Source organism: Glycine soja, chromosome 8 (assembly GCF_004193775.1).
Source record: "Glycine soja cultivar W05 chromosome 8, ASM419377v2, whole genome shotgun sequence".
NCBI lineage: Eukaryota > Viridiplantae > Streptophyta > Magnoliopsida > Fabales > Fabaceae > Glycine > Glycine soja.
The window spans coordinates 20481967-20554055 of NC_041009.1; the positions used below are offsets into that span (position 1 = coordinate 20481967).

At 32.9% G+C, this 72089-nt stretch overlaps 5 protein-coding genes, 1 long non-coding RNA gene and 1 pseudogene across 13 annotated transcripts in view; 3 read left to right on the forward strand and 4 right to left on the reverse strand.

The window, feature by feature from the left end:
• The first annotated feature begins 4442 nt into the window (after nt 1–4442).
• LOC114422664 lies at nt 4443–6782 on the forward strand. Of its 2 annotated transcripts, XR_003668710.1 has the most exons (5): nt 4443–4894; nt 5197–5249; nt 5498–5668; nt 5741–6030; nt 6681–6782. XR_003668710.1 is itself a non-coding variant. In XM_028389141.1 (4 exons), the coding sequence occupies exons 1-4, from the start codon at nt 4523–4525 to the stop codon at nt 5964–5966; spliced, it is 822 nt and encodes a 273-aa protein (XP_028244942.1). In that variant the 5' UTR covers nt 4444–4522; the 3' UTR covers nt 5967–6136. The 2 variants fall into 2 exon arrangements, 1 of the variants encoding a protein (XP_028244942.1); XM_028389141.1 differs by lacking the exon at nt 6681–6782 and having other exon boundaries at nt 4444–4894; nt 5741–6136.
• On the reverse strand, nt 6754–8989 carry LOC114422667 (annotated as a pseudogene).
• A 6788-nt stretch (nt 8990–15777) lies between these two features.
• LOC114422659 (SNF1-related protein kinase catalytic subunit alpha KIN10-like) lies at nt 15778–23725 on the reverse strand. Of its 2 annotated transcripts, none has more exons than XM_028389137.1 (11): nt 23542–23725; nt 19700–19897; nt 19201–19385; nt 18935–19117; nt 18704–18835; nt 18106–18291; nt 17783–17872; nt 17630–17713; nt 16989–17117; nt 16470–16709; nt 15778–16326 (listed from the first exon to the last, which is right to left on the reverse strand). In XM_028389137.1, the coding sequence occupies exons 2-11, from the start codon at nt 19887–19889 to the stop codon at nt 16213–16215; spliced, it is 1533 nt and encodes a 510-aa protein (XP_028244938.1). In that variant the 5' UTR covers nt 19890–19897; nt 23542–23725; the 3' UTR covers nt 15778–16212. The 2 variants fall into 2 exon arrangements, with proteins under 2 accessions (XP_028244938.1, XP_028244937.1); XM_028389136.1 differs by lacking the exon at nt 23542–23725 and adding an exon at nt 21013–21046.
• Nucleotides 23726–25032: 1307 nt separating this feature from the next.
• Nucleotides 25033–34255, reverse strand: LOC114422663 (SNF1-related protein kinase catalytic subunit alpha KIN10-like). Its single transcript, XM_028389140.1, has 6 exons — nt 34056–34255; nt 33504–33717; nt 31607–31791; nt 31322–31504; nt 30839–30970; nt 25033–25323 (listed from the first exon to the last, which is right to left on the reverse strand). The coding sequence occupies exons 2-6, from the start codon at nt 33700–33702 to the stop codon at nt 25192–25194; spliced, it is 831 nt and encodes a 276-aa protein (XP_028244941.1). The 5' UTR covers nt 33703–33717; nt 34056–34255; the 3' UTR covers nt 25033–25191.
• Nucleotides 34256–48465: 14210 nt separating this feature from the next.
• Nucleotides 48466–54683, forward strand: LOC114422657. 3 transcript variants are annotated; one of them, XM_028389134.1, is made up of 10 exons: nt 48466–48737; nt 50196–50563; nt 50646–50729; nt 51157–51603; nt 51854–51989; nt 52101–52263; nt 52414–52542; nt 53087–53281; nt 53835–53957; nt 54346–54683. In XM_028389134.1, the coding sequence occupies exons 2-10, from the start codon at nt 50272–50274 to the stop codon at nt 54460–54462; spliced, it is 1686 nt and encodes a 561-aa protein (XP_028244935.1). In that variant the 5' UTR covers nt 48466–48737; nt 50196–50271; the 3' UTR covers nt 54463–54683. The 3 variants fall into 3 exon arrangements, with proteins under 3 accessions (XP_028244935.1, XP_028244934.1, XP_028244936.1); XM_028389133.1 differs by lacking the exon at nt 48466–48737 and adding an exon at nt 49722–49901; XM_028389135.1 differs by lacking the exon at nt 48466–48737 and adding an exon at nt 49722–49901 and having other exon boundaries at nt 50649–50729.
• Nucleotides 54684–62384: 7701 nt separating this feature from the next.
• Nucleotides 62385–72089, reverse strand: part of LOC114422655 (protein IMPAIRED IN BABA-INDUCED STERILITY 1-like) — a 10462-nt gene continuing 757 nt past the window's right edge. Inside the window, exons 1-9 of one of the 3 annotated variants that reach the window (XM_028389130.1) lie at nt 71920–72089; nt 70595–70879; nt 69812–70129; nt 69081–69308; nt 68771–68868; nt 68222–68330; nt 67630–68130; nt 66888–67020; nt 62385–63035 (exon numbers count right to left, since the gene is read on the reverse strand). The exon at nt 71920–72089 is cut by the window's right edge and continues 757 nt beyond it. In XM_028389130.1, coding sequence (XP_028244931.1) covers nt 63019–63035; nt 66888–67020; nt 67630–68130; nt 68222–68330; nt 68771–68868; nt 69081–69308; nt 69812–70129; nt 70595–70879; nt 71920–72089 — 1859 coding nt within the window. In that variant the 3' untranslated portion in view covers nt 62385–63018. Of the gene's footprint in view, nt 63036–65935; nt 66258–66887; nt 67021–67629; nt 68140–68221; nt 68331–68770; nt 68869–69080; nt 69309–69811; nt 70130–70594; nt 70880–71919 lie in introns of those variants that run through there. The other 2 variants (XM_028389128.1, XM_028389129.1) reach the window with 2 other exon arrangements.
• Nucleotides 63042–65332, forward strand: LOC114422669. 2 transcript variants are annotated; one of them, XR_003668712.1, is made up of 5 exons: nt 63042–63602; nt 63889–64294; nt 64407–64616; nt 64777–64966; nt 65078–65332. It is a non-coding gene; the product is annotated as an uncharacterized LOC114422669 (long non-coding RNA). The 2 variants fall into 2 exon arrangements; XR_003668711.1 differs by having other exon boundaries at nt 63042–64294.

Here is a 72089-nt window from a genome sequence, read left to right on the forward strand (position 1 = left end):
CATAACAGAAAACGACAATTATCTCAACATCCCTCTATCTTAAGTTTTTCTTTAATCTAATGTGATTGTTTAAATATTTTATTTATAATGTAGTATAATGTTTTTTTTTTAAATAAATTGTTAAACAAAAATTATTATCATTTTAAAAAAAATCTAATGACATAAACAAATAAATTATATTTAGTAAAATAATAATATTAAAAAATACTTCAAAGTAGTGTATATTGAGTATTCTTTTCTAAATAGGTGCATTTTAAGGAAAAAAAATTAGAGAAAGAATGTGTATTTATATTAAAAAAAAAACCCAAGTAAACATTAATCACGGAAACTAACAAACAAAAAAAGTTACAAACTCACTAATTATAAGAATCCATATATGCATCTTTCCCCATTGCCATGTACGATAGAGGCCTAATGAACAAACATAGCCTGTCCTACTAGAGGGGCCAAGACGAAATGACAGATTAGCTACTTTGGGAATTAACCCTAGGTAAACTTATTCCACATTTGATTGGTCATTCATTTCCAAATGCCAAGCAACTGCCACACTCGTAACACTCGTAACACATGCAGACTTAAACTAAACACAATTACTTCATTAAAACTTGTTTCCACAAACATTTCTTCCTTTAAATATTCCCTCTCTCCCTACCTAATAAGGTTCATATTACATCTGCAAAAAAAAAAAAAAAAAAACAATGATAAATGTTCTTGTTCTTTACATATCACTAAAATCTAGAGAATGAAGGAAACAGCACATAAGATTGCTATGCCATTCTCCAACCAACCATTATGGATGTAGTTAATGGTAACATTTAAATCATGTAAGAAAACAATTTCATTATTTAAGTATGTTAAGATATTGGATCTGTATATTACTATAATGCCAGCTTTAACAACAGATACTTCTATTTCTTGTATTTGAGAGTGAGAAGACTTGGAATAAGGAGGTTTAGTTCCAAAAAGTATGTCTAGCAGTTGCAAAACTTTTCTGTCCACATTCAAAAAAACTAGTGAATGAGAATATCAAAACTCAAACCCTCCACATTAAACAACCTCCATATAAAACAAAAACAAAATCAAGAACAATGTCGAAGAACCAAAGTGTCACCAAATAAAGAGTAAAAGCACAAACAAGAAGAAAGACAATAGCATCCTATGCAATATTTAACTGAAAGCATCCAATCTGAAATTTTATGTACTGATCTAATTTCATTTAGAAACGGAATGAATAGTAAATAGAAATATATTAAAATGAAGAATTATAAGCAATTTTTTTTAATATAGAAATCAGGCATACTTCTCATTCACTCCTTATTTATTACATATCTATGACATTGAAAATGATTATAATTGGACCAAACTCCAAGTTGGATAAGTACAAGAACAAAATTTTACATTGAAACTTCTCATAACCAGGATTTCTACATGTTGGTTTGGTTCACTCATCAATGTGATCCGTAATTCTGGTAATAAATATAATTTCCAAAACCAACTTGAATTTCAATTACATGTGCTACTCCCTTCCCCAACAATTAATGTTCATCACCAGAAAATAAAAGAACAATTTAGACCAGCTAAAATGTTTGTCTAGCAATAAAGTGTTGCATACAATAAAGTGTTGCAAACAACTCACGACCAAGACAATAGATGAAGGACGGACTGAACAAATGATGACTAGCATATTAATTTCTTACTCTTCAAGTTAGATTTCCTTCGTGTACCAAAAACCAAAACCAGAGAGACATGAGGTGATTTTGTGTCAATCAGAGTAGGGTTTGATTCTGAACCTGTAAAGAAGCCTCTTTATTTTTCAAGGTAGGATTGTCTATGGTGAGCAACAATTTTCCCAGTTTGGAAACCACTGGCTCATCGGTGGGGGACATCTTTGTGGTCTTGTGTATGATAACTACCCTCCTCCTCAGCTTTTACTTGTTCTTTCTGAACCACAACAACGGCAAGGAGCTTTGCTTTTTCTATTCAAAAACATACATTCTTTCGTTTATCTATTCTGATCTACGAAATCCTATGCCATATGCCGCACACAAGACACAAACTCCTCTAATTTTACTTAAGCTGCTTTACTCTTCCCACCCACCCTTCTTATCTTTAGCTACGATTTGGTTGTTAAATACAAATAAATTTTGTATCACTCCCTCATTTTTACTATATTATTTTAATTTAAATATTTATTTTCAATTTCACACAACCAAACCATACGTTAATTCCCTTTTAAGTTTTTTACTCTTATTCTTTCTTTAATGGATAAAGACAAGGAAAATATTCAACAAATAAACTCTTTAACCACCCTAATAAAGCCTACAACTTTCTAGAATAATCTCAAACTTTTACTCTCCCCATTCCATTATAATTATCATTCTAATTATTTTATACATATAAAAATTAATAAATTAATAAATAAATAATAATAATTTTATAAAATTAATCTTATCTTCATTTATTCACTTTTAGTTTTTTTTTCACCCACTGATATTATAAGAAATATAAATAAAAAATAATTAATGTTTTATTAAAATTAAAATGATAATTATTTAAGACTTATTTTTTCTTTTTATATGATGGAGTATTTATTCTCACAGAATTTAATTTTTTTAGGTTCATTATAAGACTAATTATTCATTAACACTTTGTCACACTTAAAATTTACCACTTTTTTTCAAACTATTTTATGTATATGTGTATATTTTTGTTTTTAATTATATATTTTTCCTTTGTATTCTCCTATGAGGTGGAAATAAGATTAGGAAAACAAAATTTAATTCAAATTTGAGAAAATTACAAGAAAAGAACAAAAATATTTTTTTAAACCTTTGAATTTCTCTTTAATTAGATATTTTTTTCTTTTTTCTTATACAAACGTGCAATATTTTACATGTGAGAATATGTGAGTTTTAAATATGTATAATAAGTATAAGTATTTTCTTTTTAAAACTGAATAACATTAAATACTAAATATTTTATTAAATTTAGTCTTAAATTAATTATTAAGTTTAAGAATATTAATTCAATAAATTAATCTAAAGGAGCAAGAGAAACAATAGCGTAGGAAATTTCAAAATAATAAATAAGAGAAACAAAAAACACATAAAATTATAAATAATTTTAATAAAAACAAAAATATAATATTTTAATATATACTATACTAATAGAGAAAATATTTTTTGATAAAATCCTTTTAATTTTACCTTTTTATTATATGTCGGTTGACATTAATGATGGAGCTAAGCTTAAGCATGTGCTTGGGATTTTTTTTTCTTCAGAAAAGCAAATGCGTTTTTCTTTATCAAAGATATTTTTGTATGGACTAAAACAATAAAAAAATTACAGTAACTAAAATGAAAAAAAACACTAAATTATAAAAATAAAAAATGTATTTAAACCTTGAAATGATTATTATGTTATTTTATTTTGTCACTCGTACGTATCCACTCTAAGATCTAAAATTATTCCCTGTGAGAAGCTCATGGATTGGAAATCGGATTAACATTCTCCAACCAACTTAATTAGCACCACCCAAGGTATTTTCTTTTTTCTTTTTTCTTTTTCACTACTTAACTTCTCCAGTTATACCGTCACAGATCCAATAACCAGCTGGGTCGGTGGAAGCAATTTTATATGAAGATAATAATTATTGTCGTCATATGAAGATAAATGTTACAATCATATAAAATTTCATATATATACCATTATATAAACTATATATTTTATAATTGTCTTGTACGTGATTGCATAATTATGGTTAAGCCACTTTTTTAATTGTTGTTGATGCTGTTATAGGCGTACGTAGGTTATCAAGTCTTTGCTTCATTGATATTATTGTTGATTACTTTCACATTTCAGTTTTTTGGCTTTTTCATTGTGTTTTGTCTTGCTTTATTCACCCTAAGCTATAACTTTTAGCTTGTGGGCCATTACGTTAGATTAGAAAATCAAAACAAATATTTATCCTTAAGTAAAAGATCTCAAGGATAGAATTAGGGACAGAGATTGAAGTTGTCGCACTCCATAGTAAGCCAATTGATCCACAAGTTATGGTTGATTAGTTACACTTATTTAGAGGCAAACCAAGACGATGCAAATGTACATGTGTATACGTTTGATTCTGAACTATAGATGCTTAGGAGTGTGGTTGTTGTTGATGTTATGTATGGAAAATGGGGGCAATATTGAATAATTGATATTTTTTGTATGAAACAGAAATAGAAGATGATGCGAGTTTAACTGAATGGTGTTGGCAGGATGTTGAATATGATTGGTGAAGATGGAGTGGCATTGGAATTAAACTTGAGATTGAGATTGAGATTCTAAATTCTAGTATGAAATGGAAAAAAAAAAATAGTTTTCTTGGCTGACATGATTGCACGTGGCATATGGATCAAAATATAAATGGCAGCCACAATAACAGAAGCCAGAAAGGCCACACAAATAAGTACCAATCGGTCCCACCCCGAATACAAAATGTGAAGTGAGGAAGCCTAGCCTTGGTTTGGTTTATGCATGAATGGCTCATTTATTGGCGAGCAACCCCAATGCTTCACAGAAACTTATATGCTCAAACTTGGAGTACTATGGTGTTAGAAGTAGAAGAGGATCCAGAACCACGAGTGCGTGTTATAGAGTGGGAAGGAAAAGACGATGTGGTTTGGTGTTGCAATGCAGCAGCACAACTGATCAGGATGTGAGCTTGCAGATTGAGAATGGTAGCAGCGGAAAGCTTAAGCAGCAGTTTGAATATTTGGTTTGTGAATATGGGTGGAAAGTAAGAAGACTATTTGAAAACGCAGATGAGATAAAGAAGGCATCTCAAGTTCAGGCCGAAGCTTTCCATGTTCCTGTCTCTCTTTTCAATGACTTGTTCTTCCAGTTCTTTCAGGTTCCTTTTCCTTTTCCTTTTTTCTGCTTCCAAGACACAACTTTGCTTAAATAAAATACATATATATAGGACATGAATTAAATTTGACAAATTTAACAGGGCAGCATCTCATCATGCATGCCTATCATTTTTTACAAAGAGTAAATAATAATGTATATCAAAGGAAAAATTGCTAGCATCATTAGACATATTATAAAAGCTTTCAATTCAACTCTTGATTTGTGAGTAGGTCAGCCTTATATTTTGTGATCAGGCACCCATCTCTTAATTAATATGTGACTTTTGCTGTCTTGATCCAATAGGCGGAAGTGCTTTCAGGGCTTCTTTACAAGCTTAAAAACTCACCTCCTAATAGGTAAATTTGTTCTTTCTTAGCAAGCTTATGAATATTATTGTTATGAAATCTGTCAACTTATAATATAAAGCTACTTTAAAAATAAATTATGATGCAGCATGAGATAACCTTTCTTGTGTTCACCTATTTGAGTTATAGGCCACAATATGAGAATAGATATCAACCGCAACAGTATCTGTCTGTCTGGCTTGCAAATTGGAATCTCAGCAATTCTTAGCCACTATTCACTAATGTATGATGCTATTCAGGTATGCTTGTTTGGTAGCTGAGACAGCAATAGACGATCCAGATTCGGCAAAACAACTTGTAGGTGTCATAGATGTCACTGTCTTACGAGACCAAAACGTGCTCCAACATCTTCCTCCCGAAGCTGAAGAATACCTTTACATATCAGGAATAGCCGTCTCCAAAACATTCAGGTGATTAAGCACAATTTGATCTTCCTTGTATTGTTATGAAGTGTATATTCATGAAACTAATTGATGGAACAGGAGGCGAAAAATAGCGACTGCCCTGTTGAAAGCCTGTGACATGCTTTCCATTTTGTGGGGTTTCGAGTTTCTTGCCCTTCGAGCTTATGAAGAAGATCTAGGTGCTCGCAAATTGTACACAAATGCTGGGTACCAAGTTGTGTCTCGTGATCCACCATGGACAAGTAATTGGATTGGAAGGAAATGTCGTGTTCTTATGATCAAAAGAACTAGTTTCTCCAAATAGCTTAATTTAATTAGAATTCTCAAGACATCCAAACAAGATAACAGAAGCAGCAAATGTATTCTAGGTATATAGCATGATTTGTTCATTATCACTCACTCATTGCTCACACGTTTTCTCTGGTGTTTCTCACATTTTCCCCCCTTGTGAAAAGACAAGATCCTTGACCTCTACTCTGCATGCCCTCTTAATCCTTCATTGCCCAGTCCCAAATACCCTTTCAACTATTTTGACACTCCCTTGCTTTCCTGTGTATCTCACTGATTTTCAAATCTACAAAACCCACATGTCCATTCATAGTCAATCAACAAATATATCTTGATTGTAACGTAATATTAGAAAGATGTTAAATCAGAAGACACGATCATTTTGCATCACTAGAATACTGAATAAATATCAATTAAAAAGAAAACCAACTAAAGATTAGACGGATGTACTCAAAAGCTCTTCCGTGCAGTGGAGATGACCAGTTTCTTCTAGTTAGATATTAAGTGCAAATTTAATTTAACTTATTTTAATGAAATAATCACTTATTCTTATCAGCTGAAGCTTTATAAATAACAAACAAATGTTAACTCAATCGGGGAGAAAAGGAAAGGTAAAAATGTTCACACCTTGTCGAAAAGCAATTTACTTTTGACTTATATCAAACCTATTGCATGTTTCAGTAATATACCCAATAAGAATGTAGAATGCTTATTGCTCATTTATACACAGGTCCAGCGTTAACAATCATCACCGAGGAGTTTGCTTATTTCACATGGATTACCGAAAGCACAACAACTGAGTAGGAGGCGAGAAAAAGTTGCATAATAAAACATCTTGTCATATACAAACCATTACGAGAATATCAAAAGACAACAAATATTAACTTTAAATCCTTACGGCATACAATATGCCCAGTTATTCATTTTCGTATGAGCTTTACACAAACCTTGTCCAGATATGTAGAAACTAGAAATACAACAATTCCAAGCAAACTGTAGCTATGGCTCCACAATGATTTTTCCAGTAGCATGGCCATCAATGCTCTTAGCCCAAGCATCTTCAGCTTTGCTCAAAGGAAACTTGGAGTCAATAACAGACTTGAGTTTCCCATCCTTCATTAATTGAAGTAGATATTCCAGGCCCTCACGCTGGACATTTACAAAAAATGGCACCAACTGCTTCTTGGAAAAAGTAATTTTCTTCACGGCAGCAGTCCACAATGAACTTGCATTAGGTGTTAAATCAACTACCACCGCTTTTTCAGTCAAATTAGGATCAAAAGTTGACCAAGATATTCCAGTTGTACAATTTATCACTGCATCATATTTCCTACCAGATGGACTCTTGAGTGCAGCCCCCTCTGGAGTCCTGTAGTCAAGAACCTCATCGCAAGCCCTTAACAAAGTCAATGTTGCGAGCCCCACAAGTGGCTGTGACATGGGTGTTCCCTAGTTTTGCTAGTTGAACAGTGTAGTGACCTACACCACCTGAAGCAGCAGTTACTAAAATGTTCTTGAGCTGGCCAGTCCCATCAAGCTTAACTCCTGCAATTTGAGTGAGGGCATCACTAGCTGTGAGCCCGGCGATAGGTAATGCTGCAGCTTCAGCGGCTGAGACCTCAGATGGTCTGGCAGCTGTTAAGCTCTCACTAGCCACAACAAACTCAGCCAGTCCACCTCCATACTGTTATTCAACAAACACAACACGAAATGGTTATTTGACAGCAGCCATTATAAATAATAATAATAATATACTAGTGTATGAATTGGACAAGGTTCTTTAACTTCGAACAAGAACTGCTGTAACATGCCATTTATTTCACACTAGAATTCATTTAGCATTATGTGTTCGAACTAAAGAAGGCTGTGGCCTGTGGGGGACTATTCTGCTGAGCCAATACTGCCAAAGGACTTGGAAGTGGAGTAACTGATGTGGCAGAGCCTGAAGATATCTTAGCCGCTCGGGAGGTTAACAAAGATGGTGAAACCATCACGCAATGACTAGTCAAATGGAAGACAAGGACTGTAGATGAAGCTACTTGGGAGTATGAGTTCATCATCCACAGCCAATTCCCTTCCTTCATCCTTGAGATAGAGGGGATTCCTCTTCTTGGTTGTAGCACAGCCACGGCTTACAGCTTGGGCAGGGGTTTTCCTCAGAGGAGTTTATACTTTATACTCAGTTGGTAGGGAATTAATTGTAATTCTGCACATTTTTCCTTTGAATAACACTACTCTATATTGGTTTCTATTATATTCTAAATTTCTACTAGCTTTTTGATAGACACACAATACACTTCCGCTCAAGGGGCTATTAAATGAAAAAGAAAGGCAGTGAAGTAGGTAGTATTATTATGAAACTAAGAGAGGACGAGTTTTGGCATGGGGTAAGGTCGCTGTCTTGTGACGTGATGATCTATCTAGTTGTGGAAATTCCCTCTCCACTCAAGGCCTAAGGCTGCATATGTCAAAAGGCACAAAACCCTGAAACTGAGTAGGAGCCTGGCCTCTTAACATTATATAATTAAGAAAGTGTTATTGTTCAAGTAAGTGGCAAATTAAGATTGGTAGTAACAAACAGTAAGTATCATGTATAAGTACAATAACAACTATTGAGAGGTTCTTTAGTGAAAGAAAGGGAGAATTAGAATACTTGATGGTTGAGTTTAGCAAGGACTTTGTCGCCAACTTTGAAATCTTTGACTTGTGGTCCGATCTCAACTATTTCTCCTGCGACATCAGTGCCTGATGCAAAAAATAATGAATGAATTTGAAATATCATAAAAGTGAATGGTAGAGAGTTAGATAAGAAAAGAATGAAGAGATATTGCATACAAGGTATGTGGGGAGAAATAAGGGACGGAGAAGACCCTTTTGGATCTTCCAATGAATGGGGTTTATGCAAATTGGTTCCAGTTTGAGTAAAACCTCATTTGCCTTTGGACTGGGAACACCAACTTCAACAACACAACAGAGACTTGAAAGAAACCTTGAGGCCAGCGGGACCTCCACCGTAGGCGTCGTAGCTAACCGCTTGCATCAGATTCAATCTTCCTTTGCTATTCGTTAATTCTTACAGATTACAACTTCTGCAACTGCTACATTACCATTATATAGGAACAATATATCGGCCCAATTATAATTTAGGCTTAACTAGCATTCAATCCTTTGTAATCAATCAAGTAATGTGAATATGAATCTTTTTAAATATATAAATTATATCGTAATTAAAATTTATAATAAATAAATATTTTGAATTTATAAATTATGTTTTATATTTATGATCAATAATTTTATATTATGATATAAGATTATTTTTAGTTATTGATAATTTTGTTTTAAAATAATAATTAAAAAATGAAAATGAAAAATTAAATAAAAAACAATATGAAGAAGAATCTCTTAAAATGCATTATAATTTAAGCTAAAATACAATTTTTTCATCCTATTTTTTTTTTAAAAAAATTATGTTTTTAGTATTCCTATTTTTTAAGTGAGATATTTCATCTTCTATTTTTAAAAAAGCTCTAATTTTAGTCTTTTATTTTTTAATTAAAATATTTTATTTCTCATTTTTAAGAAATTCACAATTTTAATTCTTGTGACGAATTTCAAAGTTGATCTATCTATTCTGTAAACATTAGTTGACAACTGTTTGTTTATTATATATATGATAAATGTTTTCTTAAAATTATTCAATTACTAAAGGGCTTAATTTATTTTTTTTTTAAAAATTAAAATAGTGCATAGTTAACAAGTCTGAAATTGACCAAGGGAATTAAAATTGTAGGTTTGTTAAAAATGGGAGACTAAATGTCTTAATTAAAAAACAAAGAAACTAAAATTACATATTTTTTAAAAGTAAACGATAAAATGTCTCAATTAAAAATATGAAAACTAAAATAAAAAATTTTAAAAAATAAGGGAATGAAAATTATGTTTTAGTCTATAATTTATATATAGAGAGAAAAATAATGATACTTTTAGTCTTATATATGGTTCTCTTTTTCATAGAGAAATGAAAATAAAAGATAAATATTTAGTCTTATATTGAGATTCATAATATAAAACAAATTTTTTCACTCAAGTCAAAAAAGGAAAAAGAAAATATAATAAAAATTGAACCCTTCATTTTTTTTAATAGAAACCTTTCATTATCATTTCTTATGTAACTTTTTCTTCTCCATTCCACTCTCATCGTTTCCTCCTCTCATTCTTCTCACTCTTATTCCTTTGTTGTTCCAGAACCTATCAAATTCCTTATACCCCTGTGACACTCAAATGTGCAAAGATGATTTTAGTTAAGGAAAAAAAAAAACATCTCTTAAACATTTCTATTTGAAGTTCCTTCTGGTAAACCCATTACTCGTGAGCTAGATGATTATTTTTTTAGACAAAGATTAGTAATGGGTTTTGTGCATGAGGTGTTGGAAATTTAAATGTTAGTATTCTTGTAATTTTCTAAAAAACCCATAGGTATTATAATTAATATGTGTAGTACTTTTTTATTTTTAATTTAAATTTAAGTCTTTTTTACATTATTTTTCTAATTTACAAAAAAAAATCCTTACCATTAGTAACAAAAATATAAAAAATATTAAATAAAACTATAAATTAAAATTAATTGTTCAAAATTAATTTAAATTTTTTTAAAAAATTAGGAGGACTTTGAAGTCGTATAATATTTTGCAACTTCAAATAAATAATTTAAAAAATGAATGATTTTGAAGTCGTTAATTATTTCACGACTTTATATATAAAAATAAAAACAAATGCCATTCACTTTTTACAATTTCAATAAAAAAAAATTAAAGTCATCCAGCTTTTTACGATTTCATTAGAAGTCATGAAAAAACCTACAACTTATCCCGTATTAATTCAAAATTTACCCCATTTAATAAATTCTAAAAGGAATTATTCCCTTTGGTGATTCGGCCATACTGTAAAATCATATTTATGAAGTGATGAAAAATATTTTCTACTAAATACTATGTAATTATTTATAAAATTATATATTTCTTTGTCTCATATTTGGTTCATTTCATTAGTCAGTCGTTATAAACATAAACTCGGTAGATAGCTCATCATCATTATACCTTCTACAATGGCCAAGAAAAGATCAACACCCCACGATATCTTCCAACAAACAAGGCTAAATGCATAATATCACAAAAATGATGGATCAAAATAAAGGGATTAATCATTGATCTTTAACTTTTTTTAATGACTAAGATGATCTGGTCGTCTGTTTAGTAATCACTTAACAGTGTTCTGTAAAGGTGGGGAAGGGAAACTAAAACACCTGGCTTTGAAATAATAAGGGACGACATAATCTATAATTAAAAAAAAGTGCATAGGGACTATAAAAAAATCCAATTATGGAGACTAGAAATATATTTAAGTTAATAGTTTTTTTTTGCTAAAATTTTAATTTTCACCCCTTTTAATTCCTAATTCATGATCAATGATTTATTAACATTTTGCCAATTAAAATCAACTTATAGACTAGTTAACAAAAAAATAGAACTAAAATGCTTTGACTGCTTATGTTTGTTTTCAAAAACATGATCATCATATCTTACAAATTACAATATCATACATGCTATTTTGTTTTTTTACCATACATGCTAATTTAAATATAGTACACTATTCTAAATCATATTTTTTGTGATCTTTTATCGAACAAATTCATTTGACTACATTGCCTATGACAAAAATGGTGAACTATTCCAGAAGGTTTCTGTTTCTATTCCATAATTAGTGTTCCGAAATACCTATTTCCTATCAGTGCAAATAGGGTTCCGGATTGCCTATTCCAGAACTTTTTTGTCATAATTCCTCTTCCGAAATGCATAATCCGAAGAAAAAAAAGGTAAAAATTGAAAAGAACAAAACATAGAGACGGACACGGAGGTATCACTGTCGAGCAAAGAGAACACTCCAAATGATGCTGAAACTTCTGGGAATAGGTCGACGGGGTGGAAGGTAGTTTAGGTCTTTAGGAGAAACAAGATTAGGAAAAGGAAAGTTATAACGAAAGAAGGGTAGTTTAGGAATATTTTAAAATTGGGGTGCAGGAAGTAAAAACCAGCAAGTTACGCAAAACGATTAACCCATAATAGACGGGCCCATACTCTAGCTAAAAATAATTGCTGAAAAAAGTTATTTTTTTTCGAGATACTTGTATTAAAATAGACGTTGTGGGAAGTAAGATTCCCGAGAATGCAAAATCAACTCCCAAACACACATGCCTAAGGGTCTACAAATCAAACACATGGGCCATATATCTTGATTCATCACCATAACTTTCAGGGTGTTACTTTGGGCACCCAACATTTTTGCTGGAACACCCAACACCCCAGGTGAAAGGGCTAAAATGTCCTTCACCCATTTAATATATAGATGAACAGTGACTCGTCTGTACGAGTCACTTGTTTACTCCTCCCGTGTTGTTGCTTTGTCTTCTCCTTTTCCGTTCTCTCCTCCGTGCTTCGTCTTCTCCTTTTCCATTTTCTCCTCTGCGTAGGCAAGGTCTTCTCCTTCTTCGTCTCCTTCTTTCGCTTCTCTTTTGTCTTCTCCCTCACGCATACGCACAACAACAATTACCTCATCAATTTTTCTCGCGTGCTGCTTCTGCTTCATGTTGGTGGCTGCTTCGTCTCCCGTTGCAGCTTCTTGTTGGGTTGATCTTCTTCCAAGTAAGTTCTCTTGTCTCCCTCTCGCATCGCTTCTCCCTCTTAATATTGTTTCTATTTGGTTTGTTGTTGTTGGTTGTTGTTATTTTGTTAAATATTGTTGATGTTTTGAATGATTTCTCTTGTTTGCTTTTGTTGGTCGCCGGAAAAAATGGCGTTTTTGGGGAAAACTAACCCATAGGGATCAACAATTCGTATGACTCATACGGAATCCGTATGGGTTATACGGATCACCAATCCGTATGGATCATAAGGATTGTTGATCCGTATGAGTTATTTTTTTTCAATTTTTGTTTTCTATTTATAGAATATTATTTTGAAATTTTTGTGTAGATTTTTTTTTAATTCAAAAAATTTATTTGTCAATTATTTTACGTAGATTTTTTTGTGTGTATTTATTTTTAAATTTTTTTTGGTGTAATTTTGTTTTATAATAGTAAGTGTAATTTTATAATTTTTTCTGATCTACTTGTTAAGTATTGAATTTAGATTATTAACATGAGATTAGATTTTAGATTGGTAACATTAGATTACACTACTATGAAAAAAAAATTAGGTGGTTGTTACTAACATTAGATTAGATTTTAGAGTAGATTAGATTATCTGGCCAAAAAATTATTGTAAATATTGTAATATTATATTTATTTATCTTTTTAAAAAATGAAAAAAAAATATTTTAGTTATTAGTAAGATTAGATTAGATTAGTTATTAGTAAGATTGGATTACATTTTAGATTACATTAGATTGGAAAAAAAATAATTAAATATTATTTATGTCTGAACATTTGATAATGTGCACCCTTGAACTCATTAGATTAGTAATATTGTAAATCCAATTTTGGTATAGGATTGTATAACAATGTGCTTAAATGGTTATTTGTGTATGAACATTTAACAATGTGCACCTTGAACTGTATGTGGAATTCTTAATTGATGAATCAAGACGCAAAATATTTTGAAAGCTTAGGCTCTGCTCCACCACCATCACGGTTAGGCACCCTCAACAAGGAACTAGAAATGGTTCTTGCCACTCTGCCTGTTAAGAATGTCCAAACCCTTGCGTTGCACTGAATGCATTTGTATTTTCACTTATGTGACACTAAGAATGAACTAGCATTCATCATAACTGCTAATTCAATGTCAATTTTGTTATATCATTGTATAATAATCAACTTAAATAGATACTCAAATGATGTTTGAATGTGAATTATGTCAGAATTAACAAATGAATAGCACAAACAATATTGCAAAATGGCTAAGATCATGTTGAAGGTCACGGTTGCATCAGAGGCTATTTTAAACACCTTTAACGCTAAGGACCAGGTCATTTTCATTTTGATTTAATTAACATATCATTTTTCAGTTATTTTGTTCAACTAACCAACCTATATGTCTCATTCTAATGTTTTATCTATTGCAAACGTAGATTTACGGTAAAGTTAGTAGGTCATTTGCTGTGAGGTAGAAAGACATGCTTAATCGTTACTGACATTTGCTTAACAAGGATGAAAATTTGCATACCATTCTCTACAACCAAAATTTGGACAGACCAACCATTGTAGCAGGGTGGACAACACTGAGGAATTTCTATCACATGACTGGAGATCATCAAGCGTCGTTAACCCATTATGATAAGAGTGTATTCTTTTTCACCATATTCAAAAGCAGTAGCCATCCAAAATCATTCCCAAGATGGCACTCATTATACCATCAAGTGCCAAATTTTGTGACTTTCAATGTGCTTCTCACTCAGCACAAAATTACCTGTAGCAGCCTGGTAAGCAACTTTCCAATTTACTTGCCAGCAAATCTTTATCTCCCAAGTTTTAAATTTCATATATTTCTCACATAACATTATTGTTAATATCAAGACATTCTAAGCACCATGTATTATTTTCTTAAAGACAAAGACTTGACTCATTTGAATTTGGAGGACATTACAGAATGCCAGATTGTGTTTAATCACTGGAGAAAGACAGCTAAAATTGGAGCTGGATGAAAATATTTTTGTGAAACCCAGTCTTCAAAGCTAACATGAAAATTGTCTTTAAATTCTCTGATCCAACAATTAACTATGTTTTATTTTGATCATGTTTATAAATTAAATTCAACATTATTAGGACTTAGAACATTATCTGTTTTAGCTGTGCTTTTGCTACAAACAATTTGTCGAATATTATTCCTTTGTTAATTACCAGTTTCTTATATAAAAGTTATTTTACTATGTCCTGATCATAAATTTTTTGTAATATTGAAGTAACATTTGTAAATTTTTATAAACTGCACACTTATTTGCTTCTCAACCTTGTGCTACAAACACGGTCTTTTACTCATGTCATTCACATCTGTCAATCGTATTTCTCATCTTACCCATGCGAACGCACGATTTACTTGTATAATCTAATTTTAGCAATCTAATGCTACTTTTATCCATCTAATTACTAAATTATTTTCAATTAATTACTAAATTAATTTTTAAACATTCTAATGTTAGTTTTAGCAATCTTTAAAAGTTTATATATATTCTTTTTTTTTACCAATCTATTTACTAAATACATTTTTTATACCACTATAAAATAATATCACCAAATCAATATTTATAAAATTGTTAAAACTATTACAAAAAAATTTACACTACAAAACAAATTAAATATATAATTCAGAATATTAAAATTGCAATTTTTAAAAAAATAATTAAAAGTTACATGAATCCGTATGTACATACGGATTACGAATCAACAATTCGTATGTACATACGGATCAGCGATCCGTATGTTCCTAAGTTTTTCACATACCTTTTCTTCTTCAACGACAAATAACAATCCAATTTCACCGTATACTCCTAACGACACACTTACACAACCGGAGATCAAATACGCTTCGAAAACGACCCTATCGGAAACAACTTATACTAAGAGAGTGAGATTTCGCGGAAACAAAAAGACATTGCAGAAATGAAAAACAGATTCTGCTATTTATAACCGAAAATACCCATAGGGATACTTTCAACATTTATTAAAACTGCTGGGTGCCCCAAGCAGCTTCTTAACTTTCAAAAGGCTAACGCACAGTGATCCTGGAAATCTAAATTTCGTTAAGTAATTGAGATAGGAACGGCTGCAGTCTACGGAATGGCCCGTTGGATGAACACAGTACATAGCATTCAGGCATGAGTAATATGACATTACATTTATAGAACAACAAAGGCTAATCTGGAAAAGTTAGAAGCAGCCTAGACATCCCTTCCCAATGGCAACAGTCATTTACAGCACTTGGTTGATAACCATAAATATATCACTGTGAGTTGGGGGGTAATTCTGTTAAAAACATTCCCCATATACTTCACTGCACTGATAAAATTAAAATCATCAAGTGAAAGGAAAACCTAGTCGAACACCATTGTTAACGAAGCCTTAGAATTGGCTCATTATAATGTTTACCCACAGAAAAACGGGTAGAAAACACAGGATAAGCTTCGACCGAAAAGATACTTATATGTACAATGTAAGCTTATTCACATGAAACACAAGGCATATTTATGTCTCTTGTGAGCCTAAGCTCTTTGCTCTAGAGGACCCGAAGCTGTGCAAGGAAAGCAGCACATAGATCCAAGAAAAGAAACTGTGGACCCTGCACCCTTTGAAGATCAAGCAGATACTTTTCTTCCCGGGCTTTGTAAAGCTGTTGAAGTGAATGTAAGTATTAGAGAATATTCTGGAAAAAGAATTACAACTACCCAATAATAACAGAAGAATTAGTTTATTAAGAGGATAATCCGTGTCTTATAATTGGTTATAAACATTATGGTTCTAAAGGTAAATTACCTGCACTTCAAATTTGACCACATTTGAAGTAGAAACAGCATCATTCTCAATGATGTTGGAATCATCTCCAAAGAAATTATTATTATCTACATTATTGTTAACCATTCCTTCGTGATGACCAGGAATGCCAGCAACCCACCTACACTTCATGTTGTAGTGACCAATCTTCTTCCAACAAACATTTAATTCTTGCAAAGCTTTAAGGACCTCAGTCATTATTTCACGAGGATGGGCTCGAGACTGTCACAAGATAATGAACAAAAAGTATATAACTACCAACAAGACATCAAAACTACAATTTTTCTGATGGCAACTATTACAAAAATTCAAACAGCCGTTAGATATTAAAGTATAACACTTGTTAGTTCTTGACAACAGCAATATCTAGCGTGCACATATCCAGAGAGGAAATAAAGTACATAAACAACAAATTCAAAAGCCCATAATTTCATACAACAGACAAATTAACAAATATTTCCTTTCAAACAGCAAGATTATCATGAGTGATATTCGTCATACCTGAAGCCCAAGGGCCCATTTCCTTTCAACAGGGAACTGTTGCCTCGATCCTACTCCCGGATACTCCAAGTAGCCTGGAAAACGGTTTCCAACAACTGAAGAGTTTTGCATTTGATTAAAACCGGAATCCTAAGCAATCACAATATAAACCCAAAATTAATGAGTTTAGCATAGGATTCAGTATTAAAAGGAAACAAGCAAAAAACCACAAAATATATCAATTAAGAATAAGAAACTCATAATACAAACCCAGGACCCAGGTATCCCATTGAGGGGCTAGTTTTCCCTCTTAATTTTCCCCTTCTCCACTCCTTCCCCTACTCCCCTTTTATTCTATAACTGAATCCCACCTCTTCCCTGCCCCTTTTCTCACATTTCCAATGCAACCTTCAGTTGGAGTTCCCAAGTACCAAATATTCTGCTGTCCCTCCCCATCCTCCTGGCTTGCACCCACATAATGCAGAGGTGCCAAACATTAAAACATATACTCATAGCACAAACACTCATACAATATACACAAATGTCAGAAGAATGTCTTCTTTTCTGAATAATTAGATGAACTAAATGACTTAATTAGAAAATAGAGACAGACAGTCAGACTAATGAAATATTAAAAAAAAAATAGGGGCAAAAAAACCTACCATGGTCTCTTGAAACTCAGCTCCAAGATAGCCACTGGAAACACGGAATCGGTTGTCCAATAACAAATAGTATGCCACAGTACCCTGAAATACATGGATGGAAGTAAGGGATTTATCTGACAGATATAGAAGGAGAAAATCAAAGGCACAAACCTCATTTTGTATCCTGTTCCCAAGAGATTCAACCAATTGATTCCTGTCAAATCCCATTTTCACCACTTCCTGAAGGATCTCCTCGTCAATCTACAAAACCATGATATGATTTGGTTTATCATTTAGACTGATTATAATATATCAAGTAACATACACTTCATAATCCCCAATGTGAATGAATGTAAAGTGCAAGGTTTGAAACCGAGCATTTACACATCAAATCAGTATTTTTCAACTACATTTCTCATGAACCATAGATAATTTACAGAAGAGCGAAAAATGGAGGGAAGAAGGGAATAACACAAAAAGATATAAAAATAAACCTTTTTGGCCTGTTGCATTGTATCTGGTGGTGGCACAGCTAAATAACGCGGAAGTCGAGCTTGGAACCATGGGTGTTGACGGATCTCAGGTATGGTCATTCTCCTCATAGGGTCAACCACAAGCATCCCTGGTATCAAATCTCTAGCATTGGGAGATAGATGACTGGGAAGAGTGTAAATACCGCCCTACATGAAAAACATGGGAAAAAATCTCTTTGATGATAACATCATTTGACGAATAAATCCAATTTGGATTATCTGATTTTCAAAAAAGATCTATTACTACATAAATTATATTAATATAGAACAACATCCAATGTTTAATTCAAAACTGTCAAGATATTATAGCACTCCTATTGTATTAATATAGAACTCAATAATGCAACCTGTGCATTTGCACAATTTCAGAAGATTAAAATAATTAAAAATGGCCAAAGCAAAAAAGAAAATGCACGAAGCAAAAATAAAAATATAAAGAAGCAGGAAAAGAAAGCTGGAAAATTAGCCATATGTCCAAGGCCTGGGCAGTTTTAATATATATGTAGACAACAGCTGATCACTCAGTTAATTAAATAAATAAAATTAACATTAACAATACCTTTATTTTCTTGAAGAGATTTGGAATGTTTTCATCATCAAAAGGAAGAGTGCCACAAAGAAGCGCATATAAAATTACACCACAGCTCCAGACATCCACTTCAGGTCCAGCATACAGTTTCCCAGAGATAACCTGTGAAAAATGAAAAAGTGTAACCAAGAAATATGAATCACAAGAGACAATATATATATATCCTCAACAATAATTTTCGCCATGTATTCCATTACAAACCTCAGGAGCTGCATAGTTAGGGCTTCCACAACTTGTTTTAAGAAAGTGGCCATCACGCATGATGTTGCTCAAGCCAAAATCAGCAATCTTGACATTACATTTGGAGTCCAAAAGTAAATTCTCAGGCTTCAAATCTCTATGAACCACCATATTCCTGTGACAGTACTCCACACCAGAGATTATCTGCTTCCAAAATCAGAAATTAGCTTGGAAAATCTGTGACATGAAAAAGTCTCTTAATTACACAAAATAGTAAACAATCCTACCTGCTGAAAAAAATTACGAGCTTCATCTTCCTGCAACCTGCCCTTCTCTACAATGTAATCGAACAGCTCTCCAGACTTCACATACTCCATGACAAAATATATGTCAGTTGGAGTTTCTATGACTTCATAAAGTCGTATAATGTGAGGATGCATGAATAATCTTAAAATTTTGATTTCTCTTCTCACTGCAACATGTTTTGAAAAAAGAAAAGGGGGAAAAGAAATGACAAGTATAATTAATGAACAAGACTGAGCACGAGGTAACATAGATTTTGTAAACTCAAGCATAAGGAAAACAGTAATATCTGTCCTCAAACTCCACACCATTAGATTATAAGGATAACAGGGTTAGAAAAATACATAAAGTTCTTGAAACTATAATTATAAATCAATATTCACAAAACAAAACAAACTGCAGGAAATATTGGAAAATCTAAAATTTAAAAAAGGACCACAATTAGATGACAATTGAAATTTATTTATAAAAAACAATATAAACCTTTTTCTTCCATTTCCATGTTCTTTATCTTGCGTCGGTTAAGAATCTTGATCGCAACCTTATGGCCAGTCAATACATGTTCTGCAATTTTGACCTTGCCAAAAGATCCAATCCCAAGTGTTTTTCCCAATTTATAATTTGGCAGAAACATGTCCAGTCCAGCACCACCTCGACCAGCCGGTCCATCCATTTCTAAATCTAGAGGGAAAATTATGTAAGAAACAACACAAAAAATCAGTCATATGAAAGTATATCTAGATGCATAAACAAATGAAAAATATATTGAAATCTACATCAGACGCAAACATCTAAAGAATACTAGAATGAAAAGAGGAGCATGCAAAATTATCCATGAGCTGTCACAAGGGTTTTACAGCACTAGAAAAATTCGATTGTCACCCCCAACCACACTTTTCTTTAAGGGCAAGGATCTATAATCCAATTCAATCCGACCTTTAAAAATGAGACCCCAGAGGGGTTCAGCAAATAAAAAGGGATAGCTCCAATTGTGTAGCCTACACCAAGAGAATGGAAAAAAAAATCTACAACTCTACTATATAAAAGTTTCAGCAACTAAAACTTTAAAGTGTTTTTAATATTAAACACCAACAAATGGGCACACCAAGACTGATATATATCACATGAAAGCAACATTACTTGACAAAAGTGGATCCAGAACATCTTGTAATTGAGAACAACTGTCTCAATAATTGTTGCAATCAAAGAAAATAAGATTCTGATTGATTGTATTATAAGTAATAAAATCAACAGTTTTCTATGATAACATAGTTATTGATCCCATATAGCAGCATGTAGCACCTATCCCCAAAACTGCTATGGCAGGATAGCGGAGAGCAGAATGACTGCTATTTAGAAGATTATAAATACAAGTTAAAAAATTTATACTTGACATATATAAACAAAACAAACAACAAAAGCCTTATCCCACTAGGTAAGGTGAATCCCTTATATTTCACATATATAAATGCCCAAAAAAGCGCCTGAAATTGAGAACATATTTATAATCAATAGTCAAAATTCATAATTTTAAGTTAATCACACAAGTTAACAATAAAAAGTCTAGGAACAATTGGGAAACAGAATCAAAAAAGAGTCCTATCTGAATTCAATTAGGAGGGAGGGGGGGCGGGGGGAGTGGGGGAAAGATAGAGGACTCTTAGAAAAGTAAAGAACACATAAGTCTACCCTGCCACTTGGAACACATACCAAAAAGAAACAAAGAACAGAGAAAATACAACACAGATATGCTGAAAATGAAAAAAAAAAAAAAAAAGACAGCACACAACAGAGACCAGATATGAGTAGGTGCATTTGGTCTCAGTATTATCAATCCCGGATAGCGTCACGTTGCAGCTGACCTCAAAAACACTATAGCGAGTTAACAGGTTGGCTGCTATTCTGAAATTTTTTATATATTATACTATAAATATAAATTGTCAAAAATGATAAAAATTAGTCAAAATTCATGAAATTCATAATTAACAATAAAAACTCAGAGGCAGCAGGTCTCGCCAGAGACAGAGGATGCAGGCATTTCCAGAGCCAGAGACGGGGAGGCAGCAGGTCTCGTCACCGGAGAAAGGAGAGAAGAGGAGAAATAAGAAAGTCAAGAGACAAGATTTGGGAGCGGCAGAAAGTCTCACCCTTATTACTGTGTTTTTTTCCTGAAAAACCCTAAAATATCCACCCCCACCCCCCCAAAAAAAGCCATAATTTCTGATTAAAGAGGGCTTTTTAGGTATCTCAGCAGCACCGCTCTATCCTGCCACGTTCCATGCTAAATCTTCCACAAAAGTGACCGCAACATTTAAGAAGGCAATGCCAGCATTGTAGCACCACATTAATAACTATTGATTATAAAATAAATTTTCTTCATATAAGGAAAAAAAGGCAGCTCCTCAACATTATAATTATACACACTGACAAAATCATTATTAATAACAGGAAAATAAAAAAACTAGCCACAACCACAATGCCAAAAGGCTCCTCACTATTCAAAGGTATGGGGGAGGGTCATTGTACACAACCTTACCCTTGTATTTGCAAGGGGATTATTTCCAGATTCAAACCCATGACCAACCAGTCACCAAGGCACAAATTTACCACTGCACCAAGGCTCTCCCTCACAAATGAATAGAAGAAACTATAATAATAATAATAATAATAATAATAGCATCATACACTCTTTCATTTTCTTTTTCCATTGGTATTCTACATTCATAAGAAAAAGAGCAAAAACATGAAAAGAGACAGTGGCCCACCTAGGTCAGATTGGAGAGTAAAAATTGGCCTGTTCCTCTTGTTTTACCTAAAAAAAAACTAAGAGCGAAACAAAACATTTTTAGAAGCATGACCTGACTGTGCCAGGATCGCACAATTTGTGTATGGGATGAGGTTCGTGTAGGATTAGAATGAATCATCTACAATTCAAACACAAAAACAATTTGACACACAATTCATATCACCAAGTCTTAGAATGTGGATTTTGGGCCTAACTCAATCTCAAAAGCTAACTCATAGGATGAGAGTTGTCCCTCACTTATATACTTTATCTTGACACTATCTCTAATTGATGTGGAACTTGGATCTTTTATAATACACCCTGTCATGCCCAATACTCTTGGGTTTAGTGTGTAGATAATATGGTGGGTGGTCCTTTAATGGATTTAGGATAAGCTCTGATACCATCTTAGCATATAGGTTAGGACCTAACTTAACTCCAAAAGTTAGATCATAAGGCGAAGGTTACTCCCCACTTATACTCTTATCTTGATACTATCTCTAGCTGATGCGGAACTTTGGTTTTTCCTAATACCAAGGCCTTGAATTGTATCACATTGCCGGAATCGTAATGTGAAACGTACAATACCAATAACAGTGGTTATTAAATATCCTTAATTTTAGGGAATATACCAACATTTGACTAAATTAACCTTTTACTTTGATAACAGTCTCTCGTTCCACTTATTGGAGATACAAAGAGACAGGATAAAATTGGGGGTAACATAAAAAAACACTTTCTTGATTTTCTAAAGTCACAAATAATTCAAAACAAACTAAACTTCTAAAGTGAGAAATAATTCAAAACAAACCAAACTTCTAAAGTGACTGACCATTATTATATCAAAACCGAGGGAGCGTTTTTTTACCATTCATTCTATTTGACCCTGTTTTAGCATCACAGTTAGCAACTTAATGAGTTACTGATCCATTATGCTGCCTCACCTCAGGCGCATCTTTGACTATACTGTTTCTTTCAATCTCTCCAATCATGAATAAGCTACTACAAGCTTATGAACAACAGATTTTTCAAATGTTGCCATCATCCATTAACCACTACTAGCTAATGTTCCATTGATTGTTAGGAATATAAAAGGCATCTACTACTCTGACATCAGTGGTGGTATACGTAAAAATAATAATAATAATAATCACAGAAACCATAAGTTGAAAATCGATGGACGTAATAATAATTAAAATATAACATAAAGAAAGCAAACAACATATGAATTCATTGAAATAGGGGAGAAAAAAGGCAACATAAAATTAAAATAATAATAATAATATTAATAAGAAGAAACTTCTTAGAACAATTCAACAAAAAAAAAAAATCTTCACAATCATAGGCATTCCTTATTCACACGCAACGCAATCCAGAATCTCAAATCTGGAAAATTGACATCCTTCCGATCGAAAGCGCTTGCTTTCATTTCAAAAAGTAATAAAAAAGAATAATAATCTTAGCACGAAAATGAAAGTGAAATTAGCGGAGAGAGAGGGAATTGTTTGGGGATTGAGAATGGAGAAGAGAGAAAGCTCACCAGAGTGTTGTTGGAGTGAACGGAGTTTGGGAGTGAAGAGGAATAACGAGATTAAAGGAACCCTAAAGTTGAAGATTGGGAAGGGGACGAAGAACCAAAGAGGAACAAAACATCGCGTTCTCCTTCGATGTTTGCATCTGCGTCAGCGATTATGCTAATACGCGACAAGAGACGGTGCGTTTCGATCTCAGAAGATGCTTTGGGTAAAATTAGATTCTAAACCATGAATTTTAGTACGTTATTACAATATTACCCCTGATAATTAACATAGAAGCAAAGATGTATACGTGTTAATTACGATATTACCCCATAGTTGATTGTTTTCCCAGAAAGAGAATCTTTCACAATAAAGTGAACTATAATCTCTCTTTACCCTATTGATTCAACTTTTGAATCTTTGATACATATTGATTCAAGATAGATGCTAGGACTCAAAACGACACATACATATCTTAAAAAACAAAAGACACACACATAATCTCTAAAGTTAACTATTTGTATTAAAGAGAAGGGATTAAAACTATATGATTTTCAAAGTTTGAGGATAAAAATGATTGATTAAAAAGTACATTGACTAAAATCAAATTTAACTAATATATGGTTCTAAAATATATTTTATCCTAATAATGTTAAGGTTGTCTTAGTAATTAAAGAGAAAAAAAATATAATAAATTCGAATCTTTTTCAACAATTAATAAAAATTAACAAATTAATAATTAACATTTAATTTTAAAAAAGATGGACCTAAAACATATGTTACTCTATTATTAAAATCGCTTGAACCCCCTACGAATTGCAAACATGCTTCACAGTTTGTAGTGCATTTTTGTACAAGTTCAATGTGATACAAGTATTAGAAAGCTCCACAAACGTTAACATTACATTGGCGAAGGCTCTCTTTTGGAATGCAAATATGGCCTTAGAGTGTGTTTGGTATTAATGATTATTCAAAACTGCCACAAAATCATATTTATTGCTTGGACATGCTGCCGCTCTATAATATTTAAAAACTAAAAATGCCTTTGCAATATAACTAGTTGGTTTTTGTGCTCGATTTCTCTCATTTTATTTCATGAATCTTAAAAACATCCAACTACGCTGAAAACTATTAAGAAAACCAATCCAAATCTTTAAATATTAATTTAAGTGACTAAATTAAGATGAAATAAATTGAGAAATGATATGGTGTGACCTTTGACGTGTGTATCATTATTTCAGAAAGAAGGTGAGTACTCTTGGCAAAATCCGCTAATTAACAAAATGAGAGGATTGGTGGAGAGATGGGAAATTAAGGTTTAGTAAGTCTTGTTCAGGGCTATGAACCCTTGCTATATAAAAGAAGTCGTGTGAAGAAAAAATATACTATCCAAGTGAGAAGGGGTATTGTAATAGTGAAGGTTTCTTAGGTTTGTCAAAAAAAAATAAAAGAAAACATGTAATATTATTTGAGATAATAAGTATTTACTGAGAATTGAATTATTCCCGTAGAGGTAGGTAAAAAAAATCGAACCAAAAGGTCTTGTATAATCTTTTCCGCTTAAGTTTATGAATAAAATCACTATAAAAAATGCTACGTGCAATTGATCCCTTTCCCTTAGGACCATTACATTGTATATGGCACTAGAACAATTAACTGCAGAAAGCAAAAGATCAACTTTGGAACCATGGGTGTTGACAGATCTCAGGTATGGTCATCCTCTTCACGGGGTCAACCATGAGCATCTTTGGTATCAAATCACTGGCTCCAGGAGATAGATGGCAAGGAAGAGTGAAAATCCCACCCTATATGACAAAAATATGGATAATTAAATCTCCTTGAGAATAATATGGTTGAAAGTATAAGAAATTATTTAGAAAAATACCTTAATTGAATATTCAATTATGAATACTTACGAAAATTTATGTTATAAATACTTTATTTTAATAAGTTTTATGAATGAAAGAAAAAGTATTGTAAACAAATACAAGAGAGGTATATTAAATGAAAAAAAATCATTGTCTTACAAATATAAAACTCATTTAATATTTAGAATGCAAAAGAAATAGGAGAATTAATTGAAATATATTATAGGAGAGTTTAGAATTATTTTATAACATACAAGAGCATCCATCATTCCATTGATTTAATTTTTTAGTTCTCCAAGTCCAAGGTGTCCTCTTACCCAAAAAAAGTAAGAATAGATCCAGAAAATATCTAAAGAAGGGCCAAATGTAAACAAATTCTAACTATATAATATACAGTAATAAATCTTGACACTGTATGTTCTTCTCGTAAAAAAAAAAATTATAGCGCACAGAAAAAATAATCTCGCCCAGTTGAAATATAAACTTGATTTGGGCCCAAAATTAATTATTTGATTCCTTGGATTTAGTTATTTTGGGCTTAAGTAATTATGGGTCATGTTTCTAGAGAATTCTTGTAGTGTTTGGAGTGTCTAGATATTTCTTATGGTTGTAATATTCTTTAGAATACTCTTTGGATCTCTAGAGTTGAGAACTCTCTAGAATTAGTGTGTCTAGAGTTCTCCTTAGAGTAGTATAAATAGAGATGTAATCTTACACATTTGAATCAAGCAAAAATACAAAGTTCTCTCCTCCATAAAGAATTCTCCTTCCTATCAAATTTCTATTCAAAGTCTCCAATATTCCTAAACACTTTTCCTAAACATAAAAAGCCTTATTTCCAACAAAGTGGTATCAGAGCTTCAAGATCCTCAAAAGATGGCGAATGGAGGTTTTCCTTTCCAAATGCCGATGCTCACAAAGAACAACTATGATAATTGGAGTATCAAGATGAAGGCGCTACTAGGAGCTCAAGATGTCTGGGATATCGTAGAGAATGGCTTCGAGGAGCAAGATGAAGTCTCGCTAAGCCAAGGTGTAAAGGAGACGTTGAAGGAGTCAAGAAAGAGAGACAAGAAAGCTCTCTTTCTCATTTATCAATCGGTGGATGAAGATACATTTGAGAAGATATCCAACGCAACGACGGCCAAAGAAGCATGGGATAAGCTTCAAACTTGCAACAAAGGAGTTGAGCAGGTAAAAAAGATTCGTCTTCAAACTCTTAGAGGTGACTTTGAGCGTTTGTTTATAGAGGAGTCCGAGTCAATTTCTGATTATTTTTCTCGAGTATTGGCCGTAGTCAATCAACTTAAAAGAAATGGTGAAGATGTTGATGAGGTGAAGGTCATGGAAAAAATACTTCGAACTTTAAATCCAAGTTTTGACTTCATTGTTACCAACATTCAAGAAAACAAGAATTTAAAGACCATGACTATTGAGCAACTCATGGGTTCCTTACAAGCATACGAAGAAAAACAAAAGAGAAAAATTAAACAAAAGGAGGCTACGGAGCAACTACTACAACTCAACGTAAAGGAAGCAAACTATGCAAATTACAAGAGCCAAAGAGGACGAGGTCGCGGCCAAGATCGTGGACGTGGACGAGGACATGGAGGAGAAAGAAGAGGTGGTTACAACAACCACTCCAACAAATTCAACAATGGAGAAAGAAGTTGGAATCCACAAGTAACAAGAGGTCGTGGAAGAGGAAATTCATGGTCGAGGTATGACAAATCACAAATCAAGTGTTTCAATTGCAACAAGATTGGTCACTATGCATCCGAGTGTAGATTCTCGAAGAAGGTTGAAGAGAAAGCTAACTTCGTAGAAGAAAAAGGCGGAGAAGAAGAAACTTTGCTACTCGCGTGCCAAAACAAATTTGAAGAGAAAAGAAACAAGTGGTACCTCGACACCGGCGCAAGCAACCACATGTGCGGCGATAAAAGCATGTTCGTGGAGATCAATGAAGCGGCAACTGGCGATGTCTCATTTGGAGATGACTCAAAGATACCAGTCAAAGGCAAAGGTAAAATTCTCATACGTTTGAAGAATGGGAGTCATCAATTCATATCCAATGTCTACTATGTGCCTAACATGAAGAATAATATTTTGAGCTTGGGACAATTATTAGAGAAAGGCTATGACATCCATTTGAAAGAACATAGTCTTTTCTTAAGAGATTGTAGACATAACTTGATTGCTAAGGTGCCTATGTCAAAGAATAGAATGTTCCTCTTGAACATTCAAAATGATGTGGCAAAGTGTCTCAAGGCTTGCTATACCGACTCTTCGTGGCTATGGCATCTACGGTTCGGGCACCTCAACTTCGACGGTCTAGAACGTTTAGCGAAGAAGGAGATGGTGAGAGGCTTGTCTAGCATCAACCACCCAGACCAACTTTGCGAAGGATGTCTAATTGGGAAGCAATTTCGTAAAAGTTTTCCAAAGGAATCAACAACAAGAGCAACAAAGCCGCTAGAGCTCATACACACCGATGTCTGTGGACCAATCAAACCCAATTCATTTGGTAAGAATAAGTACTTTCTCCTCTTTATTGATGATTATTCCAGAAAAACCTGGGTTTATTTCTTGAAGGAGAAATCAGAAGTGTTTGAAAACTTTAAGAAGTTCAAAGCCCTCGTGGAGAAAGAAAGTGGTCTTTCCATCAAGGCCATGAGATCTGATCGAGGAGGAGAGTTCACTTCAAATAAGTTCAACAAATATTGTGAAGACCATGGAATCCGTCGCCCACTGACAGTGCCAAGATCGCCACAACAAAATGGAGTAGCAGAGAGAAAGAACCGGACCATACTTAACATGGTGCGAAGCATGCTCAAAAGCAAGAAGATGCCGAAGGAGTTTTGGGCTGAAGCAGTGGCATGTGCAGTTTACCTAACAAATTGTTCTCCAACAAGAAGCGTGCATGAGAAGACACCACAAGAAGCATGGAGTGGAAGGAAGCCTGGGATCTCTCACCTCAAAGTGTTTGGAAGCATTGCCTATACCCATGTTCCAGACGAAAAGAGGACAAAGCTTGATGATAAAAGTGAGAAGTACGTGTTTGTGGGTTACGACTCAAGATCCAAGGGGTACAAGCTCTATAATCCAAATAGTAGAAAGATCGTCATAAGTCGCGACGTGGAGTTCGACGAAGAAGATTGTTGGGATTGGAGTGTTCAAGAAGATAAGTATGATTTTCTTCCTTATTTTGAAGAAGATGATGAAATTGAACAACCAATCATAGAGGAACATATTACACCACCTGCCTCACCGACACCAAGGCTGGATGAAACAAGTTCAAGTGAGAGGACACCGCGACTAAGGAGCATTGAAGAGATTTATGAGGTAACCACAAACCTAAACGACATTAACCTCTTTTGTCTTTTTGGTGATTGTGAGCCTCTAAGCTATCAAGAAGCAGCGGAAAACATAAAGTGGAAAGACGCCATGGACGAAGAAATCAAGTCAATCACGAAGAATGATACGTGGGAACTTACTACACTTCCACGAGGACACAAAGCAATCGGAGTAAGATGGGTGTACAAGGCAAAGAAGAATGCTAAAGGAGATGTGGAGAGATACAAAGCAAGATTGGTGGCTAAAGGCTATAGTCAAAGACAAGGAATTGACTATGATGAGGTATTTGCTCCTGTTGCTCGTCTTGAAACTATTAGACTGATCATTTCTTTGGCAGCCCAAAATAAATGGAAGATCTATCAAATGGATGTGAAGTCAGCCTTCTTGAATGGTTTTCTCGAAGAAGAAGTCTATATTGAGCAACCACTGGGCTATTAAGTAAAAGGGCAAGAAGAAAAAGTCTTGAAGTTGAAGAAGGCGTTGTACGGTCTCAAGCAAGCACCGAGAGCTTGGAATGTTCGAATCGACAAGTACTTTCTAGACAAGAATTTCATCAAGTGTCCATATGAGCATGCACTCTATATCAAAGCGCAAAGTGGAGATATTTTGATTGTGTGTTTGTATGTAGATGACTTGATCTTTACAGGGAACAATCCAAGCATGTTCGAAGAGTTCAAGAAAGATATGTCAAATGAATTTGAGATGACGGATATGGGGCTCATGGCATATTATCTCGGCATCGAAGTAAAACAAGAAGACAAAGGAATTTTCATCACCCAAGAAGGCTATGCCAAAGAAGTCCTTAAGAAGTTCAAGATGAATGACGCCAATCCAGTTGGCACCCCGATGGAATGTGGCAGCAAGTTGAGCAAGCATGAAAAAGGAGAGAATATGGATCCAACTCTTTACAAAAGTTTGGTTGGAAGTTTACGTTACTTGACATGTACAAGGCCGGATATTCTCTATGTTGTAGGAGTAGTAAGTCGCTACATGGAAGCTCCAACCACAACTCACTTCAAGGCGGCAAAGAGAATCCTTCGATACATCAAAGGTACAACAAACTTTGGCTTGCACTATTACTCTTCTAACAATTATAACATTGTTGGCTATAGTGATAGCGATTGGAGTGGAGACTTGGATGATAGAAAGAGCACTACTGGTTTTGTGTTCTTTATGGGAGATACTGCTTTCACTTGGATGTCAAAGAAGCAACCAATAGTCACACTATCAACTTGTGAAGCCGAGTATGTTGCTGCCACATCATGCGTTTGTCATGCAATTTGGCTAAGGAACTTGTTGAAAGAGATAAAAATGCCACAAGAAGAACCTATGGAAATATGTGTTGACAATAAATCAGCACTCGCTTTGGCAAAGAATCCAATCTTTCATGAAAGAAGTAAGCACATTGACACCCGTTACCACTTCATAAGAGAATGCATTGAGAAGAAGGAGGTAAAGTTGAAGTATGTGATGTCTCAAGATCAAGCTGCCGACATTTTCACAAAGCCACTCAAGTTGGAAACTTTCGTGAAGCTAAGGAGTATGCTTGGAGTCACAAATCAAGTTTAAGGGGGGATGTTGAAATATAAACTTGATTTGGGCCCAAAATTAATTATTTGGTTCCTTGGACTTAGTTATTTTGGGCTTAAGTAATTATGGGTCATGTTTCTAGAGAATTCTTGTAGTGTTTGGAGTGTCTAGATATTTCTTATGGTTGTAATATTCTCTAGAATACTCTTTGGATCTCTAGAGTTGAGAACTCTCTAGAATTAGTGTGTCTAGAGTTCTCCTTAGAGTAGTATAAATAGAGATGTAATCCTACACATTTGAATCAAGCAAAAATACAAAGTTCTCTCCTCCATAAAGAATTCTCCTTCCTATCAAATTTCTATTCAAAGTCTCCAATATTCCTAAACACTTTTCCTAAACATAAAAAGCCTTATTTCCAACACGCCCTTTCTTAATTTCATTGGCACAACATGAGAGATCAAATCTCTCCGAACATAGTCAAGAGCTAAACTCATGTTAAGATTATTTTTTCCATGCACATAAATCTCAAAATTAGTTATTTAATTAAATAAAATTTTAGAAAAAGTACCTTTATTTTGTTGAAGAGATTTGGGATGTTTTCATCGTCAAAAGGAAAAGAACCACAAAGAAGAAAATATAAAATTACACCACAACTCCAGACATCAACTTTTGGTCCAACATATAATTTCCCAGAGATAACCTGTGAAAAATAACAAAGACTAATCAAGAATTTGAATCATATAAAACTAAAAATATATAGAGAAATTTTATGCAATATCTTTTTTATTAAAATTTATTAATTTTGTAACCCTAATCTTATTTAATAAATCTTTCTCATGATTTTAAAATTTTTAATAAATTTTAACTAATAATTTAGAGGAGTCTCAACTATAAGCAAACAACTGCCTTAATTATATTTTAGTTTTAAATATAAATAAGTCTCAACAAACTTTGACTTAGTCAATAAGAACATTCTTTAAATATCATTAATATATCAAGTTTTTTAAGAACATATCGCGTGTATTCTACTACAAATCATAGAATCTCAAACCTCAGGAGCTGCATAGTTACTACTTCCACAACGTGTCTTAAGAAAGTGACCATCGCGAATGATGTTGCTCCAGCCAAATCCAGCAATCTTGACATTACATTTGGAGTCCAAGAGTACTTTCTCAGGCCTCAAATCTCTATGAACCACCATGTTGCTGTGACAATACTCCACACCAGAGATTATCTGCTTCCCCAACATCAATTAGCATAAATGATAGTACATAATCTATGAAAGTCAAAAGTTTCTTAAAGTACACAAAATAGCAAAATAAACATCTATCTATACCTGCTGAAAAATATTACGAGCTTCATCTTCTTGTAACCTACCTTTTTCTACTATGTAATCAAAGAGCTCTCCTGATTTTGCATACTCCATAACAATATAGATGTCAATCGGGGTCTCTATGATCTCATAAAGTTGTATAATGTGAGGATGCACGAGCAATCTTAAAATTTTGATTTCTCTTTTCACTACAGCACAATTTGAAGAAAGAAATGGAAAAAAAGATGGTAAGTATATACTAAATACATTCATATTTATAAGATCCAAATTAGGATTGATGCTTGTTCCTCTTTTTAATTAAAACTCAATTCATATATTATATCCCATTGTATTAACTATTTTTAAAATTGAAATATCCGTAATTAAAAGAAGATAGATGTTTTATTGACAAACAATTAAAAAAGAGAAAACAACATGAATGTCAATGGTAGCTTTGAAAAAATGAATATAAGTTTAATTATTATAATAAATTAAATTAATTATTTTTCTTAATGTTGATGAATGAAATAATTGAGTCTTTGTAAATAAAAATATATCTAATAATTAATGAGAACAAACATGTAGATTTTATAAACTAAAATCATAAGAAAATAAATTATTTTGAACATGACTCAATTCATCCCACTAAGTCACTATTCCAATCCAACTCAACTTGAGATTGATTTTGATAGGTTGATGTTTTGATATTAGACTTGTTTCAGTTTTGAGGACAAAATTAACTTATGCTTTGGATTGTTCTAATCCAATTCAATGTCTTATATTCTTTTAAAAAGTACAACTTTTTTGAATGATTGTGTATTATCATCTTGTTCCTTTTTATCTATCGTTTAAGGTTATTAGGTAGAAATCAAGAAATGAAACAAATTTTCTTAATTATAATAAAATAGTTGTGGAATTTCCTATTTCACCATTTTCTCTTTTTACTTCACAATAAATACATATGTAAATTAATTAAAGATAAAAAAATAGGTAAGGATATAATTGATAAAAGTATAATTAATGTTATTTTAAACAGATAAGTAGAAACAAAATTTCTTTAAAAATGCAACAATTAAAAAGGAATAGAGTAATAATTAATAATAAAAAAATTAATTAATAGATAATATTTTGCATAATATAACATTATTTATGATGATATTATTTTTTAAAATATATATCATATAGTATACTTTAATTGAAGTTCTATATCTCTTTTATTTTATGATTTAACTATACATAATTAAGATTGATATAATTCATTTAAAAGTTTATTTGACCTGATCTTAGCTTATATATTTTGAGTCTTGATCAAGTTAGATTCAAGTTCAAATAAATAAATGTTTCGATTAAAATTTTAGGTCAAGTAGCTGGGATAAAGAAATTCGCCCTAACTCATCCCTTGTTTACTCACCCTAACCTCTAGAATATATTTAGATCGATCGTAGGTCATGAAATGAAATAGATTGAAATATAATGAAATGGAATTGGATAAAAATATCATTTATTGTTAGAATATTTTATAATAGAACGAAATAAAAATTTAATTCTATTGTTTTAAAAAAGAACAAAATAAAATGAGTTACAACTTTTTAATTCCCATATTATCTTTATTTTAAATATATTATCCTTAAGAAAGTAAAATTTGTAAAGATAACATATTCATTTTATAATTTAAAAGCTTTCTTCTATCAATGAAAATGGAACATGATGATGAACGAATTTTTATTGTTACAAATCAAATTAATAATAGAATTTTTGTTTTCACTCCATCTCTTTCCATTCCATTCTGTATCGTCAATTCAAAACGTATTTCAAATTCTTGTACCTTAATTAACATTACCAAAGCAAAATGGCCGAATAAAAAGGAAAATAAAAAAAAATCGATGAAGATTAAAATATATCAATAGAATTCAATATAAACCTTTTTCTTCCATTTCCATGTTCTTTATCTTGCGACGGTTAAGGATCTTGATGGCAACCTTCTGGCCAGTCAATACATGTTCTGCAATTTTCACCTTGTCCATGGATCCAATGCCAAAAGTTTTTCCCAATTTATAATTCGTTAGAAACATGTCCAGGTCTGCACCACCACAATAACCCTGGCCAGCTGCTGCATCCATTTTGAAATCTGGAGGCTAAATTATAGAAGAAACGAAACAAACATTAAATATACTAGGCACCAAGAAATGATATCAATATTCACATACATAAACTAAGAAAGCTATTCCCCTAAAAATAAAAAACTAAGAAAGCCATTAAATATCATCAATTTATTAATTTACTTTTGTTGAAAAAAGTCACTTCTAACCAAAGAAGTATGTTGAAAGTCTAAAAGACAAATAATCATGAGAAAAAGATGAACATGTTAAAGTTTAACATTAAATAAAAATAATATCAAGATAAATTTTATAAATAAGAAATAATTTTCATTTGTAAGTTGGTTTTATCTAATTGAATTAGACTCATAACTCACTTTCTCAATGATACTCTGTTTGTGCAGCGGGGTTAACTAACGAAGCCGGAGACCGAGATCAGAGAATTGTTTCGGAATTGAAAAAGAAAAAGAAATCTTAGCACGAAAAAAGATGAAGGTTTACCAGGGTGTTATTGGGGTCAACGAAGGTTGGGGATGAGGAAGATAATTGGTATGGAAAAGAATCACAGGGGGATAAATCATGGCATATTCTCCTTTTGATGCTGGTCAGCTACTACAGTTTTTTTTTTAATAGGTAGTTTTTTAAGATTTAAAAATTAATTTTAGTAACTTTTATTTTAAATTTATAATTATTTATAAATTTAAAACAACTCTTACATTTTATTTAAAAAATTATGAATTTTTTTTTTCAATCAATTTAAAATATTAAATTATTCACACGTGTCATGTGATCATTGATCCAAACTACAAATCACACATAACACTTCGGTCTTGACTAGTCCAGCTAATAATTTCTCTGCTGAAAGGTAGAGACCATGGGTAGTTTTTAGATATTGCATGTACAGGATAGGAGTAGTAAATGAGTAATGACGTGTAACATTTTAATAGGATATATTAAGTTTGTGTTGATGTAGAATTGCTCTCAAATTCAATTACATGAGTACAATATTTGAAATATTTAGTTGCTCCAAACTTCAAGAGTCAAGACAGATAAATCATGAACCAATTCAATCTTATGCAAAGGTCTATTATCTTAGTGGAAATTCTTTTTTCTGAAATATTTAGTTGCTCCAAACTTCAAGAGTCAAGACAGATAAATCATGAACCAATTCAATCTTATGCAAAGGTCAATTATCTTAGTGGAAATTCTTTTTTCTGCTGCACACTCCAAAGGACAAACAGAAATAGACAAAATCCCATGATTCTTTGTGTGCACACACCATTGAAAATTAATTACTTGTATTGGCAAAGTAATGAAAAAGAGGAAGAGTCTTATGAAAGCTCAGCAACATATATTTTCAGACACTGTATATTATATTAGATATTATTTACTAAACTTGAGTATTAAAGTAATTTTGTAATTAAGTACTCATCCACGCTCATGTTAGAGATTAAAGTCTACTAACCAATGGACTCTTGTGTCAAGAAATTTAAATGTATCGGTAATGCCTTAAAGAATATTCTTGTAATACTCTATCCTTGTTGCTATAGTTTTTTACAACAACAAAAAAAAAAGTTATTTCGAACTGTATAATTGGATATGGTGCGATCTATATTATTCAATGATGTAGTCTTGAAGACAACGTAAAGTGTTGGACACTCAACTAAGAAAATTTTTCCCTTCATTTTTGTCCAATATGGCAATATGAAACTCCTTGGGCATTCATTGTCTTTCATTTATTTATATATAATTAAATAAAATAATAATAACAATAAACAAAAATATGATATTATCAATAAAAAATAGCTCACTTAATAAGACATTAACTCATTCTAAAATAATATGATTTTGATTTTTGTTGTTGATGTAAGAGCTTATTGTTTGACATTTTAAGGATCTTAATAAAATATCAATAATAACCGAAAACACATTAGGTTAGATTACCAAGAGGGGTTGTGAAAAATACCTGAATCCATGATAAGCAGCGGAATTGTTGGTTTTGTGTTCTTTCTCAACCAAATTACTGTTTTCCTTTTGGGACCTTAGGTTTCTCGTTAGATAGGGAGAAGAGAATACAATTTTTTATTTTTGGTGTATTGGGGACCACAACCTGGCTTTAGGTTTTAACTTGTTAAAGTTCTCATTATTCCCTAACGGACCAAACTGATTTCTATTTATCAAGCCCACATTAATTTCTAATGATAGTCCAATAGACTCACCAAATTAAATCACTTTTATTGAGCCCATAAATGTAAATAACTGATATAAATGATAAATATGATATGTAGCCCACACTAATTAATTAATTAAGAATTATAAAATTCCTAACAATCTTCCACTTGAGTTTCATATTAACCTTAATCATTTATATTGCAAAAGTCTTTAGGCGTGCAACTGTATGTTATTTATTTTTAGACTTTCCTTAAACAATCTGGTTCATCTTATATAGTAACACAGAACCATTGCAGTTTTCCTCACAATCCAATGTGATTGAGCCACAATGATCACCAATGTCACATATACTTAATGACATAGATCAAATATGGATAAGCGGCATGAAAATAACAAGCAATGTGATCTCATTCATGTTCATTTCCAACTAGTCCAAACTTTATTCTTTATAGAGATCAATCCAAGCACAATATAAGTATTGCAAACAAAACAAGCTCACAATGAAATGATAACCCTCAACTTTATTTTATAGAAAATCAATCTATACAAATATCTGAACAACATAAGGCACATATAGAACATAAATGGGACTCCCACTAAACTAAGGTACTATAAGAAATCACTCCCATATGAGCAATGTGCTCATGAAAAACTTTAGGTATCAAACCATTCGTAAGTGGGTTAGCTAACATATCATTAGTCCTTAAATGTTCTATGGAAATCTGTCTATTCTGAACTCTTTCTTTAACAACCAAAAACTTGATGTCAATAAACTTTAATTTGGTTGCACTCCTATTATTGTTGGAGTAAAGAATTGCTGAATTATTGTCACAATAAATCTTTAATGGTCTTTCAATGTCGTCAACCACACGCAAACCAGTGACAAAATTTCTCAGTATATCCCATGGTTGGATGCCTCAAAACAAGCAATGAACTTCGCGGCCATGGTTGAAGAAGCTATGAGAGTCTGTTTAGCAGACTTCCAAGAGATAGCTCTTCCAGCCAGCATAAATATGTATCCAGATGTGGAGCGTTTGCTATCTTGACATCCGACAAAATCAGAGTCTGAGTACCCAATGATCTCCAAATTCTCAGACTTTTGATAAGTGAGCATGTATCCTTTTGTTCTCTTTAGGTAACGGATCACACATTTTGATGCTTTCCAATGCTGCATTCCAGGATTACTCAAATATCTGCCCAGAACTCCTACTACAAATGCTATATCGGGACGAGTGCAAACTTGAGCGTACAATAGACTTCCTACTGCTGATGCATAAGGAATTTTTTGCATCTCTATTCTTTCAAGGTTATTATTGGGGCATTGTTTGAGACTAAACTTGTCTCCTTTAGCTATCGGGATATCTCCTGGTTTACTATCTTTCATGCCGAATCTATCTAGGACCTTATTGATATAACTCTCTTGTGGCAACCTTAGGATACCTTGAGAGTGATCTCTTAGTATCTTGATTCCTAACACAAAAGAGGTTTTCCCAAGATCTTTCATCTCAAAATTTTTCATAAGAAATTTCTTAGTCTCTTGTAAGAAGTTTATATCGTTGCTAGCAAGCAGTATATCATCGATATATGACACCAAAAAATGAGTATTTACTCCCACTAAACTTGTGGTATACATAATCATGAACTGCATTTGCCTCAAAACCATATGAGATGATGACTTGATGGAACTTGTAATACCATTGATGGGAAGTTTGTTTCAAACCGTAGATGGATTTATTTAGTTTGCAAACCATAGACTTTGAGTCACCTGATACAAAGTTTTCTAGTTGCATCATATAAATTGTTTCTTCAATGTTATCATTTAGAAACGCAATCTTAACATCCATTTGATGTAGCTCTAAATCATAATGAGCTACCAGTGCCATTATTGTTCTAAAAGAATCCTTTGAAGATACTGGAAAAAAATGTTTCTTTATAGTCAATGTCTTCCTTTTGGGTAAATCCTTTAGCGACTAGACGAGCCTTATATCTCTCGACATTGCCCTTTGAATCCCTTTTGGTTTTAAATATCCATTTGCAACCAATAGGTTTCACACTTTCAAGCAATTCGACAAGATCCAAAACACCATTGTCTTGCATAGATTTCATCTTATCCTTCATGGCATTGATCCAGTTTTGAGAGTTAGAACTACGCATGGATTGACAGAAGTTAATCGGATTATCCTCTGTTAAACCAATGTCATCCTCATGTTCTAGGAGAAAGATGATATAATCATCAGGGATTGCACTTCTCCTCTCTTTATCAGATCTCCTTAATGGCACTTCTTGAGGTTGTTGTATAGGTATTTGAGGAAAAACCTCATTGTTGTCTTGTTCTTGAACAATGTCATCAACAATAGTTTGAACATTGTTTTCTATTATTGGATTTGTTTCTTGAACAACAATAGGTATGGGAACTTAAACACTATCAATAACAGGTTCTTCCTTAAAGACAACTTTTCTTATGTTCTCTTCCTTCCCAAACTCAACTTCCTCCAGAAATCTTGCATTTCCCGTTTCAAATATTGATCTTAAAGTGGAATCATAAAACTTATAGCTCTGAGAGCGTTCAACATAGCCAACAAAATAGCAACTAATTGTTCTTGAATCCAGCTTTCTTTCATGTGGCCTATAAGGCCGCACTTCAGCCGGACAACCCCAAATATGCAAATGCTTAATGCTTGGATTTTTTCCAGTCCAAAGTTCATAAGGGGTTTTATTAATTTCTTTACTTGGCACCCTATTAAGGATGTAAGCTGCGTTCTTTAAGACTTCTCCCCAAAGTGACTCTGGCAAATGACTAACCATACTTCTCACCATATCCTTAAGAGTTCGGTTTTGTCATTCTGCAACACCATTCATGCTAGGTTTGCCTGGCATAGTGTATTGCGGGACAATTCCACATTTTTGAGAAAAAGCGCAAAAGGTCCTGGATGTTGTTCTCCCGATCCATTATATCTACCATAGTACTCACCACTACAGTCAGATTTGACAACCTTAATTTTCTTTCCAAGTTGAAGTTCAACTTCAGCCTTGAAACTCTTAAAAATGTCTAGGGATAAAGACTTCTCATGTATCAAATAAAGGTAATCGTATCTAGAGTAGTCATCTATGAACGAGATAAAGTACTGTTGCCCATTCCAAGAAGGTATTGGAAAAGGACCACAAATGTCTGTATGTACCAATTCTAAGATGTCTTTAGCTCTTTCGGCACCTAATTTTCTTATGTTTGTTCATTTTCCCTTTATGCATTCAACACAGACTTCAAAGTCTGATAAATAAAAAGGTTCAAGAATTTCATCCGACACAAGTCTCTAAATTCTCTGTTTACAAATATGACCTAAGCGTTTGTGCCATAAAGTGGCTGAATTCTCTTTCAATTTCCTTTTTGTACCACGTGAATTTGTTTGCAGTATTTCATTATAGGAACAATTAACATCCAACATATATAGATTATCAATTAAGGAATCGAAACCAATCAAATTCGAATTCTGGTAGAGACTAACTTTATTATTTCCAAATGAACAAGAAAAATCAAATTTGTCCAAACTAGAAATAGAAATTAAATTCCATGTAAAAGACGGTACAACAAAAGTCTCAAACAAATCCAAATAAAATCCAGTCTTTAACTGCAATCTAAAAGTTCCTATAGCCTCCACCCCAACCCTTTTGTCATCGCCAACAAATATGAATCTTTCATCATCACTTGGCAGTCGGCCCTACAGGCAACCCCGCATGGTTACACTTATGTGAGTAATAGCACCGGAATCTACCCACCAAGTATCTTTAGGTACAAAAGCTAAATTAACTTCAGAACAAACAATAGCAAGAGATTTAACTTTCTTTACACGCCATGTGGCATACTTGGGACACTCTTTCTTCATGTGTCCAGACTTCTTGCAGAAGCAGCAGGTAAATTCCTCATCCTTCTTTGGTTTCTTTTGCTGAGAAGACCCTTTAGCAATACCCTTGGTTTTCTTTCTTTTCTTATTCTGAGAGGTGGAGCTTAAATAAGCACTTTCAGATATGTCTCTCTGCAACTTCTCTTCCTCTTGCACATAGTGAGATATAAGCTCATTAAGGGACCATTTGTCCTTCTGAGTGTTATAACTCACTTTAAATTGCCCAAAGTGTGCAGGAAGTGAGATAAAAACTAAATTGATGAGAATCCTGAAACTAGCCAAATACAGGCTAAAGGCCCAAGTGGAGAAGGACGAAGGTCCAAGTGGAGAAGGACAAAGCCCCCGAGTGGAGAAGGATGAAGGCCCAAGTGGAGAAGGATGAAGGCCCAGAGGCAGAGACATTATCAAGACTATTAATTGTTGTTGAAGGCTCAGATTAATTTGAAGGCCCATAATAAATATGTTCTATTTTTATTAATAATTTTTATTTATTGTAATTTTGGCCCAAAATGTTTAGAAGGCCCATGTCTATTTTTATCTTTTTGCTCAGATACACTATAAGTATTGGTATTTGTTTTCAATAAAAGACTTTTGACATTTTCATAAAATTTGGTGAGAGCTTCACTCTGGGTTCCTTGTTGAACCAATCTCAGACTTATCAAGGTAATTCTTGTGGCGTCTACCCGGACTTATCTTCCTTCACCGGAAGTGGCGTCTACCCTGACTTATCTTCCTTCACTGGAAGTGACATCATCTAAATCTCCGTAGCCTGTATCAAGAGATTCGCTCCTAGTCAGGATCACATCATCTGGTATCAGAGCTTCAGCTCTTGATATAGGTTCTATCCTATCCTATTATTTTTCTTTGTAATTTGTCCAGGTTCGTGTTTTGTCCTTGTTCTGTTATTTGTTTTCTTGTTTGCGTCTTGTTGCGTTCTTGTTTGTGTCTTTGTTTCGTTCTTGTTCTTGTTCTTGTTACATTTTTGTTCTTGTTCTTGTTTCTTGTGTCTTTCAGACTTTGTGTCAAAAAAAAATCTATTTGAGTTGTGTTTCAAGTAAAAAAGAAAAAGTTGTAATTTTTTTTTTTTTATAAAAAACAAGAAGAAAAGAGAAAAAAAAAGTGGGTGTTTGATCTTTTGACACGAAATTGAGGCAGTTAGAGGCTTTTTTTTGGCAGAAAATCGTGTACCAAATCCCCTTATCTGATTCTCCTCTGAATTCTGAGCGTTTTGATATATAGTGGGCCTCAAACGGACAATCGTAGCAAAAGTTATGAGCATTTGAAGTTTACTTGTCATATCTGTTATCTTATCTGTTATCTTATTTGTTATCATATCTGTTATCCAAATTAAATCTAATTTGTTATCCAAATCCAATCTAATCTGTTATTCAAATCAAATCTGATCTTTTATCCAAATCAAATCTGATCTTTTATCCAAATCAAATCCAAGTTGTTATCCCAAATCAAATTTGTTACTCAGTCTGTGATAATTATATTGTCTTTCCTTTTATTTTATATTACCCTTTGTGTCTAATTTGGTCCATCCAGGAACATAAGAGTGAACACGAGTGGTAAAAGGCAAGAAGGAATACATTACACAAAAACCTATATTGAGAGCATCAAACATGAGTGAACTACCATCAAAGAGAGAAACACGTGAGTAGAGTGTGGTGAGGTCCTGGATTTTTTTTTAATTACTACAAAATTCTTTGTTCCTTAATCATGGTAGGAGCGGGTGACAATGGTGGTGTATATCATCAACTGGACGAATTTCAGTGCTTATTATTGGACGCGATGACTACACAAATGAAACGTTTATTGAAACGTAACAATGAAGAGCTCTACAGGTGAATAGAAGGACTAGAGCACCAAATGGATCCAAATGCTGGGAGACCTTATGGTGGCAACAGAAGGGTCAATGATGGATCAAACCGAATAGAGGGGCAAGACAGAATTGAGGGAGTAAAACTCAATGTATCCTCTTTTAAAGGCAGGAGTGACCCAGACGCCTACCTTACCTGGGAGATGAAGATTCAACATGCATTCTCCTACAATGATTATCCGGAAGAGCAGAAGGTGAAGTTAGTAGCAGCTACATTCTCAGACTATGCCCTTGTTTGGTGGAAGAAAAATCAAAGAAAGATGAAGAGAGAAGAAGGGCAGGAGATATATACATGGACTGAGATGAGAAGGGTTATGCGAAAGAGGTATGTTCCAACTAGCTACAGTAGAAACATGCGACAGAAACTCCAGAGGTTATCCCAGGAAAGTTTGATTGTTGAGGACAAGGAGATGGAGATGGCACTAGTGAGGGCCAACATTGAAGAGGACACCAAAGCAGTGCATGATGGCTTCACCAACAAGATTTCTTTCCAGCACCATGACCAAAAAATTATTCATAAACCTCTATCCCTCTGAGAAGTGTGTGATGACCAAATCAGAAGGAGAAAAAAGAGAGAACAAGAGAGAGACAATAGTGAGGCATCACATAAGAATAGAAAAAGGAAGAGTGATACACAAGAGAGAGAGAGTGATAATTCTAATAAGTTAAATATTTATGTTTCTCCTAGTGTTCAACCCTTATTGCAGGAATTTAAAGATGTCTTTCCCAAGGAGATTCCTCATGGACTGCCACTTTCAAGAAGCATAGAACATCAAGTTAATCTCCTTCCAGAAGCTTCATTGCCTAACAGGCCAACTTACAACAACAAGCCCCAAGAGACTTAGCATAAGGATGCACAGGCCAAAGTTGAGTATGTGAAAAGATTGTATGACCAAGTGAAGGTGCAAATTGCAAAGAAGAATGAAAGTTATACCAAGCAAGCCAACAAGAAAAGGAAGGAAGTGGTACTTGAACCCGATGATGATCCTGGACATTTGAGGGCAAATGCTTTCCAAGAAGGAGGGAATGATGAGAATCCTAAAACTGGCCAAATACAGGTTAAAGGCCCAAGTGGAGAAGGACGAAGGCCCAAGTGGAGAAGGACAAAGCCCCCAAGTGGAGAAGGATGGAAGCCCAAGTGGAGAAGGATGAAGGCCTAGTGGCAGAGACATTATCAAGACTATTAATTGTTGCTGAAGGCCGAGACTAATTTGAAGGCCCATAATAAATATGTTCTATTTTTTATTAATAATTTTTATTTATTGTAATTTTGGCCCAAACTGTTTAGAAGACCCATGTTTATTTTTATCTTTTTGTTCAGATACACTATAAGTATTGGTTTTTGTTTTCAATAAAAGACTTTTGGCATTTGATAAAATTTGGTGAGAGCTTCTCTCTGGGTTGCTTGTTGAACCAATCTCATACTTATCAAGGTAATCCTTGTGGCGTCTATCCTGACTTATCTTCCTTCACTGGAAGTGGCGTCATCCAAAACTCTATAGCCTGTATCAGACGATCTGCTCCTAGTCAGGTTCACATCATAAATGCACGAGCAGGTCTTCACCAAGCTTTAACTTAAGAGCTTTCAGTTTAGATGTCAAGTTAGACATTTCCATTATGTACTCCCTTATATTACTTTTGCCCTTATACTTTATGGAGATGAGTTTAGCCAAAAGGTTACTCGTCTTCGCCTTCTCATTTTTGGCAAAATACTGTTCAATTTCATCAATAAATTTCTTTGCATTTTCACCTTCAGAAATAGAGTCCCGAAATGCTTCTGAAATAAAGCGCTTCATGATCATAATGCACATTCGATTGTGTTGGATCGAGTGGCATCGGAATAATTAAGAAGGGGGTGTTGAATTAATTATTAATGTGTTTTGACTAATTAAAAATTTATCCTTCTTAATATTACTAGATTCAATTAGGCTTTACTACTAAGTTATGAGAAAGTAAAGAACATAAACAATAACTTAGACAAAAGTAAAGCGAAAATAAAAAGTACACAGCGAAAAAGTAAAGAGTGTAGGGAAGAAAAAAACAAACACAAGATTTATACTAGTTCGATAACAACCCGTGCCTACATCCAGTCCCCAAGCAATCACCGATTATTGAGATTTTCAATAACCTTGTAAAATCCTTTACAAGCAAAGATCCACAAGGGATGTACCCTCCTTTGTTCTCTTTGAACAACCAAGTAGATGTACGTTCCACTTGAACTGATCCACAAGAGATGTACCCTCTCTTATTCTTAGTATTACAACCCAAGTAGATGTACGCTCTACTTGTACCACAAAGGATGTACGATCCAATGTGTTAAGACAAAGAATTCTTAGGCGATTAGTTCCTTGAATCTTTGTAAGGGGAAACAAAAGATATCTCAGGCGGTTAGTCCTTTGAAATCTTCTGTTCAGAGGGAAGAAGAAGAATCAAAAGAATTCTTAGGCGGTTAATCCTTTGAAATCTTTTGGCAAGAGGGAGAAGGAAGAATCAAAAGAATTCTTAGGCGGTTAGTCCTTTGAATTCTTTTGGCAAGAGGGAGAAGGAAGAAAAGATAGCACACTTTTGTTTTCTGCAAAATTTCCACTTGCAGAAAAACAAAGTTTTGAAACTGAAGTTTAGAAAGCTTTTTGGCAAGAGTTTTTGCAAAGAAAAACAATGGGCAATGGTCAGAAAAGATTTGAAAGAGATATGTGTTTTTTGGATGCTTGTAAAATGCGTGTCAAGGTCTTGCTTTTATAGACTCTTCATGCCTGGTCAAAAAACCATTAGAAGAGTGACGACTTTTGAGAAAATCATGTTAAAAGTTATAACTCTTAACTTTTTCTTCAAAATTATTCACTGGTAATCGATTACCACAATGGTGTAATCGATTACACAATGTATTTTATGAAAAGTTATGACTCTTCACAATTGGATTTGAATTCCAACGTTCGGATTCACTTGTAATCGATTACTAATATAGTGTAATTGATTACACTATTTGAAAATCATTTTGGAACGTTACAAATCATTTGAAAACATTTTGAAAACCAATCTGGTCACTGGTAATCGATTACTGCCAACTGGTAATCGATTACCAGAGAGTAATCACTCTGGTAACTTTAGAAAATTTGAGAAAATTCTTTTGTAAAACAAAATTGTGCTATTTGGTTTTTGAAAAAAATCTTTTTATACTTATCTTGATGTTTTTCTTGAAGTTCTTGTGCATCTTGAGTCTTCTCTTGAATCTTCACTTTAATCTTGAATCTTGATTGAACGACTCTTTGATTCTTGATACTTGCTTGACTCTTGATTCTTGACTTGAGTCATTGGCATCATCAAAATAAACTTGAAAAGCATTGCTTCCACAGATTGGAACGATCCCATTTCTCAATTTTTACCTCATTGGAGGCTTCCGAAGTGGAAGTGAGTCGTTCCGTTTTCAGTGCCAAATCCAAATCCATACAGCCGAGAACAATTTCTACGGCTTCCTTCCAGACCTTAAAATTTGTCCCATTCAGCATAGGGATACTGTTCACTTGAGTAAATACATTTGCAGCACTAGCAGTAGAAATTGAATAATAATAAAAATAAAAATAATTACATGCTCACAAATAAGCCATTAAGTTATAATATATATATATATATATATATATATATATATATATATATATATATATATATATATATAACAAGACATGTGCAAAGTAGTTCACATAACAAACCCATCACAAGATACCAGCACAATATTAATTTATAGTCTTTGGACAGAGAAATTAATTTGTAATTGGTACTCTCAATGCAATGATCAAATATTGACAATAAATTCTGTCAAATCATAGTCTTTCTTTGGATCGACTATAATTCACATGAAAATACCTTATAATTGTCACTCATTTATCATCATAGGTACAAAATTATTTGGCCAAATTATGTCTTCCTTTGGGTTGAGCACAATTCGTATAAATAATTTTATACTAATATCTATGCAATTTTAATTAAATTAACTTATGCAATAGAGATTGCTTTGACAATATATTATTTCAATCAACTCAATCAAAATTACCAAACATAAAAAAAAAGGAATAAATTTGAGGGTTTGTAATTTTTGAATTTACACCAAAACATAATGGGAATCACCAATTAATACACATAATTCACAAATAAAAACAAGGAAAACAAAAAATAAAATGCAAGAGTCAAATTGCATTTAACGATACGCAATAGGAGTTTTCTTATGATGATATAATAAAACCAAAGATTATGTATCACATGTATGTCATGTCATGGCATGGATTCATGACATGCATAAAGAAACAAAACCAACATCCATAAAAAACAAACACGTGAACGAGAAACAAAAAAGGATGACTACTCTGGAGCGAGAAAAAAAATAGTTTTTCTCATGGAATCCGAACACAAAATATAAACACACATATGATGATTATTATATCGTGATCGAAAAGAAAAAAAATTCCAAACTTACAATCATAATTATAATTGCAAAGATAAAATCCCAAAATAAAATTAGGGTTCATGTAACAAAATAATACAGGTATAACACAAATCAAATAACTTTAATTCTCAATAATCTAACCATAATGGTGGCTTTGATACCACTTGTTTGGCATTTTAGGGATCTTAATAAAATACTAATAATCACCAGAAACACATTACGTTAGATTATCAAGAAGAGTTTTGAAAAATACCTGGATCCATGATAAGCAGCGAAATTGATGAGTCTGAGGAACAATTGGTTTTGTGTTCTTCCTCAACCAAATTACTGTTTTTCTTTTGGGACCTTAGGTTTCTCATGGGGAGAAGAGAATACAATTTCTGATTTTTTTTGTGTATTTGGGACCACAATCTTGTTTTAGATTTTAACTTGTTAGAGTTCTCATTATTTCTTAACGAACCAAACTGATTTCTGTTTATCAAGCCCATATTAATTTATGATGATAGTCCAATAGGCTCACCAAATTAGATCACTTTTATTGAATTTATAAATGTAAATAACTAATATAAATAATAAATATAATATGTAGCCTACACTAATTAATTAATTAAGAATTACAAAATTCTTATTTGTAAGTTTTATTAAATCTTGATATATCTATCTTGACCTTGGTGATTCTGAAGATCTAACTTAACTATTAAACTTTTAAGCCAAAAAAAAACAATAATACAGTATTATAATATTAATATCCGAATCCATCAAAAGGATTGGTACCAAAGCACTTATTAAAAGGTCCACACCGAAGTTACTACCCTGTACGTGTCTGTAGTCAAAAGATACTGAGAATTGTTACCTAAGAAATAACACAAAACATAAAATATATAATTGAGGGTCTTCTTCGTGAATTGTTACCCAAGAAAAAAAAAATGTTCCTCCATTTGTTGCCATGTGCAGTGCAGATATGGCGCAGAGCGTGTGCACTACTGTAGCTTGGGCGGTTTCAACGATCCAAATAAATTCTCTTTTTACATATGCACGTGCGTAACTGCACTTGCATGTGATGTGAAGACAGTTTCCTTCTTTCTATCAGATATTTATGATGCCCTTGAAAGAGTACTTGATTTATGATGCCCTTGAAAGAGTACTTGATTTAGTGTTTCTCATGTGTTCTTGCCTCGTTCTTAGTTTTTCTCTTTAACAGGTCTTTGTTTTCCTTTCGGTCAACTGCTCTTGGTAATGCGGAATAGTAGAGCTAGCTCAAACTTTGAGTTGTAGTTCTGACACCTACATTAATTTTTCATTACACACTCCATTTTTTTCTCTAATTAACTGGCATCCAATTATGAATTTACATACTATAATGAAGAAAATGGTTAACTTTTTATAATGGTTTTAAAATTAATATTTAGAATAACTTTTATTTGATTAAGGGTGTAGAAATATTTGTGTTGATAGCATTATTAACTTTTTTTATTACTATAGTTATTACCTCTATTCTTATATAGACAATATCTTTTTGACCATTTTATAAAATCAAAAAATTTAGTTCATTTTATTAATGAGTGATATTTAATTTTAAGTGAAATGAAACTTGGATGTCTTATGAAAAATCTCAAATTTGAATTATATGGATTAAAAAAATAATTAAGAGAAAAATCTTATTAAAATTGATAAGACAAGCTCTATAATGAATATTAAACATCCATAAAGCCAATAAATATATTTTACCAATGACATATATAGTGTCCCTTACGTTAAAATTATTTGGAATTATATATATTAATTGTTTCAATCTAATTAATTAGTGTATTTTTTATAAATAAAATGTAATTAATGTAGTAGACATTTGGAAGGAAATCTTTTATATATATATATATATATATATATATATATATATATATTATAAATTTTCAATTTCATGATAATTAATATTTTTTTCTCAATTTATTAATTTCATGACAAATTCTGTCTCTAAATTTGGTCAACTTCATGTTAAAAGGATTGAGTGGTCACTGACTAAATTTTAATCTTTATCATTGATATATGATGTATGTAGGTTACTTAAAACATCATGTCAAGTTTTTACTAAATAAGTAAAAGGATAATATCCAAATTTGAGATAGATAAAATAGAATATAAGATGATGAGATCCTGAGTAGTACAGCATGGCTGCTAACATGGGAACTCTTGTTATTTTTTTCTTCTCTCACTGAATAGATCCAGCTAAATCTCGTGCATGAAAACCTAAACTCAAGGGGGGCATCACGACCAATAAAACATGAACACCATTTCCATATTCCAACTTCTCATCATTATTATTATCAACTCACCGAAGCTTCCACTTTGGTGAATATATATATATATATATATATAGCCATTATTATCCGCACCAAAGTTTGTTCAACCTCATATTTATTATCTCTCCTTTTAATTCTTTGCATCAACTTCATTAATGATTGATTAGGTGGTTTATACACAGTACAATTATTGCAACAGGAAAACACATAGAAGGTGTTGTGTTCTTGCAACGTTCTGGATCCGACATTGCCCTTGTCGGACCCACGTACACATGTCCTTCCTTCTCCCTTGGCCTTGAGTTCCTCATTGTTTGTCCTTATTGCACGGAGAGGAAGACCATACCCCACCCAACAGATCTCTCATAGAACAGGTAATCCTTTATTTGTTGTTGTTGATATTATTATTATTATTGGAGGTATCAAACTATGAATATATTCAACATGAACATTACGCCAGTTCAACTGGAATTGGTTTGGATTGCTTAAATAAGATTTCAGGTTCAAAACTTTGTAGATAAAAAAAACACCTTGTGGATGAAAATCTTGGTTGAAAAGAGAAACTCTCCTAATGTTGATTAGCTAGATTCCTCGACAGATATCAATTATCGATAAAGCTGGTGATATTTTACACCTATAACATGCGACAAAAGATCAATGTCACACCTCAAATCTTAGGGCCAATGCTTGAGGAGTTACAAGCTTGTTGGCACCTTACATTTTCATAATTATTTATTATTTGTTTTTATATTTTTTTGTGTTTTTTACATTGAATTGGCCGGTCTTTCACATCTTCTCTGCCACAATTCTATATAACATTTCTGGTATGTGAGTATCCCCCATGATGACATTTCTCTTTGTCAGATAGATGTTTTATATTTTTCTTGCTTTAAAACTGAATAAAAAAAAGAATTATAGTTTCTTTTTTGTGTGTGTCTGTATTTCTTAATCAGATATATATGTGTTTTAGATTTTTATGCGTTCTTGTCTTCTTCTTTGTTGGTTGTAAACTCTGCATGTTCTTCTGCCTGAGCCATTATCTTGTGTTCCACTATTTTTTATTACACTTTTTTTTCTTTTCATATAGTATTTCAAGTGTTATAAACAACCTTTTATGTATACAACAACATACATTTTTTTTTAAATCTATACAACATATTAATTTATTTTTCTGTGCAGATGCATTGTACACAAAAATAACAATATATTTTCTCTTTTGAAGGTTGTTATTATGCCATTTCGCTTTTTCTATTCTTTATATGCTTTTTGTTTGCCTGATGTCTCTCTCACCTGAGGATCCTTTTGCTTTTCTTTAGCCATTTCCATATATATATATATATATATATTTGCTCTTCCTTTAAGGAGACAACAGTAGCTTCCTTGAAACAACCTCAAAAGGAAAATCTCTCTCTATACCTCTCTGTGTACTATAAATTTGTTTTGGTTGTGGTTATATTCATTGGTTTATCTGTCTTCCTTTTCCAAAGTGTTGAATTCCATCTTTTTCTTCATTTCCTCCATATGTACCGAGCTTAAAGGTAAAAGCAGCCTTCCTTTCCTCAAATGGAATTTGTGTTGTATGATATATGATATCCCATGAAAATTCTTACTTTGATTAACTTTGAGTTTCAGGAGAAAAATAGTTTTAGAATATCACTTCATTTTTTATTAGAAATTATTATGTAACTTTTAATTTTTAATTGTCTCCTTGTTTAATTGTGTTTTTTTCTTTATTCTTTCAAAGCTGCTATTTTAGTTGATCCTTCATTTTTGACACTATAGTTATCTTCATTCATTTTTGGAGTTAATTTCCTTTGACATATACTGTGCAGATTTTGAGTTTTGTCATTCTTACAAAGACAATTCTGAGGCTTTGAAACTGGTATTCCTAATTCCTAACAATATACAATGGGGGGTTGCGTGTCAGTACCTTCTAATGCAATAAAAGCACCAAGGAAGATCCGTAGACGGATAACAAAACCTCGTCTAAAGTTCTCAAATTCTCTTCCTGGTGAGATCATCAAGAAGAGGAATAGCAATGCAGGGGCACGTGTAACAGATTATTCTGTAAGTGAGGTTGTTCGTATGAACTTTGAAAATGGTGCAACTACTACTTGCAGGCGCTCGGAAGTTTCTAATTCAGCATTCCATCTTACTCAGCTTCAATGGCACCACAGTCAATATGATGCTGATGCAAACTGTATATTCTTCAGACTTTTTAGTATTTTCAGTTTTTGTATCTTTTGGAACTTTGAATTAATTTGTTATTTCATTGCTTGCAGTAGTGAGTCAAGAAGAAACTTATTTTGACTCAGTCAGTATTCTGGAATCTGATTCAGATGACGAATTCAATAGTGTTCATGGAGGTAATGAATAACTAAGCCCTATTAACATATAAACAATCATTGAACATGAGTACAGAAATTCTAGCCTATAAGAGTGGCTATTGTAACATTATGTTGGGGCACTATACTACTGTTGGTTTCGATACTTGATGTTTAATATCATTGTACATATGCTGAGCCAAAAGTGTCAAGTTATGCTAATGACCTAACGGTGTTGTGACATCAATTGCCATTAATAAGTTCAAAGTCCCAATTCCAAATACCCTTTCCTATAATTGTAGATATTAAAATGAGAGAAAAGAAGATATGGGAATAAGAATAGGCAGGTTAACTCCATATAATTTTAGTGTGTGAAATAGAGGTTACTTTGTCTTTATTATTGTTATTATTATTATTTTGCACCATTTAAAATGTTTTTCTTTCTTTGCTTTCTTACTTTGGGTTGCAGATTTATATGCAGATGGTTTTCCAATAGTAGGCAGCACAGTTGGAAACATCCCATGTGGTCAAGTGCTCCAGTATGGAAGATCGACATGTTTTACGGATAACAGGTGTCAGTATGAAGAATATCATGAAAGTTATGTTAAAGTTGATGGAGGCAACCAAGACAGCTTAAAGGGAAAAGATGAAAGTGGTTTTGCCCTTATTAGTACACAAGGTGTTGGAATGTCTTGCTTAGGCAAGTCTCAGGGAAGCTTCAAAGGTATTAAAGAATATAAACATGGTTTGGAAGAGAAACCACAAGAGAATGCACGGAAATCAGGCCTTCTTCGGTTGGCACCCTCCGTTAGTTTCAATGACAAAACACCGAATCGGCCAAGCAAACGGCTGTCACAGATTTTCAGGCTTTCTTTCAAACGAAGATCTTGTGACATAGAGGATGCAAATGAACTTAGTAAGTTATGAAATACTTCAATTTTCACTCCATGAAAATAAATTTACACAGAACCAGGCTTGCACTTTAAACTACCAACTATAAATTTGAATACTGGAAAGTGTTGAACATTAGTATTATTTTCAAATTCAAAGTAATGCAAGTACCAAAATAAGGCAACCTTTTGTATTGCTTGAATCTATTGTATGGAAGTATGCTACATTAATATATTATGCTGATTATGCTCCTTAATCTTGTATTTGTATGTAAGGTCAATCAAAAAGATATTTGATTCGACCCAGAGCAGGGCATACAATTCCATGTCAGAATGGAGAAAAGCCATCTCATGGATGTTGGTCTGAAATTCCTCCCTCAACATTTCAACTCCGTGGTGAAAACTATTTCAAGTATGCTGTTTACCTTCCTTGCTTGGATATATATAGATGTTTTCCAATATATACTAATATAACCAATTTTAGTTCCATGAAAATATAATTGTCTAACCATTCTCTTTCTAGAGACAAGCACAAGTCTCCTGCACCGAATCATAGTCCATACATTCCAATTGGTGTTGATCTATTTGTCTGTCGAAGAAAGATACATCATATTGCCAGACATCTTGAGCTTCCAAATGTGAAAGCCAATGGGAAAATTCCCCAACTTCTTATTGTAAATATCCAGGTATAGTTATTTTTCTTTAATTCAACTATCATAACATTTTTTTCAGTACTAATGTCGAAATATTTATCATTATTTCACTATCAAATTATGAGACTGTGTACTGCTGATTGGTTTCTCATCCTTTATATTATCTTACATGGTTCGTGGCAGTTGCCTACATATCCAGTAGCAATGTTCCTTGGTGATAGTGATGGAGAAGGGATGAGTCTTGTACTGTATTTCAAAGTTTCAGAGACTCTTGATGAACACATTTCTTCCCAGTTCCAGGAAAGCATTATGGTAAATCTATTATCCACTGTTATTATCCCATTCCAAACCATTATTAAGTTCATTTTAGTCAACTTATGGCACCAAGTTACCTTTGTCTATATGAAGTCAATAGTATATTGTGTTCTTCATTGCACGCCATTTTGTTTCAATTGGATTTACAATATTGTTTCCCACACTTTTAACTCTGAGATTTCATTCAGGGTCACACATTTCTGGGGTTTGTAGCTTATTGTTCTATGATGTCTATATTCAAATAATTGAATTGATGAAATAAGAAATTTTGGAGGATCTAGAATCCAAAATCTTTATTTTACTCTTATAGGTCAGCATTGGATTTCTTGAGTCATTGTCATGTGATTACACCAGTTTTATTTAAGGTTTCTATACAATTGTTCAACTTTTAACCCGGTTTGAAGCATGCTGCATACACTTTCTGCCCAACATGTCTTCATGACTGTTTGGAAGCGTCGTTAAAATATTTTTCTTATATTATATTTTAATGTTTAACAATCAATATTATTAACATGGTTCATGTTTCCTATTTATGCTATAGAAATTAGTTGAGGACGAGACTGAAAAGGTCAAAGGATTTGCAAAAGAATCAAGTGTTGCTTTTAGAGAAAGGCTAAAGATCATGGTAGGACTCATCAATCCTGAGGATATGCGCTTGAGTTCTGCTGAAAAGAAACTAGTAAATGCTTATAATGGAAAACCCGTACTGTCGCGCCCACAGCACAACTTTTACAAGGTAAAGATCATAGATGCAAGTGTCATCACAAAGATGTTTTCATCATATGCTTAGAATATATTTTCAAATCAATAAAACTAATCAGTCTTTCCAAATTTACATTTAAACACAAAATAGTAACTTTAAGGAGTCAATATCTGGTAGGTGAATGACCAGTATGTAGGGATGCATATGCATATAAACTACAATGATAATTACTAGCTTTAAAGATGAACAAAAAGGATTGACTGTTGCATCATTGGAAACTTATAGTAAAATCAATTGCATGTGTGATATACCATGAGCTCGGTAAAGAAGTTTAAAATATAAAATAATTACCATATAATACAAAACTTTTTTTATCAAAACATGCAATTTTTTATGTTTTAACTAATGTGATTACTTTTTCCATATTTTTTACTCTTTTTCCTGCATAGTAAGTCATGACTTCGGATGTTTGGGTACCTTTAGCTCATTTCTTTTTTCTATTATAGAATTTCTCTTCATAGGCTACCCAAACACATGTTGTTGCATCTGACAAGGAATTGACTGTTGTTTATTCTTCTCCCAATAGGGTCCTAATTACTTTGAGATTGATTTGGACATTCATCGATTTAGCTACATATCAAGAAAAGGACTTGATGCATTTCGAGATCGTTTGAAAGATGGCATTCTTGATCTAGGCCTAACCATTCAGGTATTGTCTCATGTTTGTGTACTTTGGTATTCTTAGATATAATATTGGGTATCCACATCCATTAAAATAAAATCTATGGTTTTTAAACTTAATATGACTCCATATAGCTACCCTTTTTCTTTAGCAGGTTTCAATTCAAAAACACATCAAGCCTTCTTAGCCTCGGCTACGACATGCATATAAATTCCTATGCTTACATATATCATGTTTCTCACCCATTCTAAGCAGATTTTTTTACCAAGTCAGGCATTAAATAATACAGCATGCATGAAGATCAAGTTTTAAATGAACTTGAATGTTCTATTTTGAGACACTACAACCCTTTTTCCAGCATTATATAGTTAGCCTTCAACTGAGATTGACCATCTCTCTAAATTTCTAATAACAGGCACAGAAACAAGAAGAGCTTCCGGAGAAAGTATTGTGCTGCCTTAGATTGAACAAGATTGATCTTAATGACAATGGTCAAATGCCCATGCTAATGACCGTTGATGGTGAATGCTAAGGGTTTTCAGTTAATTGGAGGGAATAGCATTCAACAATAGAAACAAATATATGTATGTATTAGTTACCTTTGTATAAAGTGGGAGTTAAGGTGTTTAAATTGGATGCAACTTCTGCAGTCATGTATTTCTGTTCAAATGTACATTCGGAGGAAAAGAAATTCAGAGGATGATTAACATGTATTACTAAATGACATGAAAGGCAGAAGTGTTTATTTATTAACTATTGTAACCGGTAAACAAGTGAAAGGAATATTGTATCATTGAAATGACAAAATACCCCATTTTTTTTAAAATAAATAAAAAAGAATATTATTTAAAATAAATAGAGTTTTAAGAAAATAACGAGGCTTTTGTATTTAAATAAATAAGAAGAAATAGTTTTATTAATTAAAATAATGATTTTAAAGTAAATAAAATAAACATATGTTCTTAGAAAATAAAAATGATGTTTTATTTATTCATTTGATAGGGAGTAAAATGAAGTTCATTTTTACATAATAATAAAATAAAGAAAGTAGAATAAATAATAGGTGCAGAGTATCCTAGTTATAAGTAAAGACATCTACTAGAGATCATAAATGGTTGAGGATAGAACAAAAGAAGCATCTTGTTCTTTCCAGGCGATCGAAAAATAAAGAAATAGTGAATTTATTCAACATAATTATGTACTTACAAAATATCGTCTCTCAATTCATCCTATTTCATTATATACGGGGTGTGATATGGTCCAAAGGGTGAACTGGACAATTCCAATAATATTTCATTCTTGAACAAAAATCCATTTTGGAGTTTATTTCATCTATTTCATGACTGGTACGGTGGAAGATACACGTTATACCACGATTTTGAATCATAAGAGATATGTCAAGAAATGACAGATTTATTCATTGTATCAATAATCGAGCTGGATTTGGTGTATCATAAGGGATTTGTTTTTTCTATTGATTTCTCCGGATTGGTCAGTTTTTACATTTAACATACGTATCTTATGCTCTCTCTTTCTCTCAAATTCGTTTTCTCTTCTTCCTCTCCAAAACCCTTTCTTTTTTCGTATACACCCAAACCCGTCCCAGTAAAACAACAATCACGGACTCGTTAATCGTTGGATTGTGTGAAATTTGAACCGCAGATTTGAAACTCATTTTCACACATCTCACTATTGCGATTTGCAAAATAATATTTGTGGAGGGAGAAATGCCCCTAGCACACAGACAATGAAATTGAGGCTCCAATCCATTTTCCTTCTTTCTAACGCTTGTAAACCCTAGTAGAGCAACCAGAGGAAAATTTGAAAAATCTTAGGGAATCGCTAGAGACACCACTATCCCTACCAAACTACACATGTGAGTCTACTTAGAGCTAAGAGATGAGTTTATCACAATTGAGGTTAGAATGAACATGTGTAGACATCCTTAGAAGATCAAATTAGGATTTATTTTGGAATGTTTACTGTATTGTAATTCTTCTTTTACGATTATAATTACAAGATTTTTGTGTTTGATGGGTCAATTGATGCCCTGATGCGAATTGATTGATCAAATTGAGTGCTCTTGATGTTTTTTTGTGTTTTTGAACATATGATTTTGATTCCTTTGATATTGATATGATTATGTGAAATTATTTGAGGGGTTTTACTCCCCATGTTGTGAGAAGCAATTTTGTATAATTCGTTTGTGTTTTGGACAAGATTTACTAGATTAGCGTGATAAATTGTTATATTGGGATTATAACATTGTGATTGAGATTGAGTGTATGTGATAAATTGAGTATGTGTTGAATTGTAAGATACATGTGTATTGAGATGTTGTGTGTATTGAGTTGTGAGCTATGAACCGTACAATCACACAACTGTAAGACCTTTTAAGGGCGACGAGTTAATGCGCGACAAGTATTGTGATGAGATCAACAGTGGGAACCTGACAAGTTTAATCACTTGGAGGCGTGGCGAGTTAAAATTATTTTGAGAACAATTGAGGAGTCATGTGTTTTGTACAATTCATAGATAAAGTCTGTGTGTTAAAATGTTTTCTGGATTGGACCTAAATCAGGAGGGAGATGCCCTGACGAACTCTTCGGAGTCTAGGCCTTGGGAGTAAATACACCCTGCTTGAGTGCTCTTTTAAGCTTGTGTCAATCCCACTTGGTTGGAGCATTCTCACAAAATAGTATGACTCTTTATGATTTCAGCTAGTGAGAGTAGCCCAACCTACCCGTGTGTGGTCTGTCTTGTCATGTACTCATGTGTGCCCGACGAGGTTTTTCACTGACAAGGTACCACATTGCATATAGGATTGACTCTTAGTATATTTTCTGCATAATGCTTGTGTATTGATCGATATTGATTGATTGAGGGGTATTGTGTTTAGATCCTTGAGTACGTGAATGATGTGAAAATGTGTAAGATGTGTACTGTTGAGATGCAATGTTACTCGATAAGTGGTGGAATGATGTGAGCTGTGTTGAAGTAAGTTGTATTTCATTTATATGATATGTATATCTATGTTGTCCTGTTTCTCTTTATTAGTTAGGAATGTGATAACTCACTTCTTATGTGTTGTTTGTGTTTGAATCCTGTGATAATCTCGAACTTTGTATTCATGGGAACAGATGGTTAGGTGAATGGCTATGAAGAATCTCATGCTAGAGGATACTAGAACACAATGTTCTGATAGGATGTGACATTAGGGCATGAGTTTCTATATTGATTGCATGAAGTTTTAGACATGTAGTTTTTATCATTTTGTTTTACATGTTGAGTCTTTAATTCATTTTTTGGAGTTTTGAATGACCTTGTTTTGAGCTGAATATGTTTTCACGCCCTTAATTGATAAGTTTTTAATTTGATGATTAACGCGAACGTGAACCTTTTACCCACGTGGATTTACTTACGATTTTATTTTATAAAATTGATTTAATTATATTTCACATTTTATGTGTTTTTTTTTTCATTTATATACATGTTGGGGTAGAATGTTTCACAAATGTTGCCAATAAATGTTTTCGCCTTGCATATACAATCCATTTGCCCAAATGTGGCCTCATGATAAGTGTTATGCATACATTATTTGTATATTGAAATCACATAGCAATTATCTCATTTTCTTATCTTTTATTGTTTATTGTGTGTGAAAATAACAGGACTTAGCTTCTTCTCAGTTTTTATTCAAAAGATGTTAAAGTTAATGATTTTAGAGTAATTTTGGTTGTATTTTGTACAGAGTTGTAGCAGAGGCATGTAAGAGGATTAATGAGCTGAAGTGTTGCGCTCAGCGTGACCTCCTCGTTCAATGAGTCAAAATCGCTCAGTCCAAGCAAGGCGTTTAGTGCAAGAAGTCACATTGGAAGACAACTGTCACGAGCAAGCGCACTAAGTGCGCATTCTACGTTTAGTGTGTGACCACTTGATCCAGCTGGATATGCGCGCTCAGTGCGAGTGTCACGTTAAGTGGACAAGAGAGTTCTGATTAGCCAATTAATTGGAGAAACATATAAAAAGGAAAGGAAATATTTTTTGTTTCCTAAAGCACGAAGGAAACCAACAGAAGCAAAGGAACAAGGAAGCAGAGAAAAGCAAGGAGCTAGTGCAAGGAATTCCATTTCCAGAGCTCTGACCAGTTTGTTTCAATCCATTTCTCTTTCATCCTTCCTTATGTACTGTTTTAAGATATAAATATTGAGAAATGTTTGTATACTAAGAACTTGGAAAGAATATCTAAAGTGAGTCATATCTAGGGATAAAGTGGTTTCCTTTAGAATGTTCATGCCTCTCTGCTCTTAATGCAAATCATTTAGTAATCAATCACCAAATGATTGAGAGTGATATTAAATGATTTAGGTTCTTTCACTCGAGGGATTTTCGTTAGAATAGACTAGTAGATGCGGATAATAGTTATATTAATGTTAAAAGAGAAAATATATTAAGATTATATCAAGAGAAGTTCTAACAAGCTGAGCCCCCAACATGTCCCTTAACTCATCACAACATCATCTCACAAGTTCGAGAGTTTGTTTTCTCAACCTTCATGTTTCTTGCTTTGTAGTTAATTCTTTTTAATTTATACATGTAGTTAATCAATGAATAAGATTCGATTTGAGTCACAAATTACTTAATTGTTAGATATACATATAACTCTGAGTACAAACATAGTTCCTGTAAAATTCAATACTCGATCTTACCGTTTTATACTACTTATGCAACTTGATACACTTGCCAAGAAAACAACACGACATTATTGAAAATTGACCTAAACTTTCAATATCACAAATATGACTATTTACTTAATCTCAAGCTTCAACTTTATAAAGTGTAAGGAACTCATTGGCATCACTTAAAATTCTACTATTTCAATCCGCTTTTGATTTTTTTGGTACACATACTTCATACTTGTTAATGTTATTACACGCTAAAAACGTTCCACCTCAATTTTGGTTGAGTGTATTGAGGGAAGTATTGAAGGATCACCTACTTTTTGGTAATATCAATAGATAAATCAAACTTCACCTTTTACGATTGTAAACGGAACGCTCACCCTACAAAATTTCAGTCCAATTTACTTTACTATACACTCGGTCGCCCACTGATTGAAGAATAAACTTTCATAAAAACTTAATTGATAAATAAAAAAATTTAGTGGACCAATGATAAGCTTGCTGCAGTGCCTACAGTTTGCTGCACACTGTATTTGCAAATTGTAAATTTGAAATGTAAAGTTGTATGTGGAGATTCTGGTAGCTGATAATGGTATAGCATATACAATAGGCCTTACTGCAGCACCACCAACTTCTCTTTAGAAATTAAGTTTATTTCATTGTTAACTTCTCATGCTTATATTGTTTTATTAGATAATTAGGCCACAATTACGTACAAGCCATATAATATCTCTCTCTCTCTCTCTCATCAAGTGGGTGCATGAGTTAGTGTAGCAATTTTCTCCTCCTATATTCTACAATATAGTTCCCTTGCATGCTCATTCGAGAGTGTGAACTACAGAATATTAACATAGTAATATATATATATATATATATATATATATATATATATATATATATTTATATAATATTTTGTATATTACTATGTTAATACTATTCTTCTATTGTATATTTGAGAAACGACAAAAGAGATTCTACTATATACTATTCTTCTTTCTAATTTCACTAAGGTCACAGCAACGCACCTAAGGCACATTCAGTTACTCTTCTACCATCAAAATCCATGTCTCTGTTCAAACGTTATCTGCCAAATTATTTAGGCTTTAAGCCTAGTAAAATGGAATCTTTAGTAATAATAAAACAATCATGCAACGTGTCATTTCTATTAGCTATGCAATTCTAAAATGAAAACTGTTATTTCATGATCCAAAATTTTTTAGCAGAGCTCGTCTAAAAGATTTGAAATTCTCATACAATTTATGAACAACTCTTGCACACACTAAATGAATTTAGAGCTATTGCAAGTCATAATTTATTAGATATGAAACGTATGCTATGATATTAACAGTTTAACACGTGAGCAATTTTGTTAGCATTATTTTTTGCCATGTCAACATAATCTGTTTTTTTTTTTTTGTGCATATGATTGCAAAGGAATATTTCAGTACATCACTAAGATTTTTTAAATTCCTCCAGAGAATCTGCTGGCACTGGTACTCATAGGTAGGTTGTCCCCTCCCATCACTGATTTTTTCATACATACAAGTTAGGATTTGAAACCCTAACCAAATGCTTAGGAACCAGCCACTTAACCTACCATTGTTGGTTCAACATGATCTGTCTCTTTCAACTCAAAAAAATTAAATTAAAAAGAAAAAGAAAAACCTCTAACCACACAAACCAAGAACATGATAGAATTAAATTTTTAAAATCCATGATTCAACCCATGACTCAACCCAATCAAATTTAAGCCAATTGATTTGAGTTGGTTTTCTATTACACTAGGATGGTTAATCCAGTGAAACAACTTTTTTCAAAATGCACAGTCATTACCATTGCTCATAGAATAACTTCAATCCTGGATAGTGACATGGTTTTGTTTCTAAATCAAGGTGAGCATCACTTTTTTTTTCTTCTTCTTCTTATTTATTCGTCCCTTTTTTAAAACTTTTTTCTTCATCGTGAATGTGGATATGATTTGTCTTCATATCAATACTTCAGTGCTCATTGAGGAATATGATTCACCAAAGAAACTGCTTAAGAACAAATCTTCATCTCTTGCTCAACTAGTTGCAGAATACGCAAGGAGATCAGACTCTGGTTTTGGAACTTAAATTGATACTGAATTGAAAATTAGCCTGGAACCAAATATGTTCTTATTTATTAGTGATATATATGAAGAGAACATAAAGTGAGATTCAATTTCATAATTCAATGAGTGTTCAAGACTGAACATGCGAGAAGTATATGGTAATTTTCTATAAGAGTTAAATTCAAGGACATATTCTGTTGAAAAAGAAGATAAAGTGAGATTAAATTTCATAATTCAATACCAAAATAAGTAATACCGTACCCTAGTTAAAACTTACTAATAAGTTAAAAATTATTAAATAAAATTGAAATATTTTAAATTTTTAATGTATTAAATGTTATATTTTTATTAAATATATTTGTTTTTTAATGTTTACGGATAGTGACTAATATGATTCATATTATTTAGATTATTTAAATAAGAATTTAAAAGGATTGTAAATGAAAAATGAGGAGAGGAGGATAACTTGTGTAAAAGAAAACCTGAGAAGGGACGGGTGACCAATTGACATTTGACATTTGACATTTGACATTTGATAGTTACAGTCTTACAGTTACAGCTGTATTTTATCTCTCAATGCACTAGGATAGTAGGATTGATGCTGCAACAAATATCGTAGTTATTCATGAATATATTATTTTATGTTGGAGTTAATTCTAAAAAAAATTATGTTATTAGTTCAAATATTAATTACGTGAATATTTTGATTTAATTTAACGTATAATTTTGCATGTTATATGTTGAGAGGTGACATTTTTAGAAAAAATACAAAAAAAATTTCGACTGTCATATTCATATTCATTAATAATATTGAACAAAATTAGTTTAAAAGTCAGTTAAAAATTGAAAATTTAATTGGCATTTAAACTAAGTGAAAGTTAAAAAAAAATCTTATTAAATCACAGATGTTTATCTAAGAGATCTAATTTAGTGGGTTACATAAATTATTGCAAACTTCTTAATACTATTTTTTATTTTTATTGATAAAAAAATCACAAGTGTTTGATAAAATCATCTATTAAAATAACTGAAAAATATAAAATTACATAAATTAAATAAAATTTTACCTTTAAAAAATAAATATACAAGGAGAAAAGAAGAATAAATATAAGAAGTTATAAGCTAAAAATTAATATTTTAAAAAACGTTACTTCAAGTTACATTTTAAAAACTAAATAGTTAAACAATTTTTTTAACTAAAAAAGATAAGACTTAGTTAAAATATCTTATCAAACAAACTCATAATAACAACAAATATATAACAATAAAATATTCACTATCATATTCATTTATTTCTAGAAAAAATACAAACTAAAAAACTATTTAAAAAATCTTTAAAGTACGCTTTTTTTCTTCTTTATTTTATGTATTGAAATTTATTATTGTACATTGAACTTAAAAAAAATTATTTTTAACTTTAATTCAAGCATAACATTTATAGCATGTTTGGGTTATATTTAAAAGCACCCAAAAGTATGTTTTTCTACTTGGGGTATTGTTGGAAACCCTCAAGTGTAGTGTTTCCAAAGCAAGGCCTTTGTAATTTTCCCATTCAAATGCTTTGAATTTTGCTACTCATGTTTGAATGGAGAAGTAAACATGGCCTGACATATCATTAGTGGGAGTAAAATTAGATTAAAATTTCTTAAAGTATTAAATTTGAGTTTTGTAAATAAAAGAAATATATATTACAGAAATTAGTCAAATACTACTACACGCTAATAACATAACTAAAAAGGTACTACCGTGGGAGTAAAGGGGAAAGTAATAAGTACTTGTGCAGCTCACAACACTAACCATTGGAATGTTGTTGTCTTCCACTTCAATTCAAGAGCACTTCTTCAACATTAAAATCAAGAGTGTTCATACGATGTTGTCCTGAGTACCCCTGAATTCCAATCTCCATCCTTCCAAGTTATCAACAAAACAATCCAACAATGTTGTTTTCCACTTCCACCCCAACACACAAGTGTCTTGCTCTTTCTTTCCACTTCAAATCTGGAAATACCCAGCACCAACTACACCCACATCATGAGTGTGGTAACAGCACAACCACAAACATCACCAACCGCTGAGGTGAGGCTAATCAGCACAGAGTTACAAGTCCAAGAATGCTACAAGTTGTATGTGGAGCCAACAAGAGGGTGCAGAAAACTCACAATGGAGGATGAGTATATGGTGTCACCAAAGTTCCCTTTCAACTTCAAGCTTCCATTTTTCCTCTCCATTTGCGAGGTCACTTGTGACTCTTACATTGAGGAAGAGTTGGAGAGGTTGCCCATATCCTCTGGCCTTGCTCGGTATCTGAAACCCTTCATTCTTGAGAGTGTTCTAGTATAGCATAGAAATGATGAGGAGATTAGTCCTTTTCTTTTTTAGTTAGGTGGTTTTTTTTATTTATCCAAATGCAGTTCTAACCTTTTTAATGAGTAAACTTTGCTTCCTTATCTCTATAAATTCCAGCAGTATATCATGGACATGGATACAGCTATAACCCCATGGAATTGGATTCTTCTTTTTAATTGATTACAGAAATTGGTAAAACAGCAAGACATCCAATAAGGCAGGGCACTTGTTAGTTGTTAAGACTTAAAGAGTGAATATAACGAAGAATTTTAGTATGTATTTGGGCTAAGCCCGTGTGCTTGTATATACTTAACCTAGTAATATAAATAAGAGGGTCACTAGACTCACTACACATTGTAGTGTAATGAATCAGTTAGAGTTTACTCACATGCTTCTCTCCAGCACCACGAATGGCATGTTGAGACTCTCAGTAGATGCTCACACAGAGATTATTGCGCAGGCCTAAACTACAAGTAGTTTCACTCAGTTGCGGCTATCCAACTAGCCACTGGACAGCAGGGTATTTTCCCGAGGGCGATTGTTCACCAAACGGTATTTTAATGGTGTTAGGGGAATGTAATAGATGACATATTTCAAATATTATTGCACTAGTTTTGTTAAGCATTTGGATGGACAGGCTGTTATCTAATTTTACATTTACTACTACATGATGTTTCAGTAGTGTCTGCTTGGCCTTCTAAAAACATTAACTGTGATATTGATAACTCATCAAGTAGAGTTTTTACCTGATGCTGATCAAATATTAGTTTGTGACTAATATTTTACATGCTAATGAATTCAAATATCGGTATTTCTCTCTTGCTTGCTATTTGTGTAGGTCATTAGAAAAGGAAGGATAACTCTACCAGGAAAATACAATGTCATTCTCAGGTCAGACACTGATATTATGGAACTTGTAGGTGCACATAGAGAAGATTTGTCTTCAGTCATGTCCTCAAAGAGAATGCCCACATTTAAAACATTGAGTATCACCACAAAGGACACAGATTCACTGAGGGATTTAGAACTTGAGCCAAAAGTGAGAAGTAGGATGAGCATCGTGATATGTCAGATCTTCAGTTGAGCCAAAAGGCCAACATAGATAGATATTCCTAACCCCGATTTTACAGTGCTAGTGCAATTGCAAGAATGGCTGAATTTCAGATTGGATATTTTATGCACTATCACATTTGCCTTCTATTTGGTTGTCGTTATATCTTTTCCAAATTCAATTACTGCTCCTGGTGAGTAATTCAAATTACATACATTTTCTAGTCATAAATACTCCTTTATGAAACTAGGCATTAAACTTCGTCCCCTTCTTAACTCAATTTTGTTTTTGTCAATGCATTGCAGGATTGGCTATAACAGATGGGCTTAATCTAGTCTAAATGGACTACAATTTAGTTAAATGTGGTGTCTTTGCAATTTGGGGAACAAAATTAATCCGATTAAAGAATACTTCAGCATACCTCCATCTCAAGTGAAGCTCCTCTAGTAGTAAAGGACAACCAACCAGATTATTCGTGGCCGTCATCTGGAGAGGTTCATATCCAGGATTTACAGGTACCTTTCAAAGGTTATTCGTTGGCTTTATTCTGAATTGAAGGATAAAATTATATTTTCTTGGTTACAAATATATCTTGGTCCTTTTTATTAATGAGGATAGATATAGGATGTGTTACTAGTGACACTTATTAATTATATGACTACATGTAATGGCAAGGTATTCTTATCAGTTATCATCATGAGTTTTTGCGGTTAATGAGAATGGAAAAAATTGGAGTATGGGTCAAAGGTAGATAATACTATTCAGCAAACAGTGAAGCAACATTTTTCAGAATGCAGAATCATTACCATTGCTAATAGAACTTCAATCTTGGATTGCATAACATCGTTCTGTTTCTAAAATTAAGGTAAGCTTCACTTTCTTTCTACTTCTTTATTTGTTACTGGTTTTCATTCTTGTTCTTTACTTTATCTCATCATAAATATGAATATGATTTCTCTTCATATCAATCCTGCAGGGCTTATTGATGAGTATGATTCACCAAAGAAATTGCTTAAGAACAAATCTTCATCTCTTGCTCAATAAGTTGCAGCATACACAAGGAGATCAAACTCTGGTTTTGGAAGTTTTTTTTTTATGTATGGGTTTTGGAAGTTAAACTGATATGAATTGAAAATTAGTCTGGAACCAGATGCCTCCTTACTAATTTCATGTGAGTGTGTCACTTGTGTAAACATGGTGAAAGAAGAAATATATTTTAGATTATTTGTCATGCTATAAACTCATAATAACGTTTGTTATGTCTCTCTCTTAGAAACACATTTATCTTGAATAATTAACATTTTACACAATTTTTTTTCTTCGTATCCTTCAAGAAAAAAATAAACGTGTTATTTCTAACTATTCTACAATATTTCATAATTTTTTAAATGTGTATCCATAAACATAGTGTGGACGCATTAAATATATAATGAAATGTTTTAAATTACTAAAAGCAAATAAACATTAAATCTTATTTTTTATATTATAAATATTTTCTTTTTTAATAAAAACACTTTCTATCTTTTTACCACGTGCTCATAGACCCATGTTGAAGCGTATGAGATGACCATGAACTTGTGCATTACAATTTATGTAAGAATTAGAACCACGAAAGACAAAAACTACACTTAACATTTAACATTTACAGATAAAAAAACAAAAAACGACAAAAAAAATGTAAATGAAAACAAAATCCTTATTTTGTCCCTATGTTCAAAACAATATATAGAGTACTTTTAGTTATAATACTTTGAGATTTCTCTTTTTCCAAGTTTTTAATATCTGCATTCACAAGGGCTGGGTGAAAAAAAAAAATGAGTACATGTACCAGAAAGGCTGCGAAGGAAAAAAATTCTATTAGAAAATTTAACCTTTCTTTAAACATATCACATTACACGTGGGCTTTGCAATTTGTTGCTGTAATCCTATACATAATTCAGTGTTAGTCCTAGTATGTATGTACTATAAATCTGTATGAACACTTAACTCTAGTCTAGTGAACAAAAGGAGGGGGAAACTGTCGCCAAAGATATCAACTCAAGAGAGCTGAAGTCAGAAGTTAGAATGGTTCAGACAACAATGGCCACAATGTTTGGCCGAGCACCCCTTTTGTAGATGTGGGATTAATCCACTCCTATGATCCTTGTGTTATTGGTCTGTGATACACAAAATTGATATATTGGTAATTTGTAACGAGTTATATTGTAACTTTGTTTTAAACAACTTGTAATTTACCCTTAAACAGAAGTTAGAGACCAAAAAAGAATGTATACTGCAACATTAGGTTGAGTTCTCATCAAACTATTCAATGAATGCAGATAAAAGGAAAATGATAGGCAGACAGAAACACAGGCAAAAAATAAATGCACAAACTATGAGATATGAGTATATTCTAGACCATTCAAAAAGGTTATAGGATTAGGAAAGTGGTTGAGATGTTATTTTCATACAACAGCTTATAGGAGAATACTTCATTTTCTCTCTGCTCTCGTGTTATTATTTCTCTTATTTGTAAGTTGTACAAATTTATGGTATAATTAGAATTTCTCTTAAAAAATTGTGTTCTTTGCTCTCTGTCATCTTTTTATGTATTTGGTGATTTGGCATTTTAGAAGTGTTAAAGCATGTAAACAAAGTGATGAGAAACAATCATTTTTCATGAAAAAAAGTATTGATATGATGCAATAACCTCCCAGTGGATCTAATAGCACAGAACGGGGGTGTAGTAAGTTTGTTTCACTAAATTTTGTGTGTAACATCACCCTAGATAAAAATAGCCTCTTTACCTCTTCCCAACCTTGATTTACGAAGAGATTGTCGCATATCATTTTCATTCCAATGCAACAACTCCTCATTTTTATTTGATGGGATCATATTCGGTACTGATTGCTCCACTGGCTCATCATGTTTTCTGTGGCCCTGTAAAATTTGGTACGTAAAATAAGATGTAACATAATAAAAATAGAATACATAGGTATTTTGATCCATGTCAAGATTTCTAACATGATCCACATTCAGTGTAAACATCACTACTAGATAAGAATTTCCATCAAAAGTAAACAAAAAATAATTATAAGCCTTTATATAGGTCATGGAAAGATTCTAAGAACAATAATTCGGTTTGCAAATGATATTACGCCAGTTTGGTCGTCTAAAGATAATTTCTGTTCATCAAAATGGTCCTCAAGTTACTATTCACTAGAACCAAATTAATGTCATTTGAGGAATAAAATTATCATTTGAGAATCATGTTGATGTTACTGATCTTTGGAGAATTAAGTTATAGATTACTTCTTTTATAAGAATAAAGTTTTACAACACCACTGGTGAATCAAAATTAAATCCACTAGAAAATAGTTATCTCCAGCTAGTCAAAAACATATGTTAAGTGTGTTAGTTGCCAAGTCTGACACTGATTTCAGTTTATATTATAAAAAGTGGTATCTTAGGCATGACCAACAATGATAACCTTAAGGTTTTGTTTGATCATAAAACGTGTTTACATTCACCTGAGGATTTCAAACTTACCTGAGTGTCTATCAAAGCATCCATTTTATCTGTGAAATCAAAGTCCATGTAATAATTTGAGTTGTATGTATCAGCTACATCGAATGATTTTTGTTGAACGAGAGGAGCCTGGTACTTTTTTGATACATAGCTGGAAGTCTCATCCCGATGGCTTGTGTTATAACTATGTTTCCTTTCTGAAACTTCTATCCCATGTTCTGTTAAATCATATGTACCTTTTGCAAAGGTTGGATCCAGAGCACTGACTTTGCTTCTTGAGCCATCTGACAATATGGATGAAGCTTTTGGTTTTCTCCTTTTAGCCCATGTAAAGCCACTAGATCCCGAGATTGGTGCCGGTCCTGAGTATACACTGTATCCATTGCAACCATTCACCACTTGGGCAGCCTCTGACTTTGCATCATATGAAGGCTTTGGTTGCTCTTTATGCATAGCTCCTGCTACTTTTCCTTTTGTAACATATGCCCTACCATCATTTGTACCAGGATTTTGAGAAACATTCTGCATTTCCTTCACAAAGAAGAAAGACAAGTGAATAAAAGTAGTTATTTTTTTCTAGTAGTGTGGCATTGAGCAATGAAAGCAAGAGCACCTCTTTCAAAGCTGGTTGGTTGAAATTGATATGGTCATGGGAAACTTTGTGGACTTGTCTTTGCCTTTTTGATGTCACAGCCTCTCTCACTTTACCTCCATTCTTTTTCCTGAGCATAAAATTAGGACTTCAGTCACAGAAATTGGAAATAAATTAAACAAAGTTTCAATAAAAAAACATGATTAAATTTTGAATAATTTGATTAGTTAAGATACTCAAGTTTGGACCAGATTAATGGTTTAAATGAATATTCAAAACCATAAGGAGATTATGAATATAAAGATTAAAGACAATGAATAATTTATCCTCCTGGTTTATAATTACCAACTTTTTCACTTCAAATGCCTAATTCTCCAGCATAAGGTTTTGATAGAATATATGTGGATTGTGGATGTGGCCAAATGTTAGGCTTTGGCCTATGAAGAATAATGATAACTAGATTCATAAATAGCACTCAAAGCAGGAGAAAAATTCAAGTAGAAAATAGCTTTATCGTGATTATTTTCTATGAATAGAAGAAGACAAGACCACTGAGCACAAATGATATACCTGCGCACTTCTTCCCGATTTTTGGCATCCATTTCTTTGCTTGGTGGATACTTTGGCAGGTGTGACGGATTACAAGCATATGGCTTGGTGCTGAAATACTACAAAAGGTACAACATGAAACAGGGAATCAGAAATCAAACTCAATTCTGTGCAATAGGCAACAGTGAGCAAACACTTTAATATCAGCATTCTCAAAACAACAATTATGTGAGTTACTCACAAAACACCATCCTCAAAGTTAACTCATTCTTTATCATAAAGATAAATCTTGTACAAAAGGGAAGACGAGTAAAATGCATAAAGAATTCACCTCGGACATGAGAGCAGAGGAGGCAGTCCTGCGCTTGGAAGGATCAATGGAAAGTAAAGTCTCTAGTAGGTTTACAGCAGTTGCAGGAAAGCCTCTACACCTCTCCTGAAGAGAGGTTTCGTAATTAGCCTTAGGCTTAAACATTGTGGCCAGAGGAAGCTTATTCTTTTTCCAGAACTCCTCAGGTGGAGAACCACAAAGCTTGAAAATTTTGTGCAATTGTTCAACCTGTAGATTAAAGACAAATAAACAAATTAAGCCACCAAAGTTTTAGTGTTAGCCTGACAGATGAACCGATGCATTGTTAGTCTAGCCTAGTATGTTCCTTGTTTGATTATCCTTAGAAGGATGAATTATGTCTTGATTTTTATCTCACTAATGTCAAAGCGATATGGCAATTTCATGATCCTATTCATTAATGCGATGTGGTGATAAGGTAAATTCCTGTTGGATGTCTGTGTAAAAACGTTTTAACAGTGTATATAAATTAAGAGAAATGCTAGTGAAAGATTCTATTAACACATTAATTTGAACACACCCATTACTATTAGCTAAAATTTATAGGAAATCTCAAAATTCCGTGATCTCACTTCAAATTTCATGATCCCCACTCATAATTTTATAATTTTCAATAAATTTCAACCAATAGCAGACAGTGTTTTAGAATAAGTGTATTACTGACACTCCTCATAAGTTAAAATCTTGATTAAATACATTGATAATGAGGTTACCTCAGTTCTCCCCTTAAGGATGGGCTTCCCTAGAAAAAGTTCAGCAAATACACAGCCAACACTCCATAGATCCACTGAAACTCCATAACTCGTCGATCCCAACAAGAGCTCAGGAGGACGATACCATAGAGTCACCACACGACTTGTTAAGGGTTGCTTACTATTTGGACTAAGGGTATTGGCTAATCCAAAATCTGCTATCTTGAGAACACCTTCATTGTTCACTAATATATTAGATACTTTAATGTCTCGATGCATAATACCTTTAAGGTGACAATGCTCAATTCCACTTAATAGCTGCCTCATGTAACACTTAATCTGTTGGGGAAGATAGAAACAACAATTAAGGTAACATCTAATGTATTAAAGTAAAAACTTAAATGCATTTCACACCTGTATTATATTCCTTTTTCAGTTTACTACGTAAAAATTATTTTTTTATTACATTTCCAAACTTTTGGTTTTGTCATATATAGTTAGTCTCGATCCATTAAGTGATGACACGACAAGTTAACAAGTGTCATATTATCGGTTAAGTGATGATGTAGTAGGCTAATAGAGTATCAGCTCATCACTTAACGACTTAGACTCACGACAAGTACTAGAAATAAAAATTTAAAAATATTAGGTAGTAAAATAAATAAATAAAATATATATTTTTTAGGTAATAAACTAAAAAATGAATATATTAAAGATATGAAAAACATATTTCAGCGTAAAGTAAATATGTAATCAACCGATAACACTCAAAATTAAATAAATGAAGTGGAGACTAAGACAAACCTGTGAGTCCGTGAACTTTATGTCAGGAGAAGCTACTAGACCAGCAAGGTCATGCTCCATGTATTCAAATACAAGGTATATGCTATTTGATAGTTGTGAAGTGATTATACCTTCCAATTTCATGATGTTTGGGTGGTCCAGTGTGCGGAGAATTAGTATTTCTCTTGCCATGAACCTAATGCTTTCAGCTTGAAGTTTGTCAAAGCGCACCTTCTTCAGGGCAACCATCCTTCCAGTTTCAACTTCGCGTGCTTGGAATACACTGCTATATGTACCTTGTCCAATCTACAGAAAAGGAAATATTAAGCCATTGTATATCAATGCCATAAATAGAAAAATGTAGACCACATGATGACAATAAGCCATAAGGCCAAGAAATTCTAGCTTAGATAAGTGTGTCAGAGAACATGAAATGTGTCATTGTAGATTAAAGAAATGAACCTGTTCTTTACAAGCTCATGAGCTGATTCACAAATATAACATAAATATTTTCATATTCATAATAGACTAATAGTTAAATTTTCTGTCTATGTTAAATTGAAGAAGTAATTAGCTTTGTTTTACATAGGACATCGCTGCAACACAACTGAAGTTGCCTCCAAAATCGAAAACTTTAAGTAAAAGAAAAACAACTGTCCCGTTCCCATCATTTATTCTCCTCCAAAAAATAAAAAGTAAGAAAAAAAAATCGCCTCCACCTCATAATCTGTTCTATCACACTACAAAGCTTATTTGCATCTTTAAACAAAATCATTACTGCAAAAATTGAAGCCTACATGAACTTGACCCAACTATCATTTACATATAACATAATCCCCCATTAAGCATTCATTTTTTCAACTAAAAAACTTAGATAGTATTATTCTTCTATTAAAATTGGAATTTTACCTCATTAACCTGTGCTAACATTTAATGCAAATCTTTATTACGGTACATTCTCCAAATGAAACTCTTATTTTGATCCGATAAGTTTTGTCCTTTTTTTCATTTAATTACATCAATTATTTTGTGTTACCGACCTATATCTTTAACTAAGCTTCCTCTTTCAAATTTCAATTACTTTTTTTCATTCAGAAACCTCGAGTCTAAGACTTGCTTGGGAGTTTCAAGCCCATCTTTTCTCCAACAAACATAATATTGGTTAATTAATTACATCAATTTGAGCCAACTTTGAGAAAGAATGAAACACATGATTATAAACTTAAATGTTAAATCCATGCATTGATAAATGACGAATTCTAACGTTTTTCGCACGAAAGTAAATATGAACCTTATCCAATCTTTCAAATTTACTAACAAGTTGGGAGATGGGGTTGTTGAGGTACCTTATCCAATCTCTCAAAAGAATCTGTTTTGAGTGGGACCCACCCTTGAATGGCTTCCCCAGCAACAGAAGTAAGCCAAGGTGGCCACCCAGCCGCATTCTGCTCAGCCTCCACAAACCTACACGACAACCTTAAAGACACCGACCCAGTCCCCCCTCTCAAGCTCCCCT

Coding starts and splice junctions, on each gene's coding strand:
- LOC114422657 (XM_028389134.1), top strand. CDS start 50,272: ATGGGGGGTTGCGTGTCAGTACCTTCTAATGCAATAAAAGCACCAAGG. Junction 50,564..50,645: donor ATATGATGCTGATGCAAACT/GTATATTCTTCA, acceptor CATTGCTTGCAG/TAGTGAGTCAAGAAGAAACT. Junction 51,604..51,853: donor AGAGGATGCAAATGAACTTA/GTAAGTTATGAA, acceptor TTTGTATGTAAG/GTCAATCAAAAAGATATTTG.
- LOC114422663 (XM_028389140.1), bottom strand. CDS start 33,702: ATGGATGCAGCAGCTGGCCAGGGTTATTGTGGTGGTGCAGACCTGGAC. Junction 31,792..33,503: donor CATGGAAATGGAAGAAAAAG/GTTTATATTGAA, acceptor ATTGTGCTGTAG/TGAAAAGAGAAATCAAAATT. Junction 25,324..30,838: donor ATCTCTTCAACAAAATAAAG/GTACTTTTTCTA, acceptor TTTGTCATATAG/GGTGGGATTTTCACTCTTCC.
- LOC114422664 (XM_028389141.1), top strand. CDS start 4,523: ATGGCTCATTTATTGGCGAGCAACCCCAATGCTTCACAGAAACTTATA. Junction 5,250..5,497: donor AAAAACTCACCTCCTAATAG/GTAAATTTGTTC, acceptor GATGCTATTCAG/GTATGCTTGTTTGGTAGCTG. Junction 5,669..5,740: donor GCCGTCTCCAAAACATTCAG/GTGATTAAGCAC, acceptor TTGATGGAACAG/GAGGCGAAAAATAGCGACTG.
- LOC114422659 (XM_028389136.1), bottom strand. Junction 19,386..19,699: donor CATGGAAATGGAAGAAAAAG/GTTTATATTGTT, acceptor AACATGTTGCAG/TGAGAAGAGAAATCAAAATT. Junction 17,873..18,105: donor CAATGCAACAGGCCAAAAAG/GTTTATTTTTAT, acceptor ATGGTTTTGTAG/ATTGACGAGGAGATCCTTCA.